Below are 60435 nucleotides of genomic sequence, written 5' to 3' on the forward strand. Positions count from 1 at the left end.
TCTAAGATCTCAGTATAGTTATTTCATGTCTAGCGGTTAGTAAGCCACTGTAATTACACGTTTACACCAGAACAAGCACTAGATCACAAAATAAAGTAATTCACATAGCTTTTCTATTCTCGTTTCCGTCAAAAAATCATAAACAATGAAGCTCTGAAGGATTGCGGCCGAAACCCTATGGTGAGTTTTATTCGTACTTATCTACTTTTTTCTTGATATTAAACAGATCCTTTTGTATTTGAGAATGAGTGACATTAGTAAGTAATAGTTCACGAAAAACAAACAATATTCTCGCTCAGTTCTATAAAAGTAAGTAACGCACGTGGTAAGGATAAATCTCTGAATGATGAATGTTTTCTTATTAATTCATTGCACAACTTAAAATATTGTAGACATTACATTTACTAATCACATTTTTTTACGGATTTCTCTATTCTTTTACAACCCTATTTCTGACGAGAAGTATTCTCGCGAAAAGTCGTATCGAATTTCCGCTTTCCAATAACGTCAGTAAAAGCTTGTATTTATATTTTCATTGTGTTCAAAACTACGTCAATTGCTTTATAAATTATTCAACATTTTTATTTCGCTGGATTCGTACCACCACACCCACAACCCACACTGAGATGAAGCCGATATTCTCCTCTTCTCCTTTTCAAAACGGAACACATGATTACTTCGCGACATAAATTAGTGGCACACTCCTATGGGTTAGCAGTAGGTACGTCCGAATCCTGTCCATTCACACTCCTTTAGAGGCCTTTTATGTCAGCCACGATAAGAGATGGGGTGGTACTGTTCTAGACCAACATAACACACGCAAAATTTGGTGACTTATTGCTTATAATAAATAATATTTTGTTTTATTTGAAAACTATTTTAATATTGAATTTAAAAAAAATCGTTTATAAATTTACTCAAAGCACTTGCATAGTTCGTGGCTAGCACGTATGTTCGTTTATGTGAAGACTATTCCTTTGTTTTCATAAATTGCAATTCGGACGGCTTTAATATCAGACGTTTTTGTTAGCTGTCGCTTTAATAGTGTCTGTTTTGCATGCACTCACCCTTGTAGAGCCAGTAAAAATAAAACATCTACAACAAGGATATTGAATCTGAAGGTTTCCGCCGCCTCTGTGCACCGGCAAGCTACTTTTTTATTTTTCGTTGCTGTAGTTTCCTGTTTTCTTTTTTATTGTTAGAGATGCAAAAATGCCACCCCGAGACACTAACTTGCAGTAATAACACAAGAAAAAATCTTAAATTTCTAATGGTTTGATTTTTATAACGCAATATTGGATTAAATATTGTCACATGATTCAGTGCCCTCGTGGATGTCCTTTAGTTATATATTCATACATGCCCGTTGGTGCTGATAGTTATTAATTACTGTAGCGTTCGCATTAGAGTGGAGAATAGAGGATCATCCTCCTGTATAGTGTGAACAACAATTATTGTTCAACGAACCTTCCACTTCTCGCACAGGAACACATCACACCTTTATATCGGGCGCAAATCTAATGTAAAACCAGATGGACCGTGAGTGCCTATCCGCCTACAACATTAAAAGTGGGTTAATACTTCCACATGAATCTTCCGATTGATCATTATGTTCATACTGCCATATGATCCGCGCAAAGCCACTAGGCGTTCCGGATTGTACTGTATAAGTATAGACGTTATTCTAAATTATTGTAATGCAATTGAGACGAGGGGTATCTCTTAAAGCCAGGTGCTCTGTGAGGCCACTTACACGTGTATGTCATAATGAAAAGTTTGACTGATGTTTACGAAATAAAAAAAACTGTCTTTAGACTGATTTAATTAAATAATCTCTAAATCTGTTCCATACTGAATCCGAGAGGCGTAAATTTTGTTCTTATCTCTTTGCACAAAAATATACCATGCGTGACCTATAACTTCATTATTTTTATTGAGCACAATAATATATGTATAAAAATAAATTTACTGACGATACCTAGTTAAAGCTTATTTACACGTACACGCTTTATTTCTTTTCTTTGTTAATCGAGGTTAGGTTTCACTCCTGTTTTGGTTATGAATTACTCAGAATCGTGACTTGGCAACAATTAACCACAAAGCTTCGCAAAATATAACATCTGAAACAAGAACTTCATTTGAACAGTGTATGTTATGACTGTATTGTTATGTACCGACAGCGTTAAATAGTTATTATTCCCGTCTAAAAATAGCTGTAGATTACAACAATGTAAACCAAATGCAAATCGATGTATAGACCAACCTAGGGCCAATTCTTCCAGTACTCTTCGAATACGAACGCGAGCTGTCGTCTTCATCCCGACGTATTGAAATTTTAAAGGTATTTAAATATTGAATTTAAATTAATGCGTTTACAATGTTCTGAAGCTTTGTGTAATATCAAAAATAAATAATACTTAATAATGATATAAATTAATAATTGTACACAAAGACAGAACCGCGAGCTGCTATAACGGTGTTGGTTATAATTCTAGGTTTCTAGGTGACGTCAAAGCAACCCTACATCGAGGGTATAAAAGCTTGCTTAGTTCGATTTGAATGCACTTTGTCGCGTCTAGCAGCCTAAGCACGAATACCACGGTACGGCATGCTCAATTTTTATAACATTGCGTTTTCTGCAATTGACCCATTTCAATACATTGTTTCATTTTTAATTATTTTATTTATTTAAATTATACTGCTTTACAATATTGCGTTTTCGATAAGCCGGGTTAACAGTTGATCTTTGAAAACTGCTTCGCTGCCATGTTTGATTATTAGTTTAAAATTATTTATTTTTTCTTTTTTGGTCACCGGATGTTTTTCGGTGTCTTATTTTACTTAAGAGCATTTCTTTGTATTTGTTTTAAAATTTTCATTCCTATTAGGTATAAATGTTAAAACTAAACAATTTATTTTATTTGCAGATGTTTCTGCTGTATTTCCTGATCGTTGTGGCGCTGGTGAGTGCTGACGTCCACGACAAAGAGTTGAAAATTGAGGAAAATCCTCGGGTCTATTGCGGACGTCATTTGGCCAACGCACGCATGGTACTCTGCTATGACACTGTCGAGAAGAGAGCCCAATCTTATCTCGGTGAGTTTAAAAAAACTATAAACCCTACAATTTAGAACTTTGTGCCTAATTATATTCCATCCAGCCATAATTAATTTATTTTGTTAAAATGCATTTTCTTTCTATTGTTTTTTTTTTTAAATTTAAATCTAAAAATTAACGTCTGAGAAATAAGTACTTACATGCCTATGTTTATGTGCCTACGCTTTTCTTTGTAAGAAAAATATCATAAAAGCTACGCTCGACAGCCTAACAATCTACTTTTATTGCATTTTATTAGTCTACAATGTTATGAAAAATGGAATTCTATGTTTAACTTAAATCGGTGCCCATATCAGCTACATGTATCGGCTTAAAATAGTATTACCCCGTGCACAACCCCCCATCTCTTTTATGTGTCTCTTGTTGGTATTCCATAATGCGGCTTGGCGATTCATCGGTAAATAAGCAGCAACGTTCTTTGACTATAATATCAGAGCACTGCGATTGCTAACTATCATTTACTGCTAGTTGGACGTATTTAAGCCCATAAATTCCACATGGGTTCCTCTCTGAAGGGTGGCACGTCTGCTATACAATTGAAAACGGGTGCCAGCATTCACTAATTTGTTTTAAACTAGTCTATGGATACACGCTTAAAAGTAAATTAATGTAATCACAATCCATCAAGTACAGTCGCACACAATTCTTCTCAGTTTTCAATTTGTTGTTTGAAATTTATCGAATGTAGTTATATAATTCCCTTTGCCAAAAAAATATTAATTTTAATTGAATTATATCGAACGATAATATCATTAAAACTCATGTATTCTAAACGACAAATTAAACAAATTCCTTTCTTATGACTTCGGACCACAGAGGTTACTTTTATAAATACAGCGCTACCTAATAGATTAGGTAATCTTTTGATGTGTTTAATGTGGGTAAAGTTTTAGGCAGGTATCTACTTGTTTACTGTATCTTACAATAAGCGATAGCACCGTGAACTCTTTAGGTCATTATATATTATTATCTATGTGATTAAACCAAATCCGCAAAATTATAATTTGGGTAATTACTGGTGGTAGGACCTCTTGTGAGTCCGCACGGGTAGGTATCACCACCCTGCTTGCCGTGAAGCAGTAATGCGTTTCGGTTTGAAGGGCGGGGCAGCCGTTGTAACTATACTGAGACCTTAGAACTCTTATCTCAAGGTGGGCGGCGCATTTACGTTGTAGATGTCTATGAGCTCCGGTAACCACTTAACATCCGGTGGGCTATGAGCTCCTCCACCCATCTAAGCAATAAATAAAAAAAAAAGTAATAAAGTGTAGTGACTTGGTGATTGGCGCATGTTTGAACGTTTGAACGGTATTGTTTTTAACTGCTAAAGACTAGCTTGCGGCTTACTTCCTCAGATCAATCTACCTATTCTTAAGACTAGGACCTTCTTAAGAAAGGATCTCGAATGAGAATGCGTTTTTTTTTTATTGCTTAGATGTGTGGACGAGCTCACAGCCCACCTGGTGTTAAGTGGTTACTGGAGCCCATAGACATCTACAACGTAAAATGCGACACACACCTTGAGATATAGTTCTAAAGTCTCAGTATAGTCACAACGGCTGCCCCACCCTTCAAACCGAAACGCATAGCTGCTTCACGGCAGAAATAGGCGGGGCGGTGGTACCTACCCGTGCGAACTCACAAGAGGTCCTACCACCAGTATGAAGGCAGCAGTCTGGTCTGGCGGCGACGGTGTGACGGTAAAAAGTTGTAATGGGATTTGAGTCGTGAAGACATTAAGAATAAGTTCTCAATGAAATCAATTTTTACTAAAAATTAATGGATGTCTTTTTTGAATACTGATGCAGGAATTCGATTTCTGCCATTGATAAAATAACCCTGAACATTTTCGATTTCCGCGCTTCACTTCAAACCATACCTGAATTACGTCAGTTTTCCAAGCAGACGTCAGAACCATGCCTATGATACGAATATATATTGAAAAACATTTCGATTTTTAAATCTAATTTTAACGTTAAATGTATTCTTTAATTTCCTAACAACAAAATTTATTTTTCGTTATTTTGAATTAATGTTTTTCTTTATATCGAACCCAAAGAATGTTATCTACTGGACGGACAAGTTTACCTTACGAATATTCTCATTAATAAAAAAGGCAAACCAATTTAGTATCTTCTACATTAATTTTAAAATACTTCTTATTTATTCGTTTTAATGAGTAGACGTGCTATCAACCCTTTTGGTGTCAAGTTTTTACTGAAACTCATAGACACCATAGCGCGATTGCCAGGAAATTGAGAAAATTACTCAGGGGTTACTCGACGAGCTCACAACAAGCCTTATTTTCAGTATTTAAAATAACAAATACAGTAACTATAGAAAGTAAGGCAGTTAGAATATAGTTATAGTTAGAATATCTGCTATCAATAGGATTATTAGGAAGAACGGTAACGAAGTCGCGCTAAGAGCTTGCATAAATAACCTGGGATTCGCACACCCATCTTCTGAATAAAGACTGATTAGACGAGGATAGGATCATTATCATCATAGTCGGTAGCTCTTGCCAGAACAGTCGTGGTCATGTGGAATTCTTGTTTATTAAGGCCTTGACAGATGTTTTCCATAGTCTACGAACTGAGGCTTGGCGCACGCACTCGTTAACGAGGATAGGATAGATGATGTGAATTTCTTATTTAGATTTACTAAATTGTACATCCAAGTGTTAATCCAGGGCTGTCATATCTGCATAGTTCAGTATTGTTATATAATTTAAATTTTATGAAATTCTAAACTATGTAGTTCGATTTACATCACTTCAACGCATAAAAATTTGTAACGTGCTGACTAATTGGCCACATTGTGTATATTATGTACACGAGCACACAAAAATTTTGATAATTGATTTACTGTTTATTTATTTCAGACGCAAACATTATTTCGGCGGGAGATTTGAGCTCCTGGCCTGGCCTGTCTTCCCAGTACGCCAAGACTCGCGCTTTTGCTCTCGCCGAGAAATCTAAACGCGGCCCTGGCTTAGTCGACGAATGTTGCCTTAAGCCCTGTTACACCTATGATCTACTTAATTACTGCTGAACAATTCAGTTTGCTTAACAGTAACCTACTACTGGTTAATATTTATTCAAACCAGTAGTGATTGATCTTTTGTAGTGTTTGCATGTGTAATGTTTAATTTTCATTTAAAATTGTATCAACAAATAAAACTTTGAATTGCTTTTCTTCATTTGATCTTAAATAATAAATTCCTTTAAATAAAACATTACTCTTTTATTTCATTGGTTTCGCTTCTACACCTAGTTGCTTAACAAAACAAAACACTTACCTAAATAAAACAACAAAACATAAAGCATCAGTGGGGTACAGAACGCATATTCCGTTTTTTTCCTACACAACTTAATATTCAATTTAAAATAAACATAATAAGTCAGCCTCAAATACGGTAACTAAATCAAAAATACTACATCTTGATAAATCTAAACATAATATCATTAACTGACGAACAAACAGTAAAGAATGCTTTTGCACAAAAAAAGTGAAAGAATCAATCGCATAGCTATTCAAAAATGTTCGCGTGGCACATCTATTAAAGGAAACGAATATTACCTAAAAGTTTGCACTACTACAATCGTTCCTTTTCTTTTACTGATACACTGTAAATGAATTCAAGCATTCTTGCACTGCTATTGCGGAAGCACTTTCTATAAAAAAAATTTGAACTTTAATTGATACATCCAACATCTCGACAGTTCATAGTTTATTTTGGAAATTGCCAGGTAGACTTTTCTGGCGCTTTCGGTGCTACATGTTTGGGTGCCTCTTTAATCGTTTCGACTTTTTTGCTTGAAGCTTCGTTGTTATCACTTCTATCCCAACCATGAGATTCGTGCACGTGTTCGTGATGATTCGGTGAAGGGAACCACTCGGAAATCCATACAGGTCTCCAAATTTTCTTTACTCCCGGTACCCAAATATCTTTCCAGTCAGGAACCCAAATTTGTTTCCAAGCCTCTTTCCATTGTAATTTTTTATCTGGAACCCAGATCAATTTCTTTGATGGTTTCCATATTTGTTGCCAAGCTTCCTTCCATACTAATTTCTTGTCATCGATCCATATCTGTTTCTTTTCTGTCTTCCATATTTGCTTCCATTCATCTTTCCAAACAAGTTTCTTGTCAGGGATCCATATTTGTTTCTTGGCTGGTTTCCAATACTTTTTCCAAACGGGTTTCCAGACTAGTTTCTTTTTCCACAAATCGTGAGAAGTATATTCCCAACCATCATGATCCTTACCTAAGTACTTTTCACCCGGAATGCCTAATTTCACCCACTCGGGTACCCAAATTTTCTTCCAAGCTGGTACTTGAATTTCTTTCCAACCTGGTACTACAATGTCCTTGTATACAGGCACAGTAATTTTCTTCCAATCTGGTACTTTTACATCTTTCCATCCTGGTACCTTTATTGGCTTCCATTCAGGTTTGTAAATTTTCTTCCAGTCTGGTACTTTAATTTCCTTCCAAACTGGTATTTTTGTAGGTACCCAAATTGGTTTCCAAATTTTTTTCCATGAAGGCTTCCATATTTGTTTTTTTGCTGGCTTCCAAATTTTTTTCCATCCCGGTTTCCAGATAAGCTTTTTTTTCCAGTAGCCTGGATCGTGGTGATCATGGTGGTCGTGATGGTCGTGGTGATCATGATGTTCGTCGACGTGATGATCATGGTGTTCGTCGACATGATGCTCTTCGTAATGATCGTGAGGATCGTCGTGATGCTCGATCACTTCGTGATGATCCCCGTGCGTGTGGAGGTCGTCATTATCTTGAAACGGATTGAACTGATCGCTTGGAGGGGCGGAATAGTCATAGCCGACCCGCTTTTCGGCTAGTTGATTGGACTGATCGTGCTTCTCCGACTGTTGCTCTATTTGTTGATTTTTCCCAGGTAATGCTTTTCCCGAAACTAGAGCGATTCCCAAAATTACCGCTAGGGTAACCTGAAAAAAAGGAAAATAGAAGATTAAAAAATTTTTTTTATAAGCGACTAGCTGACCCGGCAGCTTCGTAGTGCCTCAATCGATAAATTAAAGACCTAAACTTTTATATAAAATAAACTTAAAACAAAAAAAACGAATCCGTCCGACGGGAGGGACATCAAAGGAAAAACAAAATTTGTTATTTTTATTTAATTCCGAGCATTTTCATATTTATCTACCTTTTAAACCTTCTCTGGACTTCCACAAGTAATTCAAGACCAAAGTTAGCCAAATCGGTCCAGCCGTTCTCGAGTTTTATCAAGACTAACGAACAGCAATTCATTTCTATGTATATAGAATAAAGTGTTACAATTGTACCACGACACTCATATACGAATACGAGTACATATATGCGAACTCTCTCATGTCTTGTTGTTAAAAAAAACCTTGACTAAAAAAAACCAATGCGGACAAAAAAAAAAAAACTCGAATCCTTATTAATGCAGATTACGTAAACGTAAATCTAGTCATTGACACAGTTTTATTACATAATTCCGGTTTTAGTGATACGGATCACAAAAGAAAGTGAGTTGAACATGCTCTGTTGTAGTGGGGTCGACCTGAGGCAGGCGCCGGCTGTTTGCTTAGATGACCGGTACTTCTTTGATACATTTTAGGGCACATAACTATTTTTGTAGGGAATTCGAAGTTCATAAATAAATCTACACTTTTTACATAATCATCTAAACGTACATTAATTACAGCCACTTGTGTCTATTAAGCAATTTTCGGCGTGTGTTGATAGAAAAAAAAATACGACCAACAGTGAAAAAAAAAAAAAAATAGACGGGCTGCAGTAAGTACTTAAGACTGTGAGAGCTCACTGTTGATCGATTGAAACAAAAAAAATTGTTCAGAAGTGAAAATATTTTTGTGAAAGTTTACATTTAGCACATTAGCTTAGTTTACACATGGGACTAACAATACAGCACAATATTATGTAACGGTTATACAAGCGATCGGTACCATATGTGTTCGAGGGACAATACGGATCGACAAGTATGGAGGTAATAAATGACCACTCCATATGTACACTTACCCCAAATATGTACAAGAGTCAATTAGGTTCTTGTATACAAAATCACCTTCATTTATACGTACGTTCTTATATAACAATGCTCATAATATTGTTAAGTAAATTAATATACAATATGGAGGGAAATAATTAAAACATCTTAATGCATCAAACGTATGTTAACACGAAAGCAGTTTTGGGATGTTAATTTTAAAGAGAACGCACGTTAATAAACCCACTTTTTTAAGAGAGAAATAATTACGCATTCAACATTCACTTTATGTAACACGTCTTTGGTGATTACTTATGTTGAATCGGATAAGCAGAGAACGGAACGCCGGATATAAATTGGAACATCAACAATACGATAAACAAACATTGTGATTCTAGAAGATTCTAGAAGATTCTAGAAACCTATTATAAATTATAAAATACAGGAAACTCGCGCAATGTAGGTATTTTATGTTAAATGTATAACTTTATAATGCTCATTTTCATGTCAAGCAGAATTAAAAAAAGAAAAATAACACTGAGTATAAGCGTCATACTATATGAACATAAATTTATGCTTTCATTAAACTCAACTAACAGTACCTATTTGCTCTTAAATAGAGTTAATTTTGAGACTCACTTAGTTTGTACGGTTGTATGAATAATAAGTATTTAGCTAAGAATAAATATTTGTTAATAAATCACTGTACTGTGTACTCGTTTAATAAGGTGTGAAAGCGGAAAGGTAAACTAGTCTCAGCACAAGTCAATATTTGATTTCGCTACCAGTAAGAACGCCAACAAATAAAACAGATAAATATTCTAGTAATCTCCTGTTTTTATTTTTTATATATTTTTATTGCCTTTTTTTATTGCCTAGGCAGACGAGCATACGGCCAACCTGATGATGAGTGGTTACCGTCGCCCATGGACTTCAGCAATGCCAGGGGCAGAGCCAAGCCGCTGCCTACATTGAATAGAATTGCTTCATTGAATAGAACTAATTTCGAGAGTAAGAATGGCGAATATTTTAAACTTTATAAATAATAAATGCGTTGCCTATAATCTACATTATTGTTAACCACAAAATAAATTTAATTGTTACACTTATTACAACGTGATTTAAAGTAATTAAGGAAATTAATATAAAGTAAACAACAATTACTTAATAAGAAATATTCAAAACACTAATCACTTGTGTTCACGTCCCTTTTTGCAAATTAGTAATTTGAAATAATTAGAAAAAAGTTGCTAAAAGAAGAGAAAAGAAAAGAAAATACACTTTCCAACATTTAAGTAAATTTTTAACCTTAGCGATGAAACTACATATTTTTAAGTAAATAATTTGATATAGCAAACAAAAACAAATGACAGCACTAACCACTTGGCTCCAGATCCCTCTCATGATGGGGCGGGGAACGACGTTCCACTAGCTGAGACGGAACTGTTTTTACACTATCAGCTTACCTTGGTATGATTTTATATATGAGCAGGCCCACCCCATAGCGACGATCGGTGGGGCGCGACAAGGCGCTTACTTTCGCCAAACACCCCGCCTATGACACCGGCCAGCCTATGACATTGGCCTTAAGGATGCGTGGCCTCTTCATAGCTTCTTCAAAAACATTATCGCTAAAGTTAAATTTAAACAGAATCTTATCATAATTAAATCAGGTAATTAATACGAGTTGTATATGAACGTTTACGAGCCGTTTTCTTTTTGTATAATATTTTGTATGTAGTGTAAAGGTGAAATGAAAATGAAAATCATGTGTACTTTGGAACGTCCAAATTATATTTTGTATTTAATACAGTTTCCATATTTTTTACATTTATATATCAGAAAGTAAATTATATTCAGAGCACTATCAAGTATAAAAATATGTATTATATACTATATCTTGACATTGGAAATATAGGTAGGATGTATTCATAATTCACTGTTCAAAGCAAATATTTCAAAATGCAATTGGTTCTGATGTATTAATACGGTTTCCGAACATATTTAGGCAAAAAAAATCATAAAAATTTTAAATATTAAAGTCGACTCCATAAGAAAAGGACATTTAATGATATATTTTTTAAAGAACGTACGATCTAGCATAATTGTTCTGATGTCGAGATAAATAACACAAATTAATCAAGTTTTATGTATACAATAATATTATTATTATAAAACTACTAAACCTGCAGATTCAGTATGATCAACAAAAGCTCTTTGTTTCGCTAGAATTTCAATTAAATGCGATTCCTCTCGCGTTTAAATGAAGTTTGTGCATCGGCGGACTGCTCTGGCATCCTCCCGTAGTACAGGTATTATGAAGTTTATCAAAGTTCGAGGTAAATACGTACAGACGCGCTGTGTTCGGATTTTCACGGCTCAACTCACCAGTTTATTTAATGAAGCCTGTAAAACCTTTATGAAATTGGCATGCACTTAATTGTATTTTGAAGTAATGATTGTAAACGGATTCTTAGTCAAGCTATTACAGATAGCTTAGCGTAAACATTATAAGCATTATATAATAGCTATGTGATTAATATAGACATAATAGACAGTGAAGTGAACTTCTGTAGTTGTTTTAAACTCCAAAAGGTGAAAGGCTTTTAAAATGTAATCGACAAGGTACTTTCTCTGCAATCGAACGAAGAATATTATCGAAATAATAAACGAATCAAACTGCACATCAACACAGTATTAATTATACGAAATATTTTAGGTATTTCGTTAGCATTATATTTATTATCCAGTTCTCATATCCTTTGTTTAATACACAATAACACACACGATACATAAAATATATGAAGTGCATGTATTATACAAAACTAGCGACTCGCCCTCGTTTCGGTTCGCAAACATGAAATTTTATTATAGATTATTTACGACATCACATTAGAAATATCAAAAATAACAGTATTTCTCCACTATTTAATGGATGTTATTATACCAATAAACCTTCCTCTTTAATCACTCTATCTATTAAAAAAACCGCATCAAAATCCGTTGCGTAGTTTTAAAGATTTAAGCATACATAGGGATATAGGGACAGAGAAAGCGACTTTGTTTTATACTATGTAGTGATACATAAATTTACAAAACACACATGCGCTATATGGCGTCCAGTTGGTAGTCCAGCACAGACATTTCAATTAACACACAAACTTGATAGCTGTCGGGGATAGATCAATAGTTGCTAACGGAATACTGCAATTACATTGAAGGGTGTATTCCATTTACCCGAGAGTCGTAACCTTTATTGCGGCATTTGATTACAGTTTAGGTATACAAAAACTCAATTTGAAAAAAAAAACCAATTCCATTCAAAATCAAATAAAGTTCAACCGTGTTTTAATACAACGTATTACTACTACTGTGAATGTTGTGAATGTAATTTGTAATCATATCGCTTTTTTTAAACCAGACAGCTTTTTTTTCTAATTATCAAAATTAAAATTTACTATTCTCAATATTATTATATAATTTCAAAGGAAATTGTTTATCTATAAATATGTATGCCTAACAAAATTTTTATATGCTTGAAATGAATGTAAAACTAACATTTTTTAAATAAGTCAGTTTCTTTTTCACCCGGGCGGCAAAAGCTTTCTCCGTTACTACTTCCCCATTATCCATCTGTGGCAGTATTGTCTCATTTTTCTACTAAACTTACTCCACTCCTTTCGCTAATCCCTCTATCCGGACGTCGGAGCTTCCAATGCAACAGATATAATCAAAGTTCCAATTTGAGCGGCAGTATTGACGTAATGGTTTTTGGTTTCTCTGTGTTCCAGTAAATGGGAGTGAGCTTGTGTTCCTATTTACGCTTTCAATTGCGAACAATGTTACAAAGCTTATTTTCACTCTCAGAGACAGTTCAAATATTAATCGAACCCTTTGCACGGATGCGTTATAGTACAATATATGTATCAATTCAGAGCTTAGAGCTGATGCATACTGCCGTCTTCTCTAACTTCATGGCAATGTCAAGTAAAATAAATGAAAAATAACATAAATTATCATCATTAAATCCACAATTTTCGATCAGGGCAAAGTTTAATACAGATAAAAACAGTGTTTCCCACTTTTGAGAACGAACGAAATATCGTAATTACGATCTTAATTTGTGAACAATAATGCACACTTTGAACAAAGCATTTGTGCGATTTCCGCAAAACTACTTGCGATAGCCTCAGACAAACAATGAGTAACTGATCTCATGTTATGATCGTTAAATCTTAAGTCAAAGTTCATTAATGGCACACTATGTCTCAATGCAAGGTCACCTTGGGTCTTTGTTAAGCTAACAATAATAAAGAAAATATAATTGCCAGTGCTAATTTAATGTAAGCACAATGCATGTAAATTGAGACTGATTATGAGATACTTTAAAACTCAATAGAATGCACAGTTTATTAATTGGGCCTTAAAATTATTATTTTCATCATTGATACATTTATCTACTTAATAATTTTCTAACCGCGTGTCATAAATGTGGTTAACATCGATTGCTCTTCAAACAATTGCGGTATCAGGGATGTCAAAATGTTACTTAAATTTCTAATTATCGTCATGATACTTTTGTTTACGCAGAGCTAGTCAGGTTAGGTTAGGTCAGCCTACTGATATTACTGCTGTAACGTATAAAATTTGTTGTTATGAATTAACTTCTCGGAAATTCGTTTGCTGTTATATAATTGTTTATGTGTGCGTTGTGCTACCAATGCCCGCACTGAAACCATCAAATTCTGCGATTGTGCAAAGCGTAACCAACATGGAGTTTCTCCGGCCCGCGTTTTAATAAAATGTCTACACACGGATAGGTAGGTGCAAATAAATGCAAACTGCCGTAAATAGCCTCTCGAATTATATAACATTTGCATGACAAGCAGTTTTCCAAGTCCTTAAAAATAATACGAAACCAAATAACTATGTTCACAAAGTTGGAGTGAAAGTAAAATTGATTATGAAATTTAATCGTCACCGCTTATTGTCATTGTTTTACTCTAAATTTAAAGAATGCTCATCTAGGTATAGTATTATAAGCATTTTTTATGAACTAGTATTTACCCAATAGTCGTTATTTAATCATATTTAGTATGACAGGCCGTTGCTAAGACTTTTAATATGCATTACAGTTTGTCTTTTGTTTTTTTATTGATTTTTTAATTATAAAATAATTATAGAGTATTGGGCTGTTTTATTCTTGCCTGTTAACGATACAGAAAGTCCGCCTTTTTTACACATAATATATCCTCCTCTTCCTCCTCGCGTCGTTTCCTCACTGCTGAGGGTCGTGACCATTATAATTCGACATGATTTTACTTCTTGTGATGTCCCGCCAGCGCCTCCGATCATTGGCCGCATGAAGGGCGTCGTGGAATGGGATCTCTAGTGTGGTGCGGATTTGGTCGAACCACCTTGTCGGACTGCGCCCGCGCGGTCTCTTTCCCTCGATCTTCCCTGTCACGAATAGTCTTTCTAAGCTATCCGGTGTTTTCCGAGTAATATGACCGAATATGCTCGGAATATGAATATGAATATATATGACATAATATATAGAACATTAGATAATAATAAGTATTTTCGAACTGACCACAATATTGGGCATATTGGGTTTTTAAGGATATTTGACATTATTTTTAATTACACTCGTAAATTTACGGAAACGCCTTAGAATTTAAATATTTAAACTAATGTTCTGGAAACCGACTTACTTACTAACCGAGTGCTTTAGAATGCACTATTTACATTTAATTAAAGTATAACATAACATAGAATGTTTCTTCATTAACACACCAACACACACAACACATAATATTTTCTTACTATGCTAGTGTATTTTGTACAGTTGTGAACCTTTTATCCATCAATACATATACATATATATATACATTTTTTTTTTTTTTTTTTCTTAGATGGGTGGACGAGCTCACAGCCCACCTGGTGTTAAGTGGTTACTGGAGCCCATAGACATCTACAACGTAAATGCGCCATCCATCTTGAGATATAAGTTCTAAGGTCTCAGTATAGTTACTCAATATAGTTATAATAAAAAGATCGAGATACAGTGAGTCTGTATATTGAAAAAAGACTTAAAAAAGTAATAAAAATATGAAGGAGGTAACTAAAGAAGAGTAAATGATACACAAGTCCACGATTCCTTTATTTTTTTCTTTCTGTGTGCTTAGTGCGAGTTTTTTAACGTTTTCGATAGCGTAAAAGTTAGCTCATATTTAATTTTGTATGAAATGGGATCGTTTGCCTACGTTTGCCGTTAGGGGCGCTGTTCCAACTGCATACACAATTGGGTTGACTTTTACGTTATCGAGAACGTTAAGAAACTCGCACTAAGCACACTTTTTGTATATTCGTGTACATCTCTGATTCTTCCATAAGTTACAGTAGTTATAATATTTATAGAATTTTGGAATGAAGCTTTAATAATGTTAGATGTTAGAAGTTATTAGCAAATAATATTTTTAATACGTAAGTAACTCTATTTACTTAGTATAGAAACCATAGCTTCTTTAATAAAAAAAGGATCTTGAAATAGTTAATAACCTCTTAGTAATATACCATTTTAATAGTAGCTATTAAGTTTTGTTGCCAAGTCTTGGGCAAAGCGATCAATTTTGTCTTATTTTTAATGATTTTTATTCTCGTGGCTAGCACGTGATCACGAAAGACATCCACAATAACAAGATAACATCGCATGGCAAAATAAAACGCGCAAATATTATTATTTGTTTAGGGGTCTTTGATTTTTTTTTTCAATTATTTAATAACCCGGGTTATAGTCCTTGAGCCAAATATTCATTTATTATCGCATACTTTACTGAAAAGAGATAAAATGAAATATTTTCCTTCCCTGGAAAATGGAACTCTTTCCCTTTCTCTCTACCTCATATCTTTTTTCCCCCTCTTTGTAAAGAAAATGTGTGAGACCGAATTAAAAATGTAATTTTACGTCGTTAAAATATTTCTTCTCAGCTTTCATCCATTTATCAACTATCGAAACGCCGCCAAAGACTTTTTTCATAAAAAAAAGCTTTTGGTTAATATTCATAAGAAAAACGTGAAAATGAATTAAAATGTTGACGCGCCAGTAGTATGTTTGATTACCGAACATTGCACGAACACTAGCTTTAGTAAATTAATTATGGTTTTCTACTTACAATTATTATTAGAAGCGGCAGTGTAGTAGATTATTATTATTATTACGGGTAGATTATTGCCAGTCCTGTTTATTTTAGCAACGACCAGTACGAGTGCATTTTATTTGCTTTCTACTCTAATAGCGTAATCAAGTTATGTACTAAAAAGTGTCAGATTGTTGTCACATAAACTGGTTCGATACGAACTCAGTTGATTCGAACAAGGAAATGCTTTTTGCACGCAAGTACAGGAAGCCTGGCATTGGACTGCTTTGCGCGTCCGATAGTCGATACATACCAAAGTTACATAATATATTTTCTCCATTTTATATTACTAAAACATAATTAATAACTGAATGAGGACGGAAGTTAATTTCAATGCATTCGGATAATTAAGAGTCAAACAAGTTCAAGTTTATTATATTAATTAAGAATACGAGCACACGGTCCACCTGGTACAAAATGACAACAGAAACCCGAAGTTATATCAACGTAAATATAGCCACCCACAATGAGACTCTAAATCGCCGCAATATCGATAGCGGCTGACCTTCTATTCAAACCAGACCGCACAACTATTATGAGGCAAAAGTCTGGACGGTACTCGTTGAATGGGAGTGAATGGGATCTACCCGTACGCGGTCCTGCGACAATAGTTCAACCCATAAATGTTCGACGAAGCTAAAATACTTAGTCCGCTTCGTAAATTCTTCTGTTTAATTTTTTTTTAATACTTTTCGAATTACAGCGGATACTTCGAGCTCATGTTTCATGTTGCCCGACGGCATTTATTATAACGTTATGAGTATATGGACTCCTGTAAGGTCTACGCACAAAGTAGGCCGCGAGATCGTTCACATATCAGTGTGCTTAGTGCGAATTTTTTAACGTTTTCGATAGCGTAAAACTCAACCCAATTTTGTATGCAGTTGGCAAACGTAGGCAAACGATCATCAACGGCAGCGCCCCTAACGGCAAACGTAGGCAAACGATCTCATACCATAGAAATATGAGCTAACTTTTACGCTAACGAGAACGTTAAAAAACTCGCACTAAGCACACTAGGCAATAATAGTTAAAATATTTTCAGGTGAGAAGATTGCTTAGAACCTACACTTGTGTGAGCTGCCTAAAAAAACACATAATATTGATATAATACTCCTGTGTTTATAGTGGCCGTATACGGAACTCACGGAAGCTCTTCAGCAAAACAGGTCGAATCACTTTCTCGATCTGCGTCCCACCGCCCACTTAAATTGCCTTTAGCTAAGTTTAGCGATACCTTATGCAACACCGGATAATAACTTTAGACATAACTAGTGCGTTCTAGCATGCATTGATATTAAAATGTATGTGTACAAAACAAGAGTGGGTAATGAGCTCTCGAGATGCAAGTTACGTTAATTAACATAGTTCATGATAATATTTTCTGAGATCTTGACGTAAATATTATTGTTAATGTTTAGGTTATTTTGTACATTACACAATGATGAATAATAATATAGATATTAATATCCGTGTTTCGAAATATTGTAACGTCTCGTAAACGTCGAAAATCATGCGGGAAAAGAAAGAATTTTTTTTAATACGTAATGGACATAAGTCAGAAGAGACTTCAGAGGCCTTGGGGTTCAAATAACCTCAAAAAGTCTGGTGCAGAAGGCAAGGGGAAACCACTGCAACTACTTTCCCAAGAAAATCGTCATGGAAGTAAACATTATGGAACCACGATTGCCATGCGAACCGCCTGGCGACCGGTGCTGCATCGCTTCCGGGGCATGCGGCGGGAAATGGGCTACCGGCCACATCGGAGTAGGAGACCAGGCTCCGCGTGGAAATAATGTTACTGGAAACTCTGCGGCCTTACCTGCCAAACTCCGAAAAATTAAAAAAAAAAGACATTTTATTTCGTTCATTCGTCTATGGTGTGATTTGGAGACAAGTTGTATTTATCAAAACGCAATAATAATACGTAATAAACGTAATAAGATAAGTATTCGAATTTGTTAGCATTTTATATCAATATATCTTAAAAAACATTATTACTTTCACAAGTACCTTACAGATTTCAGACACGAATTACGAGATATTAGCTACCTTCACGTGGGTTGACGTTTCGGTGATTAAAACTTGTGATCAAAAAAGGTATTGGCCAAGGGAATGTACATGACAAAAACTCGTCAAACTTTATAACGTTAGCGAAAAGGATCTCGATTGAAACAGAATGATATTTAAAAAAAAACATTTAGGTAGATAAGCTGTAAGAAAATTACCTAAAATGATAAATACAACATTGACGGAACTCACTAGGCTTAAGGTTTGTGAGAAGTCATTAAATTAAAGGATTCTCTGACGCATTCAAATTGCCAAATTATTTTTCGCAATACGTAAAATAGTGTTTTTGGTACACATGACGTCACAGTCCAATGACATTTAGCGTGTTAAATAAGTTACATAGTCGGCCCTAGTTTGTTTTATATAAGAATGTTATCAAAATTCATGCGCACTCTGTTAGAAGTGACAAGTAACAACAAGCAATACATAAACAAAGCAATACTCGCTATTGCTGATTATCATGATATTGATGATGAGTTACGCAATCAAGTTCACTTTTTTATTATATAGGTAGAAGAACTTAAGAAGGATTCTTAACTCGCTATTGTTAATAATATTTTAAACATATAGCAGTGGCATGAAAAATAGGACGAAATAAAATCGACCACCCCTAGACACGTTCTTACGGATCCATCAGATCCAATAACCTTTGCATTAGACGCCTTCAGCTCTAACACTAGGAGCAGGCTTAGGGACCCCGGTAACCGTACTCGTCGAACTCGACAAAGAGTTCGCCGTGCAACCTAACCCATGAATCAGCTCGCTGAGTTTCTCGCCGGATCTTCGCAGCGGGTCGCGGATTCCGATCCGGTAGTAGATTCATTCGCGAAGCAGCTGCTCTTGAGTTGTTAGGTCTCCTTCGGAGGCGCTCGAGTAGCTGTTAGCAAATCCCACCCCTTCTGGCTGAGCCTTGCTCGCCCACCTGTCCTGGTGAAACTGGAAAGGCCTCCGGGCCACCAGTAACCCTTCAATCATAAAAAAAAAACGACAAATTTGTGATTGTACGAACTGTACTGAGCAGTAAGTAACGAAGTAACTGATTTATTTTCCTTTTTTCGCAGCCCACAGACGACCCTGTGTGATAACTGACACTCACTTTAATGCTTATGGTCGATATCTCAATATGAATAGAAATAATAACTGCTGAGTGAGTTGTTTTCAGCTCGTTATCTAGATTAAGCCGTGCAAGAATTGTATTTTTAACATTGTATTTATAACAAATAAAAATTTTGACTGGACATTTTATGAGTAATTAATACTATAAAATTTAATTTAATGTTACTAATATAATCTTATAATATTATATCTATACTTGGTATGTGTTTAGTAATCGTGTAATAAATTCGTTAAAAGTTAATTAGTTTACATTCGAAGTTTCGCAATGTAGGCTGTCCACTTCGGTAATACGGTAAGGGGGCACGACACGAGACCCTCTCATCGTGGCTGCCGGCAACTACTTTTTTTATGATTGAAAGTTTACTGGTGGCCCGAAGGCCTTTCCAGTTTCACCAGGACAGGTGGGCGAGCAAAGGCTCAGCCAAGAGGGGTGGGATTTGCTAACAACTGCCCGAGCGCCTCCGAAGGAGACCTAACAACTCAAGAGCAATTGTTTCGCGAATGAATCTACTACCGGATCGGAATCGCGACCCGCTGAGAAGATCCGGCGAGAAACTCAGCGGGCTGATGCATGGGTTAGGTTGCACGTCGACCTCTTTGTCGAGTTCGACGAGTACGGTTACCGGGGTCCCTAAGCCTGCCCCTAGTATTAGAGCTGAAGGCATCTAATGCAAAGGTTATTGGATCTGATGGATCCGTAAGGACGTGTCTAGGGCGTCGACGGTGACTGGCTCCTGCATGATCAGGATTCGGGGAGTAGTCAGCGGCGGCAACGATAAGGCGATTATCATGACGCATAGCCTTATCGAAGTATCGTTCCGACGCTGACTTCATGTATTTCCGAATTGATTCGAGGCCCAGGTCGTCGTGTAGGTCAACGTTCCTCACGAACCACGGAGCCCCGACAGCTAACCTGCAAAAGCGGGATTGTAGGGATTGGAGGGTGTCTATGTGTGTGCGGGCCGCGTGAGCGAACACCACACTCGCGTAAGTCATGACGGGCCTTATGCAAGTTTTGTAAAGTGTCACCTTGTTCCGAAGGGACATTTTACTCCGCTTACAGATCATGGGGTAGAGTCTACCGAGAATAAACGCGGCACGGTCACGGACTGATTTTATATGCGGGCGGAATGTCATCGATGCATCCAGGGTAACGCCCAGGTACTTGACCTTCCTGGCCCAGGGTATGGGTTGTCTAAAGAGAGTAATCGGGGGTGTGAGATTCCTCCTCCTAATCCGGGAGGAAATCCGTGTGGAGCTTCCCCTCTGAAATAGCACCGCAGTACTTTTCGCTGGGTTGATGTCTATGCGCCATTTTCGGAACCACTGTCCTAGGGCTAGGGCTGCGCTCTGAAGCTTCTTCGCGATTAGGGACTTATTTCTACTAGAATAGTAAACAGTCGTGTCGTCGGCGAATAAAGCTAAATGGGTCGGCGGCGACCGGGGAATATCGTTGACGAATAAGCTAAATAGGAGGGGTGAGAGGACAGAGCCTTGCGGGACTCCAGCTGTGAGAGGTCGTGGGGAGGAGCGGGTTCCCTCGACTCGATATCGAAAAGAGCGGTTCGACAAGAAGTCCCGTATGATGAGCACGAGACTATCCGGCACGCCCATGTTGAATAGTTTGAAAATCAAACCATTGTGCCAGACTTTGTCGAACGCTTTTGCGACGTCGAAGAAGAGAGCTCCCGTGTATAACGGTTTTGGTCGATTAAGCCCCACAAGAATGTGCTCCGTGAGGCGGTGCACCTGTTGAACGCATGAGTGATTTGTACGGAATCCGAATTGTTCATCGATAAGAATGCCCTTGGATGAGACGAAGTCTCTGAGGCGTTTGTAGAGCAGACGCTCATACAGTTTGCCTAGAGACATGAGGAGGCTAATCGGGCGGTAGCTCGTCGGATGATTTTTTGGTTTACCGGGTTTATGTATGCCGATAACGTCCGCTTCTTTCCACACCGCGGGAAAGATACAGTTCGCCATAGCGGCATTGAAAATAGATGCCAACATCACGATGAGTTGGACGGGTAGAAGTTTAATAACGCGGTTGGATATACCGTCGGAACCGGGAGCCTTGCGAGGACGTAGGTCTTTGATCAAGTCTTTAACTTCCATCGGGGTGACGGGTGGTAACGCATCAGAGGGTGGCAAGGAGGCTCTGCGTTCTACCTCACTGTCTACTAATTCTACATGAACAGGGTCCACGGATTGAGTGCTGGGCGTGCACTGGGTTTGCAATGTATCGGCCAGCAGCTCTGCTTTTTCGTCATCATCGAACGCCGCGAGTCGGCCTGAGGGGCCTACGAGGGGGGGCATAGTTACTACCGCCGGCAACTACATTCCCGATCCTGCGGACAGAATGGAAAGCAGTCGACGTCGCCCCAAACACGTAATTTCGGATCTTCCGGATCCACTAACGATGCTTTTAGGTACCTCAAGCACCGGTCATCGTTCTCGTCGAACCCGTCGCTAAAGGGCTCGACGAGTAAATTAACTCTCAGACACAGCCCACTGAGTTTCTCGCCGGATCTTCTCAGTGGGTCGCGTTTCCGATCTGGTGGTAGATTCTGCGAAGCACGGCTCTTGCTAGAGTTCGTGTTAGCAACGTCGTCAGGTTTGAGCCCCGTGAACTCACCTACTAGTTAAGGTTACGCTGAAATAGCCTCTCAAGGGTATCTATCAGCTTAGGTAAGAAAAAAAGCATCCTGTCATTTCTTCCATTATTACAAACAAGACGCGACTATATATGTACGTCATCTACTACAATTTACTACATTAATACTTGAATTATGTATTACTTGGAATTTTTAAACAGTTATGAAATAATCATTTAAATAGTTTAAGAACCAATATGAAGAGAGCCACAACACAATTATACGTAATTGAAAACCTCACAATTGAAATCAACATATTCAAATATCTCTTTAAGAATTATATGTGTATTTAAAATGCTTAGTATTCACTTTTGCAATCAGTTCGGAACGGGATGCTTACTCTCGGAATTGAGACTTTGCATTTAGGTACGAGGAATTGTGATAAGTCTAAAGGGAACAATCATAATGCTCCCGTTGTTTTAAATTTGCACGATCTACTTTGTGCCGTGTTCTTGCAAGAACAGCAAAATGTATGGTAATCCGAAACGATACGTGGATTTCAATAAAATATTAATTCATGTGTACAAGTTATAAGTAATATTAGATCTACAATAATAACCTGTTCGCACTGTAATTTGATATTTCCGGTTATTTTAAAAATAGTGATGTACTGACTAAATAGTAATTTTAGACTAGCTCGATGGAATGAGTAGCATTGTGCAACAATCATTATAGATATTTTTAAAATACGTTTACTGAGAATTTGCTCTGACATGAACTTTCGTCAGACCGTGTGTGTACTATGAGCACTGTGACATGTATGGTTCTAATGTGGTTTAAAAAAGTCCTATGCAGCGGCTCAGCTACATACTCGATTTTTACTGATGTCCTTGAGAATCGATGGCTACTCACAGCCTAATGATTCATATTCGATCGAATGGAATCAATCAATTCGATTTTTTCGAAAAATTGAAAAGTTTATAATTGTTTTTTACTTGTCTTCTCCCTATCTTCAACTCATTTTGTATGTGTACATATTAGGAAGGAAGAAATAAAATAGTATAATAAAAATCACGAAACATACTAGACATAAAGGATCAAACATACGAAACAGAAATTAATTGCTTATAGAATATAGAATGCCCTTATTATTAATGTTGTTATTCCAGCAATTGAAACTTCAGCCTCTGCCTCAAGACGGGCGGCTGTATTCACATTGTGACATGCCCGTACAAAAGTGTTCTTGAGTTGCTAGGTCTCCTTCGGAGGCGCTCGGGCAGCTGTTAGCAAATCCCATCCCTCCTGGCTGAACCTTTGCTCGCCCACCTGTTCTGGTGAAACTGGAAAGGGCTCCGGGCCCACAGTAATCATACAATCATAAAAAAAAGTGTAAGCGTAAATATAAATAAATGTAATAATAATAATAATAATAAGCGTAAATAAGTGTAAACAAATAGTTTAGTCAACAAATGAAATGCTTCCTAAAATTGTATATGGCTTGCAGGTGACGACTATTCATCAAAAGTGTAATTGGACGTGTTACATGTCACGCGCACTGCTATGTGCTGAGCATCGACTTATTTTGTTATGTAACAATTTGGCCATTGTCATACACTCGCCAGTCACGAACTTGCACCTGTAATGAACTTAATTTAATATTCCATGTCCTAGTTCGTTCAGCTAAATGGCGCGATTATCTTACGGTCCATCGGGTTTTAAGTGGTAGCCGGTGCGCATAAAAAACACATTGTTAATGCCATCATATTGCGTGAGAAACAAGATCTAAGTCTCAAATATATAATTTGAAATGACTGTGGCAAATATAGCCAAAATGATGGTACCAACCCGTTCGCACTCTCAATACGTCAGCTCCCAGTGAATCGAAATATAAAACGAGCAAAACTGTTTGAAGTCCGCGATGAGCTCAGAGAAAAATAACAAAACTTAATTTTAGGTAATGCAATAAGCAAGTATTGCAATAAGGATATTGTGTACAAATTTGTATAAGGTAAAGTGATGTAATTAAATTCGTAGAGACATAATGTCAAAATAACGATTGGTAGTGACATTATTAAATGATACCAATAGATTTAAGAACGCGACATAAATAGATCAAAATGCAAATATTCACTTACAAATATATTATATTATACAAAATTTTATTGATATAAATGCAATCACCCTCCCATCTTTTTTACATATATTACATTACAATTACATGTATTGTTTTGTTGGAAACCCAACAAATTGGTATAAAACCTTTTTTATTGTTGTAGTTGTGGTTTTTGACATTACATTTGAATTTTAAATTTTGGAATGTCTTAGATTTGTCATTCTCCTTTTTCCGTGCTATTGTACGCGATTTATAAAATTTCCAAAATATAAAAAATTTATACGTGCAATCCTCGCGAGTTTATTTATCAAGTTCCTTGCCCATCCTAATCCTACAGTCCACTACATGTTTAAGATACAGCGACCCTTCTTCCACCTTCAGATTTGAGGTCGAAATCATTAGCATCTTGAACTCATGCCTCTTTTCTTCTAAGTAATCTTGTTTTTTAAATACTTTAATACCACGAAACGAAAGAAAGAAAACTCACGTGAAACTAGATAAATATAGTTGACACACAAAAATGCTAATGCTACAATGCCCTTTTTAAGTGGGATTAAGAAAAGATTAAATCTACTGAAACTACTGATAAACTCGGCATGGCTTGGCTCTGCCAGATATTTGTATCCGAACACCTGTTGTGTTTAATGTGATTGATGTTTAATGTAATTAATTTTGAAACTACGTTTCGGTCACGACCGGATTCGTTACGAAGAGTTACGTATTCACTTCCATGTAAGAACCGGTCAGTTTATATCCACGATTACTCATTCGAAATACATTGCATTACGGAAAGTTCGGAGAATCAGACTAACTAACATACATAACATTTTGTACCACGTTATCAAACTATCACCCGCCCAACACATCATATAGTTGGCATTCGATGCCGCTATGATGAACGGCATCTTTCCGGAAATGGCGCATCAATATCAACCCAGCGAAAAACACAGCGGTGCTCTTTCTAATGGGGAACTCAACCCCTATCTCCTCCTGCTTTAGGCGTAGAAATCTCACAACCCAGATCACCCTCTTCGGCCAACTCATACCCTGAGCGAGGAAGCACATATACCTAGGAGTCACCCTGGATGCATCCATAACATTCCGCCCATACATAAAGTCTGTCCGCGACCGCGCCGCGTTTATTCTCGGCAGACATAACCCATAATTTGCAAGCGGAGTAAAATATCCCTTCAGAATAAGGTGACACTTTACAAAACTTGCATAAGACCCGTCATGACAAACGCAGGCGTGTTGTTCGCTCACGCAACCCGCACACGCATAGACACCCTCGAAACCCTACAATCCCGTTTTTGCAGGTTAGCCGTCGGAGCACTGAAGTTAGCGTGGCAACGGTACTTTGATAAGGCTATGCATTATGGTAATCGCCTTATTGTTACCGTCACTGACCCCGACTCCCCGACTTCTAGACACGCAGGAGCTAGTCCCCGTCGATGTTCTAGACACGTCCTTAGGGATCCATCAGATCCATTAACCTCAACACTAGACGCATTCAACTCTAATACTAGGAGCAGGCTTATGAACTCTGGTACTCGTACTTGTCGAACTCGGCAAAGAGTTCGACGTGCAACCTAACCCATGCATCAGCCCGCTGAGTTTCTCGCCGGGTCTTCTCAGCCGGTCGCAATTTCTGTCCGGTGGTAGATTCATTCGCTAAGCAGCTGCCCTTGAGTTTTTAGGTCTCCTTTCGCGCTCGGGCAGCTAATAGCAAATCCCATCTCTCCTGGTTGAACATTTACTCGCCCTTCCTTCCTAAAAAAATATACATCTTTTGCAGGACACGTTAAGTTCACATAAAGTGACGCCATCAGGATAAGCCAAGTTCTAATAAAAAAAACTGCTGTCAGCAAGCTTAGACTCCAAGCCAGACTGAATGAATATACGAATATAAATTCATGGAACCAAATGAACTGCCGAACAAACTTACGTGAACAATTTTTCCCAAATCTAATGGACTATTCTCAGAATCACAATCACTAACAACCAAAGGATTACCTACACCGTTTTTTCTCTTTTTCAATTCTGTTTGAAGCCGCTGCTAAATTTAAAAAAGGTGTAGCTACATAGTTTTATGTTATTGGTTTAATTTACAAATCACGGTAAAGTATTCAAATATGTAGCTTTGCTTACTATATACTAATAACAGCGCATAATATCTTCATAAATACGAACTCTGTGATGAATTGTGTTACTTTATTATTATTTACGGGAATACGCCTTGTAAAAAAAATGCAAAAGCCTACTGACTAACAGCAGATTTTTCAAATAAACGTGAAAGCTTTCTTCCCCTACCTATTCACTAGTAGCATAAGGGGCTATTCCAGCTTTCCACGGGTGGATAGGTGAGCTCATGGGCTCAATCTGAAAGAATTTGCTAAGACTGGCCCTAGCAAGAGCAGTGCTTCGCAGAATCTACCATCGGATCGTAATCGCGATCCACTCAGAAGATCTGGCGAGAAACTCGGTGTGTTGGGTCTATGGACATCTTCCTACTCGATTGGTAGATAGCCGTATCATCCGCGAAAAGGGCTAACGTGATACCGTTTTAATTATTTTCAATTAATAATTTTATCTCATAACTAAACAATGAATAAAACATCTTATTGGATATTAATAAAACATGTTATTTTATATTATTATATAGATCTACTCTACGAAATATACTGCCTGTGAGAAAATAGAAATTTTGTGAAATGTATGCTAATAATAGTACGCCCCGCATAAAATTTCGAAAATTAAAAATTAAAATCTACAGCGTCAAAACCCTTGATAAGAATGATATTTTTTCCAAAATAACTTGATAAGAATGATTTATTTTCATTTTAGATTTTCTATAACATAACTTTTTCATAATATCATAGTTTCTCTCGGAAAATGGTTCAGGGTAAACGATCGAAGCATCCGAATGAGGCAAATTCAATTTAGTTCAATTAAGATTAATTTAATTTAGTTAAATTTAAGCCTTTGAAGGCAGCTTCGTGCATTCATTGCCAATATGGATCCGTTTGTCGGAGTGTCTATACTCTAAGGATGTTAGTCATACCCTATCCTGTGAACCGAATAGTAAACAGTCAACGTCGCCCTAAACACGTTCTTTTTTTTTTTTATGATTGAAAGTTTACTGGTGGTCCGAAGGCCTTTCCAGTTTCACCAGGACAGGTGGGCGAGCAAAGGCTCAGCCAAGAGGGGTGGGATTTGCTAACAACTGCCCGAGCGCCTCCGAAGGAGACCTAACAACTCAAGAGCAATTGTTTCGCGAATGAATCTACTACCGGATCGGAATCGCGACCCGCTGAGAAGATCCGGCGAGAAACTCAGCGGGCTGATGCATGGGTTAGGTTGCACGTCGACCTCTTTGTCGAGTTCGACGAGTACGGTTACCGGGGTCCCTAAGCCTGCCCCTAGTATTAGAGCTGAAGGCATCTAATGCAAAGGTTATTGGATCTGATGGATCCGTAAGGACGTGTCTAGGGCGTCGACGGTGACTGGCTCCTGCATGATCAGGATTCGGGGAGTAGTCAGCGGCGACAACGATAAGGCGATTATCATGACGCATAGCCTTATAGAAGTATCGTTCCGACGCTGACTTCATGTATTTCCGAATTGATTCGAGGCCCAGGTCGTCGTGTAGGTCAACGTTCCTCACGAACCACGGAGCCCCGACAGCTAACCTGCAAAAGCGGGATTGTAGGGATTGGAGGGTGTCTATGTGTGTGCGGGCCGCGTGAGCGAACACCACACTCGCGTAAGTCATGACGGGCCTTATGCAAGTTTTGTAAAGTGTCACCTTGTTCCGAAGGGACATTTTACTCCGCTTACAGATCATGGGGTAGAGTCTACCGAGAATAAACGCGGCACGGTCACGGACTGATTTTATATGCGGGCGGAATGTCATCGATGCATCCAGGGTAACGCCCAGGTACTTGACCTTCCTGGCCCAGGGTATGGGACCCTAAACACGTCATTACGGATCCTCCCGATCCTTTAACGGTACTTTTAGGTAGGTACCTCAAGCACCGGTCACCGTCCTCGCCGAACCCGTAGTCTGCGACGAAGGGCTCGACGAGTAAATTAACCTATAGACACAGCCCACTAAGTTTCTCGCCGGATCTTTTCAGTGGGTCGTGTTTCCGATCCGGTTGTAGATTTTGCGAAGCACTGCTCTTGCTAGGGCCAGTGTTAGCGACACTCCGGCTTAAGCTCCGTGAGTTCACCTACACGTCAAAGAGAAGCTGAAATAGCCTCTCAAGGCTATCAGTATAGGTAGGAAGAAAAAATACGTTAGGTTAATATTTGTGAATTATTTCAAAACTATCTAGGTATTGTGAGCTTCCATTTCAGCCACACAGTAGACACGCGTAATGAACAAATATTTGAACCGGTTAGAATATAGAAATTATATATAATAGAATATAATAGAATAGAATATAATTTTAAAGCAGTGGTTTGGCTGAGTCCTTTCTTGGCATTGTTGATGTTGACGAGCGATGGTAACTACTCAGCGAGGCAACAAATAAAAAACAAATGAGATTTCGACTTCTTATGTTAAAATGAGTTAAAAACTTTAAGGATAAATTAAGATAGTATATATTATTGTATAGGGTAGAGACAGAAGAAGGAAAGCGTATCAAAGACGGGGTGAATGTTTCGCGCAGTATTGCATTCAAAGGTCAATGAATATATACCTAGTCAGGTCATAAATTCTGTCACATGTTTAATGTAAAATAAGTGAAACAAGTTTATTCATTATGTAACCATTCATATACCAAAATGAACTTAACAAAACATAGATTTTTATGACACTAAAGTTTATTCAAAATGACCTCCGTGATTTTGAATACAGGCCTTCAATCTGCGCGGCCAGTCGTCTATCGCAGCACGAACGAGGTCCATGTCAATATCGGCGGCTGCCTTAATCAAGGATGTGTTGAGTGACTCCAAATTGGGATGAGGCTTTGAGCACGCCTTTTCCTCCAAGTGTTGCCATATCTTGTAATCTAACGGATTCAAATCTGGACTGGAGGAGGGCCAGTCTTCGTGCCGGATGAAGTCGATTTCACGCGCCGCCAGCCAGTCTTGTGTGCTCTTCGCTCTACGAGCTGGCGCCGAATCTTGTTGGAATACCCAGTGCCTGTTATTGAACATGGTATGAGAAACAGGTTCCACAAGGTTCGTCAGGACTGTATTTTGATACACAACTGCATTCGTTTTTACACCTTTCTCACAAAAATGTACCTCTGTTAAGCCCCAATAAGAAACTCCCAACCATACCATGAGCGAGGATGAAAAATGACCTCGTTGGACACGCGGAATACGGTTGCTCGCTTCTTCACTACTGTGTGCGTACACCTTATCATTTTGTTTGTTGTAGCTCTCTTCTATGGTAAAATTTTTTTCATCCGAAAAAAGAATTTCCCGATATTTTTTTCCCGCGTACCGCTTTAACAAAGCGCGGCATCTCTTCAGTCTCAGGTCCATTAGACGAGCATTCAAACGGTGTCCTGTTTTTCTTCGATATGCCCGAAGCCCTAAGTCTTCATTTAACACCCTTTTCACCGTGGTTCTGCTTAACCCCATCTGAAGGGCCAACAGTTTCTGCTTACGTTTGGGATTTCTTTGAATTCGCGCCTTCACAGCTTTTATCACTGCTGGAGTCTTAACAGACCGAGGGCGACCACTTCTTGACCTGTCATCTACACTAGAGTCTTAATTGTATCGTTTGATGGTACGATAAACGAATCTTTTGGTTATATTCAAAATTTTCAGTATGTTAAAAATTTGAATTGGCGCATAACCGCAACGATGCAACGCAATAACTGCAACGCGGTCTTCTTTAAGCGTCCACTTCATATTTAAAAATGAGTAAAATTCTAAAAGTATACATTTTTATTTTCATGAACAATTCGAAATTCGAATTCAATAAACTTTTTTGTGGCCAGCATTCTAAAAGAAAAGTTTTTACTGTGTGACAATACTTATGACCTGACTAAGTAGTGCCAGGGGTTACCTAAGCATCACTGTGTACCCCAAGCACCGACTTGCGGAAGGACTTTCACACGAAAACCTCTAACGATGCACTAGATCAACATATCTGGTCTAAGTCACCGATCGGTCCTCAAAATAACACCTAAGCACTTACCGGAAGTAACAGGACACCATGTAACATTCTAGTACCTCCTTGAAACACAGCATAGCGAGGTATAAAATACAAAGTAAGACTTTGACAAGTGTGGGACAATGAGAGATGCGATTCGTCAGGATAAGTTCGAGCAGTTTGCCCGCCAACAACAATGAAGCTCTGCAGGAAAGTCCGCGGAATGTCCGTCTTTCCTGAGAAGAATGCGTTTACCTGTTTTCAACCAGTCGAAAATCTGATCGTGTATTTATTAAGATAGTTTTCATTAATGCTAAATTTCAAAATTTTATCTGTTCTCTCCTGCTTCTTCTTCCGAAAATTATATTAAGGTCTCTGGAGGATAAGGATTCTTGAAGATTGTAAATAAGAAAATCTAAGATAAGCTGGTTATAAGATTAAATTAGTAATGAGCAAACCGTGGTCCCAAGGATGTTTTAAGGCCCTACCCACCAAAAAACTCTCCTTTCATTCTCTCACCCGACGTCCAATCCCCGTCCGAGGTCAGATCCCGAGCAGAGTAGGAGGGTTTCCGCAGTAAACACTACATACAGACTCGTGGCACTACCCCGAGGACGCCCGACGGACGGATCAGCGAGGCGATCGTCGAGGATCAGCGACGACGGTTTGCTCTTTCACAGTACGTTCGACTACGACAGCGACGATGGCTACGCAGACCGCAGCCGCCGACGCATCGAACCATCCTCCTGATGCTAGCATGGTAGAGTAAAGAGAGCGCGCGACTCAGCCACGACCTTCTTAGATCACCTCGTGTGCTCCGAATTGTCCTGGTCGCAGCTAATGCGGTGGTGGTCGGGCGACGAAATGCAGATAGCGGCCGAAACAGCCTGGTCTCGTGAGTACCTAACGCATCTACATCTACCTCAAGCAAATACTACTCTTAGAGTACCCCGGACACATTGGCAGGAAAAACAGAGACAAACTGGTGCTTACAATAACCAGTAAACTTAAATTTGATAAAACTTAAATTTATACATATTATTATGATAGTATGATATGTAATCATAAAAGCAAGTGGCTTAATTTATCATAATATTTATTCCACAATGACCAACATTATGCAATTTATCCATAGACCTATATAGTAGGTTTCCTACTACATTGAATTTATCCCATCTCTAATCACTATTTGGTTTTATGACAGGTTTCCTGTCATTGTCATTTATAAAGCAAAGGCTGCTTGATTTAATGCTTTAGGCTTTTAAAGCTTCCTGTAAGCGATCAAATTGGCTTGACAAATCTGTTTGTCAAACTTTACGTTTTCATCAAACAATAGCTTAAACGATCAAATAAAATATCAAACAAGTTTGTTACCTTACCCGTAGATTCGATTTTCTCCTAGCCGCAACGAGACGTCGTGTCGAGCAATGACTGAGATCTTGTTTGACGAACACCCCCATACACGTTCAAACTTGTTTGTGAAACAAGCCGTCAATCAAGATTTCCTTAAAACATGTCAAACACGTAGACTGTTTGACAAACGGCATACTGTCAAATAATTTGGCAAACCGTAAAATTTGACAAAAAATTTGATCGTTTGCAGGGCGCATCAGTATATTATTGACATTTCAATGTTTAATTTATGTAAGTAGATTTGTGTAATGAAATGAGTCTTCCATATATTCTAAACGCTGCAATCGTCATTGCGTCTGGTACATATCTATTGATAAATTATTGTACTTGAATAAATTTACCATGGGTACCAAAGGTATAAAGATTGCAGAGCTATTTACGAAAACTATAGCTGCCACTAAAGGTTTTGATCAAAATCTCAGAAAAGTAAGCCATAGTACAAGTTCCATTATTTAATATTATTTCGAATTGAAACTTGCACATGTCAACCTATTCAACTAGACAATTAATATTATAGATTGATAAAATCAAGCATTTTCATTAAAAAACAGCAAAATTTATATATTTTTCCTGCAACTTTACATTACGGATTTTTATATTCTGTGTTCAAGTTTGGAAATTGATATTAATTACTTGTTGAAGAGGTTAACAAATTTAGCATGAAATGAATACTCCAAACCTATTGTTGACCTACTGCTTACAATTGGTTTACAACTAGCTCACTACAATTAAAGGAAAAGTCTCAACTTCATTACCTTTTTTCATAATAACTATTAAAGTTAGCATCTCTGCTGATCAGTTCTGAAATTATTTGTGAAATAATTTGCAGCTTAAGGTAACTAGCTGTGGTAACGGGAGCATGGTGACTGAGTTCCAAGTGGGACCTGAACACCTTAATCAAAGAGGCACACTACATGGTGGATTCATTGCACATTTAGTAGATGCCATCTCAACATATGCTTTAACAACAAATGAAAATGTTGATACACGAGGAGTTTCCATAGACTTAAGTTTAAGGTTTGGCTCCTACAAATAATAGCACTTTGATCTTTAAGACAAGGAAAGCTTTGATGAAAATTTTGTTTTTAGTTTCTACAGTGCAGCCAAAGAAGGAGACAATATTGAAGTAGAGGCCAAAACTCGTAAAACTGGAAAAAAAATTGCATTCCTCGAAGTTGAAGTTCGGAACAAAGACAAAAATCAAGTCTTGGCTTCAGGCAGACACACCAAATATATTGGTATTTAGTGCAATTGTATAAAAATTAATTTGTAAATGTAGTGTAAGTAGATTGATGGCAAATAAATAGATAATAAAATGCTATTTGAAATATACAAGTCTATATTTATTAAACTGTTATTAAATACTTATTTACTTGTTAGTTAATGTTAAGAAAAACATTAATGAAAAGAACAGGCTAATTTATTTAAAAGAAATGGCTTAATAATTTCTCTGATTCATTTGTTTTTTGCTCAGGGTGTATTATCCTTTAGGCCACAATGGCTTCAAAAGGTCTTTTATATGTGATGTTAATGATTATTGATTATATTAATCATTATATTATGCAACTTATTTTCAATACATTATAATAATATAGTAAAGTGAATTTAAAATGATTGAATCCACTTTAAATAAAGATTTTTTTAATGTTCCACTCTGCAATTCTACCAGCTACCAGGCCTAATGTTAGTAGTTTAGTAGCAATCAAAACAGGTCACTATGCTCTTGATATGACATTAAGCCCATAGTTTTAAACCATATTAACCTAAATTTTTCCCCAGATTTTAATAGTCTCGATTCAGATTCTAAAAAAAAATATTTTTTTATTGCCTTTGTAGGCAGACAATCATAAGGCCCAACTGATGATGAGTGGTTAGCGTCGCCCATGGACTTCAGCAATGCCAGGGGCAGAGCCAAGCCGCTGCCTACCGCTTAATACTCTCCGCAAGTCTCGTTTGAAGAAGGACATGTCATAGCGGAAAACACGGTGGAGGGGAGCTCATTCCATAGCCGGATGGTACGTGGCAAAAAACATCTCTGGAAACGCACTGTGGATGACCGCAGTGGCTTCAGGTAGTATGGATGAACTCTACTCCGGTGGCGGGCGGTTGGACTTTGTTGGATCCGCATAGCAATGCATGCCATCAATAGACAGCATGTCATTGATATACAGGATGAAAAGCGTGGGGAAGAGCACCGAACCTTTTGGAACGCCATCGTTAATGGTCATGGTATCAGAGCAGTCACCGTCTACAACGACCATTCATGAAATTGTTAACCTTGAAATTATAGGCCTACTGTCGGACAGCTATTAGTAATTCCACTAGGTTGCGACTGACTCTTCTAGCTCGACCAGAAGTCCAGGTGAAGCGCAAGAACTCCAGGTCACCATCAACAAACCCGAATTCTCAAACACATATCTTGAAAAAACATAGCCAAAATAGAAGGTGAAAAAACTGAATAATAGTTGTTCAGTTCTGTTTGTAAAAAATATGTAAACAACACAAAAATGTTTGATATGCCGCCAAAAATTAATTAAAAAACAAATATGGACTAGACTCATAAGCTTATTATCAATATTTTTATTTTTGAATATAGTATTGTTATTAAACTAAACATTAACACATGTATTAATAATAGGCTCATTACAAAGTGCATGTGCACTTAATAAATGGCTACTGTTTGACAATATCATAGATCCTTAGAACTATTTTGAAAAACTTTATGTAGTAATAATTAATTAATGTAGTTCGAATGTTGAAACATCAGAAGTACAATATGTAAGTAGAATACATGACTAATTTACTCTTCCTCGAATGGAAATTCATTACTGAAAGAAAGAGTATCGTTCGCTTTACAGGTAGCTTCGAGTATTTCGATTCTTTTCTTAAGCATCTCAATGGTATGTACTAAATCATTTTGTAAATGTTCCAATTTATTAAAGCGGCCGTTTGTAATATTGGAATCAACATCTCTTCGAGCTCGCCGCTTCTCTCTCTCTGTATCAAGATCAAAATTACAAGATTCACAGTCAGCCCAGAAACGAAGATCCATTGATGGCAAATCTTCACAAGATACAAGCCCATCTTGTACTTCCGGTAAGTAAAATACGTTTTCGCTAATTGTATCAATATTATCGCCATTGTCACACAAGATTCGAGCTAGACTTGTTTCCTTTATCTGTCGAAGTTGATCGGGTTTAAACACGCTTGGGTTTTCATACCAAAATCGATCGCCATCGCGTAAACGAACAAATTGCTCCATTAATAAACATCTAAATAAGGGACCGACTTTGCCACCTTCAACCTGATCTTCTAAAATTCCTCCTACCCAAACATCTATATTGTGAACTGATCCGTAAAGCTCCTGTAATTTGTCCCTTACTTCTTTATCGCTTATTTCACCAGACAAATCGTCAAAGTCGTTAACTTCACTCATATTACAAAACTGACGCCACTTAGTGTATGGAGGTATAGCGTGGTCTCGGCCCCTTTGTATATTAATGGCAGCTAAATCAAGAGCTACAGCATGTGCGCTGTAGAATAGCTTTTCCGTCAGTTCTGAATTAAGATTTTGTTTAGATGTTTTCAATTTTGCTGGTGTTGTAAACATTCCTCGCAGCAAAGGGTCTACTCCACCTTCGTCAACTAATCTCCATGGTGAAAAAAATGCATTACGAAGCAATAAGTGACCCTGGGGTATAGTTTCAAAGTTTTCGTCATACCGATGAAGTACAGGATTGATCAAAGAATGTCCAAAGCGAAGAGCAGCTGTGGCAAAAACATTAGATATTGATGGATTAAGACGATTATCGTATTGTTTATATTTTCCCAATTGATCATATCCTTCCGGACCTAATATGATAGGCAGCCAATGTTCATAAGTGATAAATTGCATTTGAGCACCCACAACTTTTCTTGCTTCTTGGTAAACTCTGTCGCCATCCCAAAATGGATTCAAGGCTTTTAATTGAAGGGCTATACGATTGTGCTCTCGCATCCAAATGGTGTGCATAGCTGCTAGACCAATTTGCTCATTTGCTCTAATATCACCAGCCACAAAACAACTTCGCGTGCTCTCTTCTAAATTACGTCGACAGTCCATTCCGTTTAAGCCTGATGTTGGTAGTAACGGTTTTCTACCAGGAAATGTGGCACCGACTCTGAGTAATCCATTATCATTGGTTAGATCACGAAGGTCTTCTGCCACTGATTTTTCAAAACCGTACACTTGTGAAGCGTCAAGAAAAGAAGTAAGTTGATTAATCTGTTCTCTTGTTTGCAAAGTACCGAAAAGAACAGAAGTTGTTCCTGAACCACAAACAGAGCTCGTTCTTATAAAATCAATGCATCGCCGATTATTCACTCTAGGATCGTTTAAGGGTACATCAATCGGAAAACAAGGAGGAGCATAGTCGCAAGTTTTCTTACAATCAACACCATCCCAAGTTTGAGAACTTACAGGGGGTAATGCGTGATCCAAATCATGATCTAACCACTGTCCCCATTGCATAGTCATATGCGTTATTTCTATATCCTGTGTTATTTCGGTAGTCGTTATAATAGCAGTAGATATCAATCGTGCACTTGGTAATGTAAAACCGTTATATTTTAAATCTTTATTCCACCCAATTGGTTGGCTAAAACCGTTTTCGTAAATAGGATAAAGAATTCTTCTGAATCCTGAAAGTGATGTACCCCACATAGGATGTGCAAAGTTGTTACAACTGCCATCAAGTGAACGGTATTTACTATGGTAACACATGTCAGAGCAGTCTTTTTCTTCTCTGTGGGCCACACATCCAGATAGTCTTGCAATTACTTCGAGGTGTTGGTTTGATAGTACGCTTTGATAATTAAATGGTTCAGCTGTACTTAACTTCTTTCCGCTCTGTATATATTCTTTTAATTTATCTAAAGTCCTTTCATAAATTTCTGCTGCTCTTGCTACTTCACGTTCGGGTGCATTAGGGAACCTGGTCATTCTATAAAGATCGCCGATATTAACTACGGCACTTCGATTTTTAAATAATTGGTCAACTGTTCTTTCAATGGCTTGGTCTACGTCCCGCATAGCTTGTGTCAAAGCTATGTTTACGTACGCGTCCCCTGGTAAAAGGTTGTCCTTAACAGTAAGAAAAACGGATGCTGTATCACGACCATAATCATTAAAAGCTGAACATTCATATCGACCAGTATCGGTTACGGAGACGTTTCTTATTATGAGGCTACCAATCACTGTTATCGAAATTCTATCATCTTCTACGATTCTTGAACCATCTTTCCTCCAATCAATCGAAGCAGGTGGCACACTTTCGATTTCGCAAGGCATTTGCACTGAAGTTTCTTTAAATGCATCCATATCTTCTGGCTTCAAAACGATACGAGGAGGAATGATTTCTACCTGTTCGAGTGTTAGAACAGCAGATGCTTCAATCATACCTCCATCATTTTCTGCTCTGCAGTGATATATAGCATCATCATCTCTAGTCACTTCCAATAAAGTTAAATTTTGATTATCATCACTCAGCACAATATTTTCAGTTATAGGTAATATTACCGTATTTCTATACCATTTAATCGAAGGTTTTGGAGTTCCCTTCGCTTTACACGTAAACCAAACGTTATCTCCGATAATAGCTGTCTGATTCGTGGGAACCACTATAAAAGATGGCGGAGCTGAAATAAAATATAAAATTTATAATCGAAATATTACATTTATAAGAGGTTAATTAAGTTTTCTAATACAAAATACTCACCAGTAACCTCTAATGGAACAGATGCAGATATTTTTCCATGTATGTTTTCAACTTGACATGTGTAAACACCCGCATCTGAATTTTGAACATTTTTGATAAGAATAGATCCATTATGTTGTAAAATTATGCGCTCGTTTAATAACATTCTTTCTCCGTTAAAATACCAGGCCACATGCGGCTTGGGAAATCCAGTAGCAGTGCAATCAAACATCACCGAAGTTTCATTAATTTTGGCGAATCGTTTTTGTGGCGTCGAAACGAATACCGGAGGAGCGGGACCTATAAAAAATAAAAATAAAAGAATGAAGAAATAAAAATGAAGTAATCCATATCAATTTTCTTTTAAACTTCCATATTAGTTGTCGTTGTTTAGTTGTCGTCGTGGCTTAAAGGATAAGACGTCCGGTGCAATCGTGTGTAGCGATGCACCGGTATTCGAATTATTTCGAATCCCGCAGGCGGGTACCAATTTTTGTAATGAAATACGTACTTAATTGGCACGATTGACTTCCACGGTGAAGGAATAACATCGTGTATTAAAAATCAAACCCGTAAAATTATAATGTGCGTAATTACTGGTAGTAGGACCACATGTGAATCCGCACGGGTAGGTACCACCACCCTGCCATTTCTGCCGTGAAGAGGTAATGCGTTTCGGTTTAAAGGGTGGGGCAGCCGTTGTAACTATACTGAAACCTTAGAACTCATATCTCAAGGTGGGCGGCGCCATTGTAGATGTGTATGATTGACGTTGTAGATGTCTATGGGCTCTGGTAACCACTTAACAGCAGGTGGGCTGTGAGCTCGTCCACCCAACTATGCAATAAAAAAAAATTTAAAAAAATATATGTAGTCTCACTTTTATGTTCTTCCGCTTTTCTTCGTACAATCATTTTTGCCGGTTTAGAATGAGCTTTTCCTGCCACATTTTTTGCCATGCATTCAAACAAGCCATCATCGTTTTCATTAGCTTCATGAACCATAAGCGTTCCGTTGTCGAAAATTTCGTATCGATTTTCATTTAATGGAATAACTTCTGAATCACGAAGCCAAAGAATTTCAGGTGCTGGTTCACCAGTCGCCACACATGTGAAAACTGCATTTTCTCCAAAACTCACTTCAACATCGTTTGGTTCGGATTCGAATTGAGGTTGTTCTGAAAGTAATACTAACATTAAACAAGCTATCCCAATAATAACACTACATGAAACACAAAAACATCTTTCATTGATATCAATCTTTAACAACCACTAAGAATTTGCGTCACACGGCACTCACGGCAAGGAAGGTCATGGTGCTTCATAGCGGCTAGGGAGGTTCCAGTGACGGAGGCTGGTTGGTAACAAGTTGCCGCCACATGCATCCATTCGTTATTCTCCAGCATACGGATGAACCATAGTATAGAACAATCGCAGATCAATGCATTACTATCTAAACGGAGTTTCCTTAACTTTGGCATTCCTTGAAATGAGCCATATGGAATACTCTTCAATTTGTTATTATGTAAATACCTGGAAAAGTTAATTTCAAAATAAAGTACGAAAATAGATGTAGCCGTTCCGACAAAATTGAAAGTTAACAGACACTTGATTTAAAATGTTTGATAAACAAATAATTCTAATCACTCACAGTCGGTCCAGACGCGGAAGATTCGAGAAAGTTTCTGGTTCAATGTGATGTATTTCATTCACGTGCAGATATCTGAAAATAAAATTTGTCGGGATAGAGAATTTTTAAAATGCTTTATACAAGTATTTAATGTGAAAAGCAACTTTTTTCACTCATAGATTTCATGAGTCTATGGCTTAGCAAATCAGAGATTGCTACCGTTTATCTTCTGTACCAACAATACCAAGAGCCTGGAAAATAGCCGTCCAGCCTACAGCTAAAAACTAACTAAATTCTAACATAATATTTAAGTACCCTATACTGCCTATACAATATGCAATTTTAATTCTGAATAAAGTTTAAAAGCAGACAAGCACGTAGACAGTGCGATTAAATAAATTGACAACATTCACCAATCATAAACGTAAATGAATATTAAACACACTAAATGTGCCTTTATTAGAATTGATGTACACAATGGAAATAAATTTTCGTTACATTATTGAATCGTATCCTGAGGATGACGACTGTAATTTAATAATAGATATGTACGTTTTCTATTTTCTCTTTTATACGAATTTTGAAAATCAATCTATTTTTCATGTTTGAAGAAAATCGGCGCCTTATTTTCACCGCGTTAGAGAACATAAGTATATTTCGCAATTCGACAAAACTGTAGCAAAAGAATAATATATTTATTTATTGAATGGATAATTCTGGAGTTATGTGGAAACAAGATAAACAGTCTTCCTTAAACAAAATTACTTTTTATCCATGTTAATGAAATCACTATAACACAATTTTTCCAATTACATCATTATATGAATCACACTTAGGTTCATTTAAGATTCATTATGGTAGGTACTGAAGCTTTAAAATACCAGTACGTAAATTGAGACAACTGCTGCAAAAACATATAAACCAAAAAGAGACAGATAGTTGCGCATTCGCAGACTGTACATAAATATTAAGATTACATAATTTTTGTACTACCATCGTTTAAATGGTAGGACAACTGGTAATTTGTAATTATTGCATAGAAAGACTTGGGTGCTTTCGACCTGTTTGGTGTTATGTCATGACCGAAGCCCGGAGGTATCACAACGTGAATGCTGCTTGCGCCTTAAATTGATGAGGTTGAAGTTTTTTTATTTTATTACTTAGATGGATGGACGAGCTCACAGCCCACCTGCTGTTAAGTGGTTACTGGAGCCCATAAACATCTACGACATAAATTCGCCACTCACCTTGAGATATCAGTTCTAAGGTCTCAAGTATAGTTACAACGGCTGCCCCACCCTTCAAACCGAAACGCATTACTGCTTACGGCAGAAATAGGCAGGGCGGTGGTACCTACCCGCGCGTACTCTCAAGAGGTCCTACCACCAACAAAAAAGTCTCATTTATAAAATAGCGGCTGGCCCACCCTTCAAACAGGAACGCACGACCATATCACAACAGAGAAGAGCAGGATGGTAGCTAGTTATCCGTGCTTAGACTTACAATAAGTCCTGCGACAATCAAAGTCACAAATTTTCAAACATATTTCCGATTTTGATATTTAACGATGGTATCAAGGCTCAAGGAATAGAGCGTGAAAGTCACTGACGACACATGTGTTAAGTAACAATGTATCTGAGACTTCAATTTTATGTCTTATGATTTGCAATGGCATTCATACGGTGCAGTATCTATAGGCCAACCGCTTAACATCAAGCGTCATCTGCCTATCTGAACTGTGATAGTACAAAATATGTAGCAACTATTTTTTTGCATTTGGATATGTAATCATGTATTTTTACGACCTCTCCTCAAGTCACTCGCTTATTACTGAGCATATTAGTATTTATTCGATGAATTGTCATTTGTTTATTGCCACTTTCGTCGGTCAGCGACACAGTGACAGTTCACTTTGATGTTTTTGAACGATTTGTAACATTTCGACAATTTTATCAATCACCAATGACACCATTTTGTTTGCTAACTATTAGCAGTATCACTCAAATTCGGTTTGCATGTGATGCTATTGCCGACATGACATATGAGGTTTGCATTCCGATACACTCGATGTTAATAAGTAAGTAAATCTTCTTATCAAATTTTGCAATATTTGACTTCTTTTCGCTGATAAGTAAGTAAGCATTATAAGTAAATATTACGAGCCCTCCAAACTGTTCAGTTTGTTGGCGGGACGCGGCCTCGTTTCTACAGCCACGTACCATACACTAATTTATTAAAAATTCTTAGATTATTATGTATACTCAAGCATAATTACTATGAATGATAGAAGATGAATGATGTAAAAGTGATTTTGTTGTGAATAAATTCTGTTTTTAAGGCTCTGTCTTAACAAAATATATTTTGTGCTAGATACCTATTTAGATATCGTTATTACATAATAATTAATTACCTTCGATTGGTTTAATTTTTATAATACATATTTGTATTCTTGAAACATGGGTCTGAATATCTTAAATTTGCAAGACATGTTGCGCGAATTCTTTATTAAGCTGCTCTAAGTTTCGAGAGGAGCTCACTATGCCTTAATAGTAAGTGGTTATCGAATTCGATACACACACACACACAACGTGAATACCGGCACACACACGTTGCTACACGAGATCGAATTCACAATTGTATTGTAGGGCTGCCCCGTGCTTCATACCGGAACTTGTTTCGCTGTAGAAATAGGCCAGATTGTGGTACTTAATCTAGCGAACGCACAACATGTACGCAAACGTACCCTTGCATGTATCGATAAAATCTGCGAATATGATTTTCACTACACAACGTTATTCCTAAATCGTGAAAGAAGCTCGTGAACATAATACGTATGTACGTATTTAATTTGCAAACTGTACAAAGCTATGACATGCGAAATATGTATATCATTCATTAGCAATTTAATGGCCGTGTTTAGTTTTAGATGATCTCGGACACAAGTCGTCCTAATATCGATGTTTGAAATACTTTTTCACTACTCTGTATAAATATAGAAGCTTTCTTTTATATCAATTAAATTCTACCTATAGTCAAAGCTATACAAAGTAAAATCTAGAGGACTAAAAACTAAATTCCGTAAGGGTTTCTCAAGTATATCGGTTATCTTATCAGATATTTGCGTTTGAGGCGATATGGTTGCAGTCACGGTACCGACTGAATAAGAAGCATCCTAAATATTCGGGTTATGTCAGTTTAAACAAGAACTTGCTTGTGAAATTGAAACCACCACATGTTTTGCTTCCTAAAGCAATCATTCTTCTTTTAAATTACATATAAAACTGAAAACCTCCTATAAGTAGTATTTATTTAACATTTCAAAACATACTGAAATTTTCCCTTTACGTATATATTCACAATAGATTTATTTGTAAAAAATAACCACCGACACGAATGAACGAACACAAAATGAAATATTCAATATGGATAACGAGAAACGGTGAAATGAAATTTCCTAGTTATTCTGAAGGATCCTACCTCCTCACTAAATGAAGGTTTTCAATAACGAATGTTGAATGAATGAGAACTGTTCTTCACTTGTTTGAATGATACATATATATATTTTTTTTTAATTAGTTTATCTGATCTGAAGTACATATTTTTCCAATAATATAGTTTTAACTATTTCCACGTTTTTTCAGATAATGTAGATAACCAAGTAACGTTTTTTTTAAAGTGAATACTTTTAACTGTTTTTATTTATTTGTGTATTTAATATTTTCTAATTCAAAGTAGAGCTTCAAAATTATTCAAACAATTAGTTGCATTTGTTATTTTAATTTTTAGTACAGCCATAGTGGTGATAACTGACGAGGACTAGTCTCACAAATCTGTACAGACTTGTGGCTCGGCAATGACGCTTCGTCAGGAGCCTATCCGCATCGACCCGTGGGTATCGAGTCGGGAACACGATTGGGATCTTACCCGAGTACCGTCTCCATAGTTTTTCGGGGTCATTCACATACGGATTCGGAGACTAGCTAGGGAGACCAAAGAAGACCTAAGCTGCTCTACACGAAGCGTGCGTAAGGACAACCGGGTGATGGATGACCGCTATCTTTGACCCAAGCTGGTTATGACACAGCGGGGTATTCCGAGGTTATTTGTTGGCGGTGCACTCTAAAGGGACTTCAGACCGCCAAATAACAAGGCGTGATGCCTACAGCACATGATTTAGCGTCCCGTAAAGGTAAAGTGAGAAAGAGAAAGCCACTCCGCTTGAACCGCTTCACCCTAACCCCACCTGATTCGTTTTAGTTCTGTCTCATCTGAGGCTGGCTGGGCGACAGAGGACTTTCCCAGCGTGTAGGCGAAATATCGCCGATTTCCTCCTTACTAAAAAACGAGCCACATATCCGGAATAACTTACCTATTCTGGTCAGTCTTATTTGGGAAAAGCCAGATTTAGTTTTCACTTCCCACTTTCACAATTACCTATTTAAATTAGCATATCGGATTATAAGCTATAAGTACTTACAGCTGTTCCAAATGCTTTAGATCCTGGAAAACATCAGAGTCGATGTGTTTTATGCGATTGCGATATAGATACAAGTACTTGAGGCGTCGTAGTCCATGGAATGCTCCAGAGCGCAGTGCTCGCAGATGATTGTCGTTCAGGAGTAGTGACCGTAGTTGATGCAGATGATTGAACACACCAGGCTCGATCTCTTGAATCAAATTAAAACGAACGTCCCTGAAAAACAAAAACATTTTTAGATACCACTAGCCGTTTTTTTTTTTTTTTTTTTTTTTCCCCTTCCTATGCTGATAGCCTTGAGAGGCTATTTCAGCTTCACCCTGACGTTAGTAGGTGAGCTCGCGGGGCTCAACCGGAGAGTTGCTAACACTGACCCTAGCAAGAGCAGTGCTTCGCAGAATCTACCACCGGATCGGAAACGCGACCCACTGAGAAGATCCGGCGAGAAACTCAGTGGGCTTAACCACTAGCCGTACTCGCCCGCTTCGCTGGGCATTTAAAATTAACATTATAATTTTTTCATTGTTATTAGGGATTGCTATTAGTCATTGTTATTAGGGAGTCCAACGCTCATATAAATATTAGCCTATCCATTAGGTATATGTATTTGGATACCAAGTTTCAAGTCATTCGGATGCATGGTTCGGTAGTTATAACAGAACATCCGTAAAAACCACTGTAGATTTATATATTAGTATAGATTACACTTTAGGTATTCAAATTTATTGAATATGTGAAAGTAAAGATCTCGCTATTTTCTGCCGCGAAGCAATTATCGTTTCGATTATGGAAGGTAGAAGCCTATCGGTTGTATACAAAAGGCTTTCATTGAAAATAATTTAAATGAAGCCTCGATAAATTTAATTCAAGCAATCCTTTTCAATACTCGCAAAGAATAAAATAAATATTGACCGTGTAATAATACACTCTGATTGCCAGGTGCAGTAATGAACAGAAACCCTAGACACGTGTAAATATAATTATTTTTACAGAAGTGGATTATTCGGTCACAAATGTTCACTTCAAACAAAAACAGCCCTGCCATAAGTATATTCGAGCACACGTCAAATTTCTCAGTATCATTGTTTAGTTAGAATTTATAAATTTATTTCTATGACAAAAACGATCTGAGATATAAAAAAAAACAAATATTACTCGGTAATAAGTACGAAACCTATAAAAATCAAAGAACTCCTTCGATATACTTTACACTCGAATTTATATGGTTCAGAGAAATTGCTACGTTTCCATTAGACAAGCGAGACAAGTATGTCGTTTCCGAGCAAACTGATATTCACGTAAAGATCAAACAATCAGTTACGGTTTGAAAGCGTGATGTATAATAAAAAGTTAAGTTTAAAGTTCATTACATTATATTTTCAAGCGAGACTAATAATTGAATGAAGTCTGAGTGGAACGCCGTGAAACATAATAATATGTATTTGTGGTACGATCATTTTTCACGGTGTTTCGACACTTAGGAATGTATTAACTAGCTAAATACTTTCATCGATCCACAATAAAAGTTGATCGACAAAAACAACATTAAAATCTGAGCAGAAGTAAGGAAATTATTGAAATAATCCAACAGTATAACGGAGATATATGTACGCGAAAATATTAGTAAATTTATTTATCAAAATATCTATTAAAGTTGTGCCGGGCGAATCATTTTCCTGAGGCAGTTAGTTTAGTAGTTGCTATTTATCCTGCCAGTGCAGCGACCGAAATGTATGTTGGCGTCCAACATTAATTCGGTACCTACTATTCAGTGTAATTTACGAGTACCCTGGTAACTTTGTATTTTATACATTTGCAAACTAACTGAGAGTTTACCTTTACCGGTATTTACTTCGTAGGATTTAGCAGTAGAGCTGTTTTCCAAATCGCATATGAAATGTCTGAAGCATGAAATATTTAAACTTACGGTATTCTATTTGGGGATATACTGCTAGTCCCGCTTTGACAAGACTCCTTACGTAATGCGTCATGTTCATTCGATACGAAACTAGAACTCTATAGGAATTGACAGGTTCTAAAATAGGTAACGCTTCTCTCTCTTGTATTATGAAACTTCAAGATAAGTTTTAGGGTTAGGTATTCAAAAAATCTAACAAGTATTCAGCCTAATGTTATTGTGACAAGCGCTCTGTGTAATTTGTGTAGATGATTGTTATACATATGTATTACAAATCGATTTCGATCGATTTCATATATAAATATAAAATCATTAGCCCGTCCCCCCTCACATAATCGTCTTTTTGAAATTGCTCCACCTCGCCGTGTTTTGTTTTCGCGCAGGTGGCCTATTTATAGAGATAATTTTCCTCGTTGCTACCAAAATCACCATGACTGGATTTAGTTCAAGTACCCATATATTTCTTCTTTTCACTGACTTGAATCAAAACTTGTATGTATCTTAATGAAATAATTAAAGAATTATGAAAAAAGAAATCTATACATTATTACTCCTTCTATACTATACTATAATAACTGTAAAACTGTGCTTTATACTAATCACTTGGCAGTAAAAAATACTTCCAATAAGTTCTCAATTTTACTGTTTTACAACGTTTCTATTGCGATTTATATTTTAAGATACGATGATGTTGATCGGTAGTACCAGATGTTACCTGTCATTCGGGTCAGTCCTTCGTAACTATGAATACCTCTGAACCTTAATATGTTTTAGGTACATATATATTATTTAACGATGTTGATTACTTAACGTATATTATAGTAGGGCTACGTCGGTATCATATACGCACTTTGTTTACTTATAGCCATATTATATTGCATATAAACCTCGGACAGTAAAAACTCGATTTTGTAAGGACCTCATTGCAAAACCAGTTCTTCGGATCAACTTAATGCTTTTATTTCTTATTCAGTTTAAAATATCAGATATCGTTTTGTGTTTCCCGTCATTTCGAATTAGCGGAATTAAAGGTCTATTAAAATATGTAATTTGACATCGCAATCAACCGAATTTATATGATTACCGATTTTTAAAGATTATTCCAATTCGATTATCATAGTAGATACGCCATACAAATATAAAACCATAAATTTGACGCTATCGTATTGATAGATGAACAAAACTATTCAAAATAATAACAAAAGTGGAAATGACAGATCATTATGTCACAATCGCAATAGCAGACTGAGAACATAAACCCTATAAACATACACTTAAATAATATAAAAACCTATGACGATATTACAGTAATGTACGGAATAAACTGCAAAACTATAATGTACAATTTAATATGAGTTCTGATCAAAAACCAGTCGTTTCTCAACCACAAGAGCCGCTATTTATAATTCAATAAAGCGAATAGACTACCGAGTCATTTCAAATAATAAGCGTCAAATTTCAAGCAATACAGAGATGTTCACTGAAATCTTGAAAGTTCGAAATTAAATAGGCACTTTGTATTTTACATTGCAGTTCACGAGTTGCTTGAGTGCACTCTGACACAAAGCTAAAAGCTTCCCGAGCTCAGGTAAGATGTAGATAAAAAGTTTCGCGCTCAAGTCTGTTCGTTCGAAGCGTAGAGCATTGATCGCGTAAGCGTACCCAATTAGTCTTATTCAATATACCAACACTTCAACTTTTTCAACATTGATTAAATGTTTTACTTTATGAAAAACTTTTTATTTATTTATTTTCACCTATTTGAAAACCTGTATGCACAAACATTACTTGCTATACAATAACAAGCTAAAAAAATTAAAAGTAATTTAGCAAAATTGTAAAATATCCTTTCTTTATTTCTTAACTAACAAACCATTCTGATTAAGAATTCTTATTTATAGTTCATAGCTTTCGTTGACAGAGTGATACAGTGAATTCGTATTAAAAGTTCATAGCTTTCATTGACAGAGTGAGACAGTGACTTCTTATTATAGTTCATAGCTTTCATTGACATAGTGATACAGTGAATTCTTATTATAGTTCATAGCTTACCTTGAAAGAGTGATACAGTATTTTCAAATAATTTCCGAATCTAGTTACCTCTTTTGTTTTCATAATTCACTGTACGGCTCTTACGCTGGCCTCCTTTTTTTTAATAAGTCAGTATTACGTGGTATTACGTAGTATATTATCGTGATATGACAGTGAGAAATCAATGATATTATTTGTATCGTATAATCAAACAAAATTTGTAAATAAGAACATTATTTAATCAAGCAATGATCAATAAATAATACATGTGAAACAAATAACTAAATGAAATATCGATATATCTCACGTGTACGAGTGTGTTCGAGTCAAGAAAAATCTTATCGAAATATTTAGTTCTAAACCAGGATTGTTCTCGGTTTCTCTTTTTTTTTAGCACTGGGGAATCCATTTACTATAATAGCTCCAATACCTCAATAAGGGTAGGTGGTACCGGACGCTAACTCATATAATATAAGAGTGAGTAGCTTCTTTATTTATCGACAGTCACTTATTAGACCAAAGCACCTGGCAGTAAAAATTGTTTCCACAAGTTTCAAAAGGCGTTCTCAATCAAATGACTTGATAAGTATCTTTTAAGTTCCAAACTACACTGTTTTTTTTATTATTATTAAAGCCTTTATAAACCAAGCAAGCCATGTTTTTTGTGTTCGAAAAAAATGTATTCTAGTAAGTTTTTTTTATTATTTTTTGATAAATAATCCCATGGGTGATCGTTTGGTCGAAGGAATCCTTATTGGGAACAAAGGCACTCAAATTTCATTTTATAATTATTCAAAATCAATTTATCTTACACATCATTAAGTTAATAGTCACTTTTTCTATGACGTCAACTTTATACGTTCATTATATTGTATTTATGTAAGTATATACTATACATATATACATTTGTACGTATATAGAAAGCGACTGGTAGTCTAAGTATCATGATGCAAAGTTGAAACCTGCTAATTACAACTTTGCTTCTATTTATTGGTTCCGAGCTTTCAACTTTTCAAAGGCAACGACACTCGCAATTAAATTAGCCTTTTGCCGTGACAAAAAGTTGGATTCAACAATCAAACTTTTTTATAAAGTACTTCTCCGTCGATCGGAAAAAAAAAGCCTGGGCATAAAATTAGATTTATGCTCAGTTAGCTCCAGTCACATACTTTGCGGTGTTGCTTTGAGGTATTAGATTCTAGGAACGAGGTAACACGGTATTTGTATTATTAAATTGAACATTTTCTATTGAAAGTGATTTTGTTCTATCGCGAACGCTTTTAAAGAGAACCCATAAAAGGTATTTCATATTTTACAATTAATCTCATTTATTTTGATTAACCCGACTGTAAATAAAACCTTTGCAATGTGCAAGGTGCAAGGAACTTTGTGAGCAATAAATTGAAGAAGAAAAAGAAAACAGATAGTTCGTCATGTTTCTTTTTGAGATATTACTCGTCCGTGAGTTTTAATTTTATTTGTGTGTATACCGTCGTTATTGATTTATTTACGAGCATCGAATTCAAAAGCCTGGGTGAGGCTGCCGCTCCTCTGCCATGGTTCATAGATTTCGCTAACACGAAGTTCAGTTCGGCTCAACAATAATGCTAACCTTATACCTACGTACTCCGAAAATAGCAAACGAACGTACCATGAAGGCTAATACGTAATTACAGTACCGGAACGAATTATAACTCTTTGATTAATCACGACCCACTTGAAGTTAAATAGTTACTGGGGTCCATAAACACTATAATGCGAGCACCGCCGCTATCTTTTCAGACTTGTGTGCTTAGTGCGAGTTTTTTAACGATCTCGATAGCGATTAATAATTAATTTATTAAATGAATATAAATATATTGAATTAAATATGCAGTTGTAACAGCACCCCTTGTGGCAAACGTAGGCAAACGTTCCAACTCCATACAAATTAGAGTTAACTTTTACACTATCGAGAACGTTAAGAAACTCGCACTAAGCACACTTGACAAATGATGGCATCGCTGCGGAAATAGGCAGAATTATCGTGCCAGCACGTGCTTGTTTGTAACACGTCTTTTGAATAGTAATTCCACATAGGATAGAGACATAGATAAAGAGAAGAATTCTTGTAAATGCAGTGCGAAGTATATTATCTGATGAAGCATAAAAGCTGATCGACCCGCATTGTAGATGTCGATATGTGGATGGCCAGTAGGTACGAGAATTCGTCAAAAAATACATTGTTATTATCGTTATATGTGACATGAATTTCAGATGAAATATAACATCCGTTGGTCGACGGCTGAGTGTATTTAAATAAACTTGTACGATAGGTCATCCTGTACGTTCGTGCTCGAGAACGAGGGAACTAACAAACACTGACAGAAAGTGATCGAGTGCGCTCTAAAGTTCGGTGGGTCTATTCGACTTGCTTTACGTTAAGGTAGAAGAATGCACAAAGTGGGAATGAGTTGCTCGCTCCGGGCATTTCAATACTGCAATAATTGTAACGTTATAATACGCATTGTAAAAATGAATATTTAAAAAAACATCTACTAATATTAAAAAAAAGGACATGCCCGCTGAGTTTCTTGCCAGTTCTTCTCAGGATGGAGGCTAGTTTTTGTGAATTGGCAGTAGTACAACCATGGAGACTGGAGCATAATGAGTTGCTAACTGCTCGAAAATTAGTGCAATAGGTAAAAAGTAAAGCGTAATATTTCATAGAATATTCAAAACCAATAATAGTTCAAAACGTAACGGAATCAAAGCATTTTTAAACGTTGTCACATCATTTTGTTTCTGGGCTGTTCGAAGTTTTAATATACCTATTAGGTATACTTCAATCATACATTTTAATTATATAGGAAAATTACCTCAGACGGAGCTCTTTTGAACAAAATTTTGTTATTCACTGTTCGTATATTTGTATCTCGCAACTACCTAATGACTCTGATAATACGAGTATTAGGAAGGTATAATTAAAGTAATTGTAAACATAATTTTATTAACAATATCGAAAATTATTAATAATTTATAAACGAAAGATTAGAAGAGTTGAGCTCACGTGAAACGTAATAGTAATACCTACTGTCGGATATTTTAACCTATTTATTATATGCGGGTATTAAAAATTCTTCGTCTTCTTAATAGTTAAGGAAAATGTTTATTGAAATCAATAGTTGGGAACATGTACGCTGAGGAAAAAACAAATGTTTTCCTTCTCTCTTAAATTTCAGCCGTCACCTAGAATAACTTTAAGAATATATGTATGATGTATTATTATATATTTATTATATGTATACATAAAAAATTCAACGAATATCGTTCTGATGTTGTTATATTGAGGTGTGCTTGAGACATGAAACATTTATGATTACGCCCTACTAAAAAAAGTTAAGCGCGCAAGATACTATTATAAATATATACTTAGTTTACTTTTAAAATATAAACGTGAACATTCATCCCGACTACGGAACCATTACCTCGGCGTTGTCTCGAATGCACCTGCTCGTGTTTTATGATTTACTGCTACGTTTACTTTTAATAGAACTATTACTAAAAAGATAAGGTTTCGGAAACTTATATTCGATTTCGATGAAAGTAATTACTTATTCTTAGAATCAGTGGATGTCAAATACATCTTTAAATTTCAAGTCTGCGATTAAAAAGGGAAAAACTCTTATAATTATAAAATTTTATTCATGAACAAAAATAAACACTCAAAGCGCACAGCAATTTGAACAGTTAAATTATTCTAGTGCGTCCGAAATGAATTTTGGAAATGGAAAAATTACATGAATATTTGCTAATTGAATATTTTGATTCTGTTTGTAATAATTATTGAAATTCTAAATACAATAAAAGTTGTTTTTGATTGAAACGTTTCGCATTCAAAATTTTAAATAATGAACGCGAAAATTAAATGTACTTTTCAAAAGTTTGCGTCAAACGAATTTCCAGACGAACAAATGTATTAATATTTTTTTTCGTTTGCGCTTTTATTTAAAGTTTGGAGCAGTAGAAAACGCATTTGTGTTCCGATGTTATAAAAGTGCAGAAATGCTCGTATGATCCAAACGGAAGTTTCGAAGTTAGCAGCCGCAAGAATTTACACTGAGTAACTTTGGTAAAATATAGATTCTATTCCGCTATATATTATTAGACTTGATGATGTTAGACTAGATAGCTCTATTATTGGGCTTCTCGAATATTTTAATCACGCATTTTTCTCATATATTTAAGCGTAATGACGCAACTATCCAAATAGGTACGTTAATGGCTAACATTTGCTGTTTCGAATATGACAACAATGACATCACATTCCAGTTTGATAAGATGACAAAATATAGAAGGGACGTGCTGTTTGTTACTATCTTGAACTTATTTAAGACTTGTACGAAGTCGTAATATAATTATCAAAGCTTACTGGAATGCATTATATTAGTGTACCGAAATCACACGATAACCCAGAGACTTTTTCATAAGAAATTAGTGTGTATGATATAAGCAATCACTAAATTTCAACAAAGTAAATGAAAAAAATTAATACAGATAAGAGTCTAGGAATTTAAAACAAGTTTAAAGGAAAAGTTTTCAACTTTATTATCGAGCTAGACCTTTTGCGTGTTTTGTGTGTTTGATTGCATTATATGTGTGAAAGAATTCACGGCCCAACAAGTGAGTCGACTATTATCAAAGGCGGCAATCTGACTTTTGGACAATGATTGGTAAATCAGAAAAACGAATTATTGACTTTGTATTCCATTGGCAGTCACAAAACTCTTCGGAACGACATCTTAGATAAATAACAGGTTAACTATTAACCTTTATTTAATGCAGGTTTTGAACCGTATTATTTGAAGGAGACGATTATATTCAAATAAATCTGTATTGACATATCAATAAAAAATTTTTGTCCAAATGTACAGATTGCCACCTTTGATAATAGACGACTCAAGTACTAAGTGGCTACAAGGCACATGGGCGCTCAGAAACATGAATTCTGAATTGAATATATATCACCTGCAAGCCGGTAGCCATGATTGTTTCTCGGCAAGAATAAACAAGATGGTGGTAACTAATACTTATTCTATATATTATGATATAAAAATGAATTGCTGTTCGTTAGTCTCGCTAAAACTCGAGAACGGCTGGACCGATTTGGCTAATTTTGGTCTTGAATTATTTGTGGAAGTCCAGGAAAGGTTTAAAAGGTAGATAAATATGAAAATTCTCGGAATTAAATATAGTTTAGGTCTTTTATTTATCGATTGAGGCACTACGAAGTCTGCCGGGTCAGCTAGTACATAATAACAATTAAAACAGAAAATTCTAAAGTTGAAGACTTCTATTCGTATTACGCGATGCTATTCCTTTAGTAGTGGCTTCAAGCGCGGATTTCCTAAAAAAAAAACCTGCCTGCTGAATTTAAACTAATAGTAACGTAGCGTTAAAACGCATTAAGCTATTTGAAGTCGTGTGATAAAATGAGCATAATTGAATGACAAAGGATAAACCCTACAAATCTTTGTCTTTCTCCCAATAAGCCTTATTTCACAATATTTATATATTCAAGTATATTTTTTTATCTTGAAACATAATATTATTATGTATAATATGAAAACAGTGTATTTTTATTGTACGTCTTTCGTACATTCGTGCTTCATTCTCCAATTGAATAAATAATAATAAGCTTGGCACAGTTGTTTTCGGTACTTCGGTGAATATTTGTGATCTAGTACCATAAAAGAAAAACGGGTGGCGCGTAAGTCGATTCAAGCAAGAACTTCAAGCATCCAGTCATAAAAAAAATCTCATCATATAAAACTTTTTTTAAATTAAAATAATATTTTTAATCAAAATATGCCCATAGTTATATCTTTTGTTATTTTTTTTTGTATTAGCAAATATATTATCACTATGTATGTATTTGTTTTAATCTAAAATACACTGTAATACCTACTATGTTTTATCTTATGTCTTTGTACGCTTCATTAATTAATTTTGTATTTTGATTAAAAAACTTATATAAAGAACGGATAACAGCAGAATGTTATAGGTCAAAACATTGATAAAATGCATTAGTTCCTAGCAACATCGCTATTATTAAACAGTTATAAAATTAACGAACTTTGCGGTTTATTCAGGAACAATTTTATTTATGACAACATACTTGCAAGTTCTGACTCACGCAACGCCATATTCTGTTATTCAAAGAACTTCTTGTTCTGTAAAGCTATAAAATTAATAATCTATGTGCTCAACTAGTGATAGCATCAAAATTATATTTTTCATGGTGTGATTTTGACATTAAGACAAGACTTATGAGTAGTTTAAAAAAAGTGTATTTTATTGTTGAAATTACGTCAAATGATTTCATATATGTATATTTTTTCTAATTATTGATTAAAATGTACTTAAATAAAAATCACAGATATGAATTCGTAGTTTTAAAGAAATCGTTGTGTAATTATAGATCATAGAAAAAGAAAACCATGTTAAAAAGCCCTTTGTTATTTTTGAAACAGATAACATATTGGTGAATTTATTAATAGCTCTGCAAATATTCAAAAATAAGGTCAAGCAGTAACAGATGCTCTCGCAACAATAACATTTCGCGTTTGGTCGCACGCGCTGTCCCGTCTTGTAATCTGAAATTTATTTTTATACCCTACAGTACCTAAACCAAGTTTAAAATAAAATGAGAATACTTCTAAAGTTGCATAAGTTTAAGTTGCATACTTACAGAGTGTGCGTATCGGCCGGGGTTTTAGGAATAGACAGCAGATCTTGGTGTAGACATCCCACCTTGCTGCGGAGACACTGGCATTTTTGGGGGCAAAATTTCACACTTAAAATAAGTGAAAATAAATTAAAAATCAAGAGGAACTTGAAAAAGTTACAAAGCCTCATTGTGACTAAGTTTACGAAAGGAGCAAAATCTTCGGCCTCGCACTGTAACGCTTCGAAGCGAGCTGACGAGAGCGAGTGCCGGAGGGCGACTGAATCAGATCCAACTCGTCCGTCCACAGACGCGAGCGGGATAATACGTGAGTCGAGCGCGCTGTCCGGGACCACTCCTAAACTACATACATATTTCGGTTTTAACCAATATTCAACTAAACGCAGAAATCGCAGATTCACTAAACAAAAAGTAAGAAAAAACGTCCCCAGCAAACATTAGACTGAAGAACATTCCTTTCAAACCTAGAACAAACAATTTTTTTACTTGTACATACAAACTTTCGACAAGTTCCTGACACTATCTGTTAAATTTTACGCTGATTTAATACAATACTTATATAAAATCATTATTTAGCGTACGGTGTATATTTTTAATTAATATACACATAAAGTACATTTTACAGTATTCTAAAATTACGGAGAAGGCTACCATTATATCATTCTGTTGACGCGATCCTTGAAGAAAACGTGTTTTGTTTTTTTTCTTTAAACTCGAAATCGGAAGATGTGTATTGCATATATAATATAATTACGTTAATCACTGAACCTTTGTCTGCCCTGTAGTAGTAATAAGACACAAACAGACGAAACAAGTGAACGCATGTTGTTTGAGATTTTATTTGAAAAGTTATGCCAGGCGCAGAGGCTGCTGGTGTTCAGAATATGTTAACGTAATGTTAATCTAATATATACTTAATATACTTACAGTTGTGACAGCTCTACATATATGCTGTACAGACCTACAGAACCCTTTAGAGGTAGCTAAGCACTGGGTACATTGCGTTTATTGGGTAGATGACAAAGGTAAGTTCAGATGCAACATCAAAACCTAGTTAAATGCAACCCAGTCGACAAACGCAACAGCATAATAGTCAACTTACACAAATTGTTTTAGGTAAATCAAACACAACCGCAAAATTCTGTAATTTGTTAACTTTTTTGCTGCCAAAAATTGGGTCAGATTTGGTGGGTTTTTTTTAAATGTTCATACTATATTCGGTCTATTATCTAGAAAAAACAACTTCACAAAACGATCATAAGCAAATTTGTTTTGCACCTGGGCATGTGCCAGGTAAGGCCGTAGATTATGTTTTAACACAATTGTCATACTAAAGTTATTAGCTTTCTTATAAGCTGGTGTTATATTATCCTTAAAGGCTATTTTTAAAACAAAGCCAATATTCATCGTAAAGGTTCCAGCGACAAAATTGTTTTTCTTTCATAAATAATTATAAATTGGTATTGAAGGAATTCCCAAAAAGCGGCCAACAGTCTATACCCCACGAGTCTAAAATGTCCACATAATTGTATAGAACGTACAAATTAAATAACTACTATATGGCAAACCAGAGGGCCGCAGAAGTCGTGGCAGGCCCAAACTCCGATGGTTAGATGGCGTAGAGCACGACCTCAAAGTTATCGGTGTCAGGAACTGGAAGGAGAAAGCCCTGAACAGAGCAGTCTGGAGAAACATACTGGACCAGGCTAAGGCCCACTCTGGGCTGAGGCCTAAGATGGTGATGAAGTAAAAATTAAATAAAGGCAATGTTAATTTTAAATACATGCAATTTAATACAGACACAGTGAAATTTGTTTTGGTAGACCAATCACTAAACCGAGTCGGTGCTAGGTCTCAGTACTTAATATAAGGTTGGGGAAAAAGTTTCTTCGCATTTTTAAAGAAAATTCACATTTTTTTAATATAGTTCATTTACATTTAACTACAGTATGTAGGTACCATTTTGTTCAATAACTTTTTGCGATCTTGTAGGTAGGGACATGATCTCATTGCTACAGAAATTTTGGGGCTTCTGATCAAAATACCGCGACAATTGGTTTTAGCAGTCCTCTCGTGATGTTAACCTGACACTGCCTAAAGAATTCTGAAGAGACCGAAACAGGTGGAAATTTGAATGTGGAAGGTCAGGACTATACGGCGGATGCATTAACACCTCGCAGCCGCTAAGCTCTCTTCATTTTTGCTGGGTGGCTAAAATGTGTAAGGTCTAGCGTTATCATAATGAAAAACCACACCTCTTCTGTTGATTAATTCCGGCCGCTTTCTCTCAACTTCTTGCTTTAATCTCATCAGTTGTTCGCAGTAGAGTTCAGAATCGATGGTCCTGCCTGGTGGTAACAGCTCATAATGAATAATGCCCTGAAACTACTGATATGCCGATCTTGCTCCACTTTTTAAAAAATGGCATCAATTTTATCCGTAATAGAGCGACCAGAGCGACGTGCATCTTTGACATCGAAATTTCCAGATTGAAAACGCTTAAACCAAATTTGTGCTACTCTCACAGACACTGTAAATGTCCATAAAACACCGCAAATTTTTTCGCAGCCTGCGTTGTATTTTTACATTTTTTGTAGTTAAATTTTAAAATGTATCGAATTTCTTCATTAGGTTCACTCATTTTGACCGTGCAAAAATTAAATAAAAATCACACATTTTCCTAATTTGAATTTGGAATTATTTTCTTTAAAATTTAAACTTTTAATAATACCAAAACCAGCCAGATACAAATGGTATAGCCAAAGAGATTTTATTACAAGTTCGTACATACTTTATTGCGAAAAGACTTTTCCCCAACCTATTATTAAAAAAAAAACAGCAAAATACTTTTAAATAAAATATTACAAGCTATAAATTTTGACGCGGTAAAATAGTTTACTTGGAATTTTATCGTATTATACACATGATCCGCATGATCCATCCATGCAGCTTCCTTTAGAAAAGGTTTTCGATTCAAAATGAAATCCACATAGAGAGATGCATGTCTCTTTAGAACATTTAATACTCCTGTGTAGACTACTTAAACATTATTTTCAAGTAGTTATTTGATAATAGTTTTTCAAGAATTACCTATCTCTAGTATCATCTTAATAATTATGCAAATATATTTTAACGAACTTATTCAAACACCCATAAAATAATTTAATTATTACACGCTTGCTTGAATAACCGACATAAATGTTCCCGATGAAGATATTATATTTAGTAAGCATCAAAATTATAAAAATAAATGTTCATAAATATGTATAATTTTTATTATAAAAAAATTAAAAAAGATATTTCTGACAATATAATACTACAAAATTAACAAAAAAAAATGAATAATTTTACAGGATAGACCCATTTACATGTTATTCCATAAAACCTCGGAGAAGCTTGCCTGGTATAAACTTAATTACTGATAACTTATAAATAAAACTTAAATATACGACAATTTCTCCTAAAAATCTCTGCTTTACGTCGTGCAGCTGTCATTTTCACCCATTTTCAATGATGCGAAACTTCATACGTATCCGAAACCATTACTTCCCCGTACCAGAACTGACGTAAAACTTAAATATACGACAATTTCTCCTAAAAATCTCTGCTTTACGTCGTGCAGCTGTCATTTTCACCCATTTTCAATGATGCGAAACTTCATACGTATCCGAAACCATTACTTCCCCGTACCAGAACTGACGCTATTTTGCTTAACTCGACATTTCAGTGTCTCCACTCTTTGATCTATTCATGATCAACTGTCTTTAAGCAAAATCTAGAGTCATCTGAGAATAGAACTAAAATCCAAACTTTGTTATTGCGAGCAAAACAAAGTTAGAGTACTCGATATTACAGGTCAAAAAAGGCAAGATAGCAGTTATGTGTAAATAGAAGTAATAGTTCTCTGGCCATACTTTTCTATTTACAGACCTTAAAGTCTTATCCTGCTAGGTTTCTATACTGTCCCGTCAATACTCTTAAAAACTCTGTGTTCCACAGATTTTGTTATTCGTAATGCTTGAGTGCATGATAAGGTGTCTAGGTGTGCTCAGTTTCCATTAAGGTAACAGCCTTAGATTGCGTTGCTTTTAGACCTGGCTTTCTCAATTTATTTGCAGTAACAATTCACACTTACCCACGACAAATAAGGCAGTCAAGGTAAAATACGCTTTAATAATGTTAGCGGCCAGTATTCAGAGGGCAGCTACAAAAATAAAATGAAACATTTTCTTACGTTTGCGATGCTGATATCTACCCGGGTGCATTCACAATACTGTGGGCCCATGCCCTACTCGTAAATTTAATTAAGTAAAATAATACGATATTGGACAAGAGGAATAGAAGTGTGGGTAAATGTTATTTTGAAAATTTGCCTATTATTTCGTAAGAAAAAATGAAAGCAAACAAATCGTATTGAATAAACATGTCTGCTGAGGTATAATTAAGCCGTGAAAAATAAGATTCTTACCGCGGGTATAGCATGACATCATCATGTTATTTCGGTTATAGAACGGGTTAGAATTGAGTTATAAAACGAAGTTCGCAGGATTTTTTTATTTGCGTTACCTATATTACAATTGGTTATAGGGTTTTTGGAACACGCCCGGCGTGTTTTTACCGTTATCTTGTCTATTTCTACCAAGAAATTTATTCATTCTTCAAACATGTTTTTATGACTGACAAAATATAGTTGAATATTTTGTTTACGTTGACTGAGATGAGAAGCTAATATTTTTATGACTACCTTCCGACGTTAACTGTAGGATGTGGTAGTAATTTCAACTTGATACCTCTCCTCTACTCGTTCGTGATAAAAACGTTCTTAGCGTCTTAACTTTGTTGTCAGACAGAAAAAGCAGACTAGGTTTTTTCTTTTTCTTTTGAAGAAAAAATAGAAAAGAAAAACGTAAAAGTTCTACCTACTTAAAGCAACAAATTCTGTCTATTATTTTTAGAGAGAAGCACTACTCAACTCACAACTACAAGTCAACCAAATGTTAAAAATACAAAGTTAAAGTTTTTTAGATTTGTTCTATAGTTACGTAAATTATTGTTTTAAGCGATTTAAGATTTACAATGGTAGGCAGCGGCTTGGCTCTGCCCCTGGTATTGCTGAAGTCCATAGGCGACGGTAACCGCTCCATATCAGGTGGGCCGTATGCTTGTCTGCCTACATGGGCAACAAAAAAAAATTATATATATAGAAAAAAAAATGGAATTACATGATTGTTTATTATTTACCATTTATTTTATGTATGTATTGTATTATTTTAGACAAATAAAAAAACTTCATTAATTTACCGTTACGAATATTTTAACCCATACAAAATACGTCGACCAAAAATCAAATCAGTTACTACCTACTAACTAAGCGTTGATAGCATCTTTGATTGCAATAAATTTATTAAATATTTCAATAGGGACGCGCGAACTTTAATAGCTCATAGCGGTCATCTTGGTAAAGCGATAACTGTCAAAATTGGCACGAACACATATTGTAGTCGTGACCTTATTATCTATGGTCGTGACATCTCACCATGAAACACTATATGCTTGTCCGGCGTTATCATCGGCCCTTATATCTTCGAAGATGCACAAGGAGCCGCGCTCACTGACAATGGCGACTAATATCCGACGATGATAACAAAATTTTGTGGCCTAGGATAGATGGTATGTATCTCACAAACATGTGGTTCCAAGCTTGCCATAGAGCACGGGAAACATTTAATTTATTGGATGAGAAATTCGAAGGCGTGTGAGATCGTGTGAGATCGGCTTAACACCGCTCGAGGTGGGGCTACGTGAAATCTCTAATATATGCAGACATACCACAGTCTCTCTCTTCGTTAAATTGAGCCCCATTTATACGAAGATGTTATACAAAATTAGTCCTCCAGGATACACCACCTCTTTTTTTTTTGTTTTTTGAATGAGTAATTACTAGTGGCTCAGAGGCCTTTGCAGTTGCACCAGGACAGGTGGGCGAGCAAATGTTCGGCCAGGAGGAACATTCGACCTACAACGTAGTCGCGGCGGCCATTTGGTTAAAATTATATTCCATACACAATGTCTTCGAATACCCTTTAAAATAAAATAAAAATAGTGGCAATATTACCTAAACAGGTTTATTTTATTTTTAAGTACGAGCGCTCTTAATGAAAAGCCT

At 36.3% G+C, this 60435-nt stretch overlaps 4 protein-coding genes, 1 long non-coding RNA gene and 1 other non-coding gene across 7 annotated transcripts; 2 read left to right on the forward strand and 4 right to left on the reverse strand.

Moving 5' to 3' along the window:
* The first annotated feature begins 1958 nt into the window (after positions 1-1958).
* BmILP (insulin-like peptide) lies at positions 1959-6353 on the forward strand. Of its 2 annotated transcripts, XM_012693434.4 has the most exons (4): positions 1959-2341; positions 2496-2601; positions 2928-3096; positions 6002-6353. In XM_012693434.4, the coding sequence occupies exons 2-4, from the start codon at positions 2560-2562 to the stop codon at positions 6169-6171; spliced, it is 381 nt and encodes a 126-aa protein (XP_012548888.1). In that variant the 5' UTR covers positions 1959-2341; positions 2496-2559; the 3' UTR covers positions 6172-6353. The 2 variants fall into 2 exon arrangements, with proteins under 2 accessions (XP_012548888.1, NP_001233285.1); NM_001246356.1 differs by lacking the exon at positions 2496-2601 and having other exon boundaries at positions 2281-2341.
* LOC101736626 (uncharacterized) lies at positions 6343-10597 on the reverse strand. Its single transcript, XM_004929787.5, has 2 exons — positions 10516-10597; positions 6343-8089 (listed from the first exon to the last, which is right to left on the reverse strand). The coding sequence occupies exons 1-2, from the start codon at positions 10537-10539 to the stop codon at positions 6851-6853; spliced, it is 1263 nt and encodes a 420-aa protein (XP_004929844.1). The 5' UTR covers positions 10540-10597; the 3' UTR covers positions 6343-6850.
* Positions 10598-23510: 12913 nt separating this feature from the next.
* Positions 23511-24291, reverse strand: LOC134199780 (uncharacterized). The gene is made up of 2 exons (XR_009974402.1): positions 23960-24291; positions 23511-23750 (listed from the first exon to the last, which is right to left on the reverse strand). It is a non-coding gene; the product is annotated as an uncharacterized LOC134199780 (long non-coding RNA).
* Positions 24292-25387: 1096 nt separating this feature from the next.
* On the reverse strand, positions 25388-25456 carry Mir2822-1 (microRNA mir-2822-1). The gene has a single exon (NR_107410.1). It is a non-coding gene; the product is annotated as a microRNA mir-2822-1 (primary transcript).
* Positions 25457-31995: 6539 nt separating this feature from the next.
* Positions 31996-33074, forward strand: LOC733047 (thioesterase superfamily member 2). Its single transcript, NM_001047039.1, is given in 3 exon segments — positions 31996-32178; positions 32582-32769; positions 32842-33074. Coding segments are annotated over 3 exon segments (429 nt in total). The 5' UTR covers positions 31996-32094; the 3' UTR covers positions 32999-33074.
* A 1225-nt stretch (positions 33075-34299) lies between these two features.
* Positions 34300-56064, reverse strand: LOC101736769 (peroxidasin). The gene is made up of 7 exons (XM_004929788.5): positions 54273-56064; positions 43594-43809; positions 39138-39209; positions 38787-39019; positions 38368-38664; positions 37509-37787; positions 34300-37428 (listed from the first exon to the last, which is right to left on the reverse strand). Exons 1-7 carry the CDS (start codon positions 54437-54439, stop codon positions 34553-34555), a joined length of 4140 nt encoding a protein of 1379 aa, XP_004929845.2. The 5' UTR covers positions 54440-56064; the 3' UTR covers positions 34300-34552.
* Between the last annotated feature and the right edge of the window lie 4371 nt (positions 56065-60435).

The sequence above is a fragment of the Bombyx mori genome, chromosome 1 (assembly GCF_030269925.1).
Source record: "Bombyx mori chromosome 1, ASM3026992v2".
Lineage (NCBI taxonomy): Eukaryota > Metazoa > Arthropoda > Insecta > Lepidoptera > Bombycidae > Bombyx > Bombyx mori.

Bases quoted from the DNA above. Each gene is read 5' to 3' on its own strand.
- BmILP (XM_012693434.4), top strand. From the start codon at position 2,560: ATGCACTTTGTCGCGTCTAGCAGCCTAAGCACGAATACCACG. The intron at 2,602-2,927 runs GTACGGCATGCT...TTTTATTTGCAG, and splicing joins GCCTAAGCACGAATACCACG to ATGTTTCTGCTGTATTTCCT. The intron at 3,097-6,001 runs GTGAGTTTAAAA...TATTTATTTCAG, and splicing joins GAGAGCCCAATCTTATCTCG to ACGCAAACATTATTTCGGCG.
- LOC101736626 (XM_004929787.5), bottom strand. From the start codon at position 10,539: ATGAGAGGGATCTGGAGCCAAGTG. The intron at 8,090-10,515 runs GTTAGTGCTGTC...CCTTTTTTTCAG, and splicing joins GAGGGATCTGGAGCCAAGTG to GTTACCCTAGCGGTAATTTT.
- LOC101736769 (XM_004929788.5), bottom strand. From the start codon at position 54,439: ATGAGGCTTTGTAACTTTTTCAAGTTCCTCTTGATTTTTAATTTATTT. The intron at 39,020-39,137 runs GTGAGTGATTAG...TAACTTTTCCAG, and splicing joins CTTCCGCGTCTGGACCGACT to GTATTTACATAATAACAAAT. The intron at 37,429-37,508 runs GTGAGTATTTTG...ATTTTATTTCAG, and splicing joins TGTTCCATTAGAGGTTACTG to CTCCGCCATCTTTTATAGTG.